The sequence below is a fragment of the Capra hircus genome, chromosome 19 (assembly GCF_001704415.2).
Source record: "Capra hircus breed San Clemente chromosome 19, ASM170441v1, whole genome shotgun sequence".
Taxonomy (NCBI): Eukaryota; Metazoa; Chordata; class Mammalia; order Artiodactyla; family Bovidae; genus Capra; species Capra hircus.
This window is the reverse complement of record NC_030826.1, coordinates 53,215,975-53,272,361: the sequence shown is the minus strand read 5'-3', so window position 1 is coordinate 53,272,361 and position 56,387 is coordinate 53,215,975. Positions and strand designations below refer to the sequence as shown.

At 56.2% G+C, this 56,387-nt stretch overlaps 3 protein-coding genes across 23 annotated transcripts in view; 2 read left to right on the top strand and 1 right to left on the bottom strand.

Annotated features, from left to right (window-relative positions):
- The window catches only part of TNRC6C (trinucleotide repeat containing 6C), a 75,528-nt gene extending 53,074 nt beyond the window's left edge, over positions 1–22,454 (top strand). For 2 of the 7 annotated variants that reach the window (XM_018063710.1, XM_018063705.1), the window contains 12 exons: positions 1,287–1,433; positions 3,808–3,927; positions 6,689–6,772; positions 6,972–7,200; positions 7,525–7,692; positions 9,344–9,535; positions 9,977–10,120; positions 13,632–13,748; positions 15,614–15,808; positions 16,526–16,596; positions 17,124–17,263; positions 19,325–22,454. In XM_018063710.1, coding sequence (XP_017919199.1) covers positions 1,287–1,433; positions 3,808–3,927; positions 6,689–6,772; positions 6,972–7,200; positions 7,525–7,692; positions 9,344–9,535; positions 9,977–10,120; positions 13,632–13,748; positions 15,614–15,808; positions 16,526–16,596; positions 17,124–17,263; positions 19,325–19,685 — 1,968 coding nt within the window. In that variant the 3' untranslated portion in view covers positions 19,686–22,454. The remainder of the gene's footprint in view (positions 1–1,286; positions 1,434–3,807; positions 3,928–6,688; positions 6,773–6,971; positions 7,201–7,524; positions 7,693–9,343; positions 9,536–9,976; positions 10,121–13,631; positions 13,749–15,613; positions 15,809–16,525; positions 16,597–17,123; positions 17,264–19,324) is intronic. The other 5 variants (XM_018063709.1, XM_018063708.1, XM_018063706.1 and 2 more) reach the window with 4 other exon arrangements.
- On the bottom strand, positions 27,654–45,271 carry TMC6 (transmembrane channel like 6). 10 transcript variants are annotated; one of them, XM_018063691.1, is made up of 22 exons: positions 45,034–45,271; positions 44,692–44,787; positions 42,267–42,408; positions 41,952–42,112; positions 41,711–41,806; positions 41,222–41,380; positions 39,718–39,823; positions 39,480–39,573; positions 38,965–39,222; positions 38,505–38,695; positions 37,245–37,389; positions 36,512–36,667; positions 35,934–36,088; positions 35,755–35,836; positions 35,504–35,601; positions 33,769–33,864; positions 33,422–33,497; positions 32,281–32,414; positions 31,963–32,139; positions 31,807–31,885; positions 28,877–28,944; positions 27,654–28,024 (listed from the first exon to the last, which is right to left on the bottom strand). In XM_018063691.1, the coding sequence occupies exons 3-22, from the start codon at positions 42,323–42,325 to the stop codon at positions 27,928–27,930; spliced, it is 2,487 nt and encodes an 828-aa protein (XP_017919180.1). In that variant the 5' UTR covers positions 42,326–42,408; positions 44,692–44,787; positions 45,034–45,271; the 3' UTR covers positions 27,654–27,927. The 10 variants fall into 10 exon arrangements, with proteins under 10 accessions (XP_017919180.1, XP_017919179.1, XP_017919184.1 ...); XM_018063690.1 differs by having other exon boundaries at positions 44,731–44,787; XM_018063695.1 differs by lacking the exon at positions 45,034–45,271 and having other exon boundaries at positions 41,952–42,109; positions 44,731–44,912.
- Positions 46,210–56,160, top strand: TMC8 (transmembrane channel like 8). 6 transcript variants are annotated; one of them, XM_018063702.1, is made up of 16 exons: positions 46,216–46,816; positions 47,463–47,696; positions 47,896–48,044; positions 48,419–48,568; positions 48,853–48,938; positions 49,466–49,602; positions 49,869–50,016; positions 50,386–50,556; positions 50,862–51,001; positions 53,056–53,179; positions 53,507–53,604; positions 53,800–53,983; positions 54,240–54,298; positions 54,389–54,547; positions 54,974–55,052; positions 55,640–56,160. In XM_018063702.1, exons 2-16 carry the CDS (start codon positions 47,545–47,547, stop codon positions 55,862–55,864), a joined length of 2,061 nt encoding a protein of 686 aa, XP_017919191.1. In that variant the 5' UTR covers positions 46,216–46,816; positions 47,463–47,544; the 3' UTR covers positions 55,865–56,160. The 6 variants fall into 6 exon arrangements, with proteins under 6 accessions (XP_017919193.1, XP_017919192.1, XP_017919191.1 ...); XM_018063701.1 differs by having other exon boundaries at positions 46,219–46,816; positions 47,511–47,696; positions 54,168–54,298; XM_018063699.1 differs by having other exon boundaries at positions 46,219–46,816; positions 54,168–54,298.

Below are 56,387 nucleotides of genomic sequence, written 5' to 3'. Positions count from 1 at the left end.
AAATATCTTCTCTCCAGTTAGTGATCCCTGCCCGTTACCCCAGCACAGATGGTGCCCATACCCGCATGCGTGCCAGTCCCCTGCGGGGTTCAGTATTACTGTAGTGCCCTTGGACATGATGGGCTTGTCGTGGGTCACCTAAAACCAGCTCTGTGTGGCTTCTGTGATCTAAAGACGTAGGCAAGCTTTGCAGGCAGATTTTCTGTCATCTGTACCCAATTTGAACAGTATTTCTTTTTTTCCAACTTTTCATCTTATGTTGGAGTATAGCTGATTAACAATGTTGTGGTAGTTTCAGGTGGACAACAAAGGGACTCGGCCATGCATATACATGTATCCACTCTCTTCCCAACTCCCCTCCCGTCCAGGCTGCCACGTAAGGATGAGCAGAGTTCCCTGTACTGTACAGTTGGTCCTTGTTGGTCATCCACTTTACTTATGGCAGTGTGTACATACCCATCCCAGACGCCCTAAATACGCTTTCCCCCAGTCCTTCTCGGCAACCATAAGTGAACAGTACTTTTTTATTTTTTGGATCATGGGGCTTTTGGTGGAAAAGAAACGTCACTTATGTTGAAAATCATTATCTTAATCTGTATTTTCTCAACTTTTTTTTTTTTTTGAGTGTGTATGTCTTGTGTTTTTTTTTTTATTTTTTTTAAATGGGAAGATAATTGCTGTACAGTGTTGTGTTGGTTTCTGCTATACGTCAACATGAATCAGCCATAGATATACATATGCTCCCTCCCACTTGAGCCACCCACCCCATCCCACCCCGTCTGGGTTGTCACAGAGCACCAGGCTAAGCTCCCTGTGTCATATAGCAACTTCTCACTAGCTATCTGTTTTACACATGGTAATGTATATATGTCTATGCTACTCTCTCAGTTCATCCCAGCGTTTTCTGCTCCCACTGTGTCCATAAGTCTGAACAGCACTTTTTTTTTAAGTCCCATCAGTTTAATACTAATAATAACAAAAATGGAAGATGAGGGGGGCAGGAAAGAGACCTCTGGGACAGGAGCATGGGGAACCCTGCTCGTGGCGCCAGGCCTGGCCACTGGGCCCTTGGTATTGCTGTTGCTATGTGCTCAGGGGGGCAGCCGTTGTCCTGTGGGGGCCGCCCTTCACCTGGGTCGGAGGACCCTTCTTCTGGGATGTGCTATGGACAGCCCTTGTTAAACCTTCCCTCTGGTGCGAATTGTGCATGGCAGGAAGCCGGTGCGGTTTTGCCCCCACCTGCTCCTGCAGTGACGATGTAACCACCACTCCCTCCCCGTCCGCAGACACCGAGTGGCAATCTGGGCATGTTTGGCAGCAGCGGAGCAGCGCCCGCCAGGACCATGCAGCAGCCGCCGCAGCCGCCCGTGCCACCCCTGAGCTCCTCCCAGCCCAGTCTCCGTGCTCAAGTGCCTCAGTTTCTATCCCCTCAGGTCAGACTGGCGCCCGTGTCACAGGGAGAGCGGGTCAGCCCTCACGTGTGAACCCGACCACCCGACCCTCCTGCCCTGGGAGGCGTGCCCAGACCCCTCCCCGAGGGCCAGGCCCCCTCCTGTCAGAGCACTTGGGCCGGTGGCACACACTGGTGCCAGGACGTCTGTCCTGGTCACGAGAAGATTATTCAGATGAACCCGCTGAATCGCCCTAGACTGGTGGGGGAGCAAAGTGGCGCATGAAATTGCTTAGAGTGTAAAAGGAACTTCTTAGAGTCATGAAGGGCTGCATAATGCTTCAGTGGCAAACTAAGCGGGGCAGCAGGTGATAGTGCCCGTGTCACACACGGTCAGCTAGTTTATTCTTTCAAACAAAAGAAAGCAGACAGAATTCAGGAAAAGGACGTTGTTGTTTGTAACTATAAAGCATAGTGTCAACTTTTTTCATGATCATATCGTTTACTCTTAGAACATTCCATTATTTTAGACTTTGGGCTGAGGTTTTCATTATAATGTTACAGTCCTCATTACCCCTTGTAAGAATGCTCAATAATAGACTAAAATGGTAAATCACAGAATTTGATCCCTGGGTCAGGACGATTCCTTGGAAAAGAAAGTGGCAGCCCGCTCCAGTATTAATGACTGGGAAATCCCACGGGCAGAGGGAGCTTGGCAGGCTACAGTCCATGGGGTCGCAAAGAATCGGACACGACGGAGCAAATAATCCACCACCACCACACTTATTACTCTGTAGTTGTTTAACCTGAAATGTATGCACTGAGTTGAGATGGCTGAAATCTGGGTAAAAGAATAGTTAAATTTTGTCAACAGAATACACTCTTAAGATACACTCTTTAGCCACTACAACAAAGAGGCCCTGAAATACAGACCCTCAGACAAGACAGGTACTTCTTGCCCGGGCAGCAGTGCAGAAAGCAGCAGCTCTGCCTCAGCCACGTCCCAGGAGGAAGAAAGACGAGAGACCGACCCCTTCCACTAACGTCCTGCCACCTAGACTTAGTGACTCGGCCACCCCCGCGAATGGGGCAGGAGGAGAGAGGGGCCTGGAGGCAGAGAGCAGCCTTCCCCATACCCTGCAGACCAGCGTGTCTTGAATCTCACTCATCTGTGTGCCTTCCTTTCAAGTGAAGGCTCTTAATGTGTTTTCTCTAAATTGACTGCCTTCTTAGATAAATTTATTCTTGAAACTTTACGTGTCCATCATAAATAGAAAAATCAGCATTTTCCTAATACACGTTAGATGACTATGAAAGTAAAAGATGCCCTTCCGTGTATGACCTAAGATCATCTTGTGTAAACATTATGATAAATGTACAGAGCACTGGTGGGGAGCATTGAGCTGGCTAGTGCCAGGCCCCTGACAGTGCAGAGCAGTGAGTTCCAGGTGAGCAAGGAGGAAGGCTGACAGTCACGATCAGGGCTGGCAAGTCACACGAGTGCCTGTGCCACAGGGAGCCTGGGCATTGGGGCCCCCCAAGAGGATTGTCTGGTCCCACAAGCAGGGAGAGACCACTGCCTGAGCCAGTAAACTTGAGGAGGGGTCGTTGCCCGCCCTGTAACGAGGACCCTCTGGTCAGGTGGTGGTGCAGCCATCTACCGAGCTTCTACGGGGACCAGTCCCAGGTGCCTGTCTGAGACGCAGAAGCCTGCCTCAAACTTCCTCCCAGGAAGGCATGCTGCTGCTGCTGCTGCTAAGTCACTTCAGTCGTGTCCGACTCTGTATGACCCCATAGACGGCAGCCCACCAGGCTCCCCCGTCCCGGGGATTCTCCAGGCAAGAGCACTGGAGTGGGTTGCCATTTCCTTCTCCAATGCATGAAAGTGAAAAGTGAAAGTGAAGTCACTCAGTCATGTCCGACTGTTTGCGACCCCATGGACTGCAGCCTACCAGGCCGTCCATGGAATGTTCCAGGCAAGAGGACCGGAGTGGGGTGCCCTTGCCTTCTCCACCAGGAAGGCATAGTGAAGTGAATATGCGTTCACCGTCTCCAGGCCTTGAATGATGCCTGCTCATTTTCACTTCAACAGAAAACAAAATCAGTAACGGACAGGAGTAACGCAGAACCGTAGAGCATTCATTCGTAACTAAAATATTTTAGGAAGACATCTCTTTCTTGCCTTCTGTCGCTCCCTCCTTCCCTTCCTCCCTTCCTTTCTTCCTTCTACATTCTCCGCTAAAACGTGCTCACTACTAATGCTGGAATGTCTATAAATACTTTAATGGCTTTTGAAATTCACTCATGGGACAAATACAGTTGCCATTTAATCAGTCAGTTTTGAACCTTGAAGAGCTACACAGACAAGTAAATGTGTGAATGGCGTCCATGTCTAATGGTGCATTTTGTGTTAACAGGTTCAAGCACAGCTTTTGCAGTTTGCAGCAAAAAACATTGGTCTCAACCCTGCACTATTAACCTCGCCAATTAATCCTCAGCATATGACGATGTTGAACCAGCTCTATCAGCTGCAGCTGGTGAGTCAGGGTAGATCTGCTTGGGTTGTAGGATATGGGAAGGGCATTCTCCACGTGTTCACAGGCATGAGCCAGGAACGCACACACCAGCTGAGAAGTGTAGTTACTTCAGTGCTCTTCTTCACATCAGGGAATGTCACTGAGACGTTCATGAAGTTGGTAAACTATTAATAGCATTAGGGGACTTCCCTGGTGGTCCAGTGGCTAAGATTCCAAGCTCCCAATGCAGGGGGCTTAGGTTCCATCCCTGGTCAGGGAGCTAGATCCCACATGCCACAACTAAGAGTTCAAATGCTGAAACTTAAAAAAAAAAAAAAATTGCATGTGTTGCAACAAAGATTGAGAATCCTGTGTGTCGCAACTAAGACCCCATGCAGCCAAATAAATAGGGTAATATTTTGATAAATAAAAATTCAGGAAGGTCTTCACTCAAGGGCATTTCCACTAAGCTTCGTGAATTCTTTGGCCCCTTCATGATCGTTGTCTCCCACGTCTGACAGTTAGGCATGTCCTTTGGCACTCAGCCAGCCTTTCTCATCTGAACACAGAACCAGCAAATCACTTCCTGGTTTTTGTCTAAATTCTTCTGAGGATGATATACATAGATACCATTCTAGAAGCAAAAGACAAGTTACTTCATTATGTACAGTATCTGCCTCAGAGATTAGGGCCTAATTCTCTCAGACTCCCTCTTGAGAAAGGCTGATGCAGTCTAATACTTCTTGAGAGTTTTATAGTTTAACATACGTTGAATTTTTAATTTCCAACAGGCTTTGCTTTTACCATGTAACACCAGGGCATCGTATCCCTCAATGCATCCTGAATTTATATTCCCTGAAAGACCCAGCGTTTGTTTCTTTCTTTAATATGTTGACACCTGATTTGCTTAAACATCTTGTCCAACAGCTTCATCTCGCAGAAAATTATCAGGAGTCATGACGGAAGAAAAGAAAAGGCTCCAAGAGACAAAACCATGATGTCAGCCTTTCCTTATAGGGGAACCTTTCCTTACAGGATCAGGCTCTCAGTCCTGACCCTTTAGCATTTGTTAGACACACATCTGACCAGTCTGCGTGTCTGGTCCCAGGCAGTGGCCAGGTAGGGTGTGAGTGTCCTAGACAAGCCGCAGTGAAGTACCCACACCCTGGGCGTGGGTTCCGGTCCACGACTGGGCCTCATTCAGAAAAGGGAGCCTCGGGGGCTTCCCTGGCAGTCCAGTAAGACTTTGCTTTCCAATGCAGAGGATGCACTTTTGATCCCTAGTCAGGGAGCCAAGATCCACATGCCTCATGGCCAAGATAAAACAGAAACAATATTGTAACAAATCCAATAAAGACTTTAAAAATGGTCCGCATCAAAAGAAAAAGGAGCCTCATGGACTGTGGTGTAGGGCCCCACCTCACGGAAGGACAGGGTGGAACCAAGAAGCAGGCAGGCTCTTCCGCACCCTTCCTACAGAGAAGAACAGCGCCCTCCTCCCAGGTGCACTGCAGGACAGCTGGATTCTGACCTGAGGCTGAGCTCATTCTCCACAGTACCGACATTCTGGAGTCCCTTATTCATAATTTATACTGACCCCTGTAATGTGAAAGATACCAAGAAAGTATTGAAGTATGTTTACATTTCATGAGTTCCATTTTAAAAACAGTGTATGGCGTTTTAACTTTTTTTTCCCAGAAAAATTGGTGAAATGATGTTTTATGCATCATAAGGTTAAGCTTTAGAGCCTGTAAGGAGTCAGCTAGGCATTTTATTCCTCTGATTGACGGATTAATGAGGCTTCATAATATAATCTCTACTTCTTTTTGGATCCTATTTCAATAAATCCTCTTGCCCCAAATGTCCCCCAAAAATCCATGCTATAAGGAAAAAAATTACCATATTCAGCCAACTTTTGAAACAAAGGACCCAGCCTTCTGCATCATTGTGGGAAGACTTCTCTGATGATCGTTCTCACCAGCTTTGTGGCCGGAGTTAGGGTGGTGGAAGTGCCACACGCCTGGATCTCAGGCTCCCTGTGGACTGAGACCCCACACATCTCCTGGTTGCCTGTGAGCCCTGGAATGTGTATTGTTCTGTGACTGTCTGGGGCAGCTGCTCACCACTGTCCTGCCACACTGTCTGAACCATTCTGGACACCTTGCGTCTTTATAAGGGAAAAAAAAACCTTCCCCACCCCCCGATTTCTTTTAGTTTGTATGAATCAAGCAGAAGAAATTTGATCTCTTCATTAACTGAAAAATAATTTGCTGACAGACCTCACTACCAGCACTAAACAGAGGTGCTGACTGAGTTACTTTTTAAAGACTGGGCAGTGGAAAGGTTTTGGAGGACTTCCCTGGTGGTCCAGTGGATAAGAATCTACCTGCCAATGCAGGGCACACGAGTTCGAGTCCCTGGTCTGAGAAGATCCCACATGCCTCAGGGCCACTAAGCCTGTGCGCCACAATTGCTGATCCCAAGCACCTAGAACCCGTGCTCTGCAACGAGAGAAGCCCCCACAATGCAAAGCCTGGGCACTGCAACTAGAGGAAGCTCACACGCAGCAACGAAGACCCAGAGCAGCCAAAACAAGTAAACAAACACTTTAAAAAAAGGTTTTAGAAAGACATGTCTCTTTGAAAATGCCTCACAATATGCTTAAACCACAGCGTGGTAAGGGGACCGACGAATCTGGGCTATTTTTTCTTTAATGTACAGAAGTCAAACCCCTTGGTAGTGGCTCTCTTGCAGTCTGCTGATGGTTCTCTGCCGTCCACAGGCATACCAACGTTTACAGATCCAGCAGCAGATGCTACAGGCCCAGCGGAACGTTTCCGGACCCATGAGACAACAGGAGCAGCAAGTAGGGGCCCCCTGACGACAGAGCTGGCTCGCTGGCCGCCCCCTCCCCCGATCTTGTTAGGCTGTCCCTGATGATGGCTGTAACAGGCAGCCTCCCCTTGGGAAAGCCCCCGGGGTCACCTGGGTTGGAGTGGGGGTGGGCCCAGGCGCCGCCCCCCAGCCCCGCTGACCGCTCGGCATTTCCCACCCCCACCCCGCAGGTTGCGCGCACAATCACTAACCTGCAGCAGCAGATTCAGCAGCACCAGCGCCAGCTGGCCCAGGCCCTGCTCGTTAAGCCGCCGCCCCCGCCACACCTGTCTCTGCACCCCTCTGCAGGCAAATCAGCCCTGGACAGCTTCCCCCCTCACCCCCAGGCCCCCGGCCTCCCTGAGCTGCAGACCAAAGAGCAGCAATCTTCACCCAGCACCTTCGCCCCCTACCCTCTCGGTGAGTCGGGGCCTGCGTGCATCCACCACGTGCGCCGTTCCAGCAGAGCCGGAGTGAGGCTGCCTCAGGGCTCCTTCTAAGGGCGGGGCTCGCTGTCCGCGAAGAGCATGGGCTCTGCTGGGCCCAGAGGGGTTTTCAGTATAGAATTTCTGAAGATAGCTCCAGTGGGAGTTCCAGGCCGAGCTCACTCCCACTGTGGTGGAGTCTGCACTTTGTTAAATATTTGGCCATGAATTAAGACTTAGATTGCTTCTCTAGGAGAGCTTTAGATAGCCACCATTTGGAGGAAGAGCAGACATATCCTAATAGTGCTTTTCTTTTTAGCTGGACTGAACCCAAACATGAATGTCAGCAGCATGGACATGACCGGTGGTTTATCAGTGAAGGACCCGTCTCAGTCTCAGTCACGCCTCCCTCAGTGGACTCACCCCAACCCGATGGATAACTTACCCGGTGCTGCTTCTCCGCTCGACCAGAACCCCAGCAAGCATGGTATGTCCAAGCTGAGGAGCCCCAGGGTCTGGTCTCTACTGTTCTGCTTGCTCATCATCCCCATTTCGTTACGTGTGTGTGTGTCTGTGTGCACGCGCGCACGTGCACACACACATGCACCTGCTCAATCAGATCCAGCTCTTTGCAACCCCATCGACTGTAGGCCACAAGGCTCCTCTGTCCGTGGAATTTCCCAGGCAAGAGTACTGGAGTGGGTTGCCACTTCCTCCTTCAGGGGATCTTCCAGGCCCTGGGGTCAAACCCATGTCTCTCGTGTCCCCTGTGTTGGCAGGTGGATTCCTTACCACTGTGCCACCTGGGAAGCCCTTTGTTACTTACACGGCATTTCTGTTCTAAGAATTCAGTACTAAAATCTGAACAGAAAATATTTCAAAAGGCCAAGCCAAACAAACGTGGAGATACAGAGTACTGGTAACCAAAGGGGAAGGGGTGGATGGAGCACGAAATAAGGAAAGGGGGTCGACTGTGTGGTGACAGGTGGAAATCAAGAGTTGGTGGTGAGCACCCTGTGGTGTGGACAGAAGTTGAAATGCAGAGTCGAACTCGTGAAATTCAGATAACGTTAGAAACCAGTGTTACCTCAATAAGGTAATAAATAGACAGAGAAAGAAGCCTGGCAGGCTACAGTCCACTGGTTCTAAAGAGTCAGACATGACTTAGCAACTAACCAATAACAAGATATCTTTCATTCATTAGAGTATGTAACACCCTTTCTAGTCAATGACCAAATCTCTTGAAGCCTCAACTTTCACACCTTAGCTACTAATTGAGAAGTGATTAAAAGTGCCCCAGAGCAGCAAAGAATACAGGTCATGGCTGCACACTTGTAACGTATATCTGTATCTTCAACCAAAAATTTGTCTGAAAGAAAATTTTTTTCAATAAAATGATTAAATGCAATAGGAAAATCTAATGCTTAGAAAAGATAAAAAGCAAAAATGCTAATGACCATGGAATTCCCTGGAAGTCCAGTGGTTAGCACTGGACACTTAAACCGCGTGGGCATAGGCTCAATCCCTGGTCTGGGAACGAAGATCCCACAAGCCGCTCAGCCAAAAAAAAAAAGAAAAAAAATGATGCTAATAACCATAGATGGTGATGTCACTGTTAAGCATTGAATTTAGCTCTTAATTTCCTGGTAGCATAAACAGCAAAGGAAATTTGATAGGGAACATAATTCTCTCTTGATATAAAGCACTCTAAAAAGAAAAAATTCTCCCTAAAGATTAGTTCTACAGGAAAATCGTCACATGCTATCCGGGCAGTCTCCTTGGAGGAGAGCGCTCAGTCGCCCGGGGAGGTAGGGTTAGGCCTCCGAGGCCACACAGAGGCCAGCAGGTGAGGGGAGGGATGCGGACAATTGCAAGGACAGCAGCTGACCACAGACACTCGCTGGCTGTCCCCAGAGCACTCCACCGTGGTGTGGGTGTGCATTTATCGAGAATTTCAAATGACAAACTGGAAGAATTCTTAGAGAGCGTGTCTTGCAAGGTCGAGTCTGGGCTGGCTGAGACAGTCACTTCCCGTGGAGAGCGCTGGCCGCAGGGAGGCTGGCAGGAGAGGGCGAGGCCCAGCCCTGGGGCCGGGGGTGCCCACTCACTCGGCTCTGTGTTTCCTGCTCCCCCTCCAGGTGCTATCCCTGGAGGTCTGAGCATCGGACCTCCAGCCAAGTCCTCCATTGACGACTCCTATGGCCGGTACGATTTAATCCAGAGCAGCGAGTCACCAGCCAGCCCTCCTGTAGCTGTTCCCCATAGCTGGTCACGTGCCAAATCCGACAGTGATAAAATCTCAAACGGCTCCAGCATCAACTGGCCCCCAGGTAAGAGCATGCAGCGCTCCTGTGCGGCAGCAGGACTCCAGCCACACCCAGGGAAGTGATGAGGCCCAAGAGAAGCCAGGACCCAGGCTCAGCATCCTGGGAGCACGGACCTCACGGCTTTGGCTTTTTCATTGGCAGTACCTTCACAGATAAATCGCGGGTGTCGTTGGCATCACAGGCTTTTCTGTAGCCCTCAGATCAGTGGGAGGAGGAGGAGGGGGAGGTGCTGTGTTCCATCTGCTCAGAATGTGTCTGGGCTTTATACTCCCACATGAACACTGTCTAAGTTTAGCTCTGATACCTAGTTTGCTCCGAAGGACTGATGCTTCACTGAAGGAAATCTAATGTGTACCTCTGAATTACCAGACTATAAACATTTCCATAAATTGTCATGAAGCAACACGAAGGTGCTCTAATACTCACATGTTTGAAATCTTCCAGAATTCCATCCTGGAGTTCCCTGGAAAGGACTTCAGAACATAGATCCGGAGAATGACCCCGACGTCACTCCTGGAAGTGTCCCCACCGGGCCCACCATCAACACCACCATACAGGATGTCAACCGCTACCTCCTCAAGAGTGGAGGTGAGGAGGTGCCCTGCCCATGTCTGCGTGGTGTTCTCTGTGCAGGCGTTCTGCTCCGGGCAGCGGGCGGGTGTGGGAAGCGAGGCAGGGGAGTGTCAGACACATCTGATGGGAACTCTCTTGCTGTCAGACGCAACATAAGGAGAAGTCGACCAGTGCTTATGGGAAAATGGAGATAACTTTGGGCTCCGTGTCCCTGCTGGATTTATTAATACACGGTGCTTATACATCTTGTGTTATAAAATAACAGTGTTAGCCATCAAGCTTCGTAAAGAAGAGGTTTCCACTTGAAATCTCTTTGAACTGGAAGTGAATTGGCCATTTACTCATCCATCTCAGCCGATTTTTCCTTTCCTCAAAATGTTTGGTAAAAAGACTGAATTCATTCCTCAGGACCTTTTTCCTGGCACAAACTCCTGACGCTATAAAGCTTGGAACACCCTGTTTAGGCTTGAGGATCCAGTTGGCAGAAGTGATGAGCTGAGCTGTGAGGTTACAGAACATAAACGCGGGTTCAGTTGCAGAACTGAGGAGGGCACTAGCTTGCCTTCCCTCGAGGCCTACAGATGCAGACGCTCTGTGAGTGCCAGGGCTGACGGACCTCTCTCCTCAGCGTTCTAGTAGCAGAAAGAACAGCCAGCTTACCCGCGATGCTCAGCATTAGCAAGGTCACTCGGGTATTTCCGAAACGTTAGTTTAGCTTTCCGGCTAACATGGCCTGTGGGGAGAGGCCTCCTTGTCGGTGGTTCTTTGAAGTGATAGGATTCAACGCATGCCTGTGGTTCAGGTCGGAGGGCAGCGTAGACCTCTTCCTTCAATGCAGGGCATTCCTGTGGCGAGGCAGCAGTGTCAGAGCAGGGCGGTCGCAGGCCTCCCCGCAGCTGGGGACGGATGAGTGAGGCAAAGGGGCTCGAGGCTATGGGACCTGGAGCCTGTTTGAGATAGTGGGGGTCGGGGGAGGCTCGCCCCTCGGGACTCTGCGTGTGGCTGCAGGGCTCTGCCAAGCGAAGGGGTGATTCGGTGTGTTTGGGCTTGTGGAGGGTGGGCAAGCATGGCCATCCAGGCGGTAGAAGACCTTAGAAAGAGTCAAGGCTGCTCAGCGCAGAGTGGCGCTTCCTGACCGGTGTCCAGTGTCAGCCCAAGGTCGCTGGCACCTGGGGCACGCAGGCCATCTCCGCCTTTGCACCCGTGTGCCGTGATCGGACACAGGCGTCCTGGAGGGTAGGGGAGTCCCGAGGGCAGAGCCGAGCCGTCGGGACAGACGTCAGGGCAGAGGGAAGCCAAGCCTCCGAGGCCCTGGCAGAAATGGGACGTCAGCAGGACAGAGCCTGTAGTGCCCTGTGTGACCCAAGGGCGAGTCCCAGGCAGCTCCACCGCAAGACCAAGCCTCGCCCAGGAAAGGGCCCCCACCTCCTGGTCTTATCTGAGAGGAGGGAGCAGAAGGAGCGGATCTCTATGTAGAACCCATTTACAGGAAGCCCCACAGCCTCAGGGCCAGGAGTAAACGGCCACGGCCAGATCCCGCAGACCACCCCTCTCCGGGACCCCCTTGTGTTCCCCACATGCGGGGCTTCAGGCACCCCGGGGGCTGAGCTTGCTCAGGGCCCAGCCACAGAAGGCTGTTGTATTCTTGAGTGATTAGCTTAGTCTAAACTACAAAGGAAAAAAAATTGAGAAAATATGCCCTGGAAGGAAACGCCACTGGCCTCCTGGATGTTGGCTTGTTCATTTTGCATATTTTCTTAATGGAGTTTTCTGTTTTCTTTATTGAGTACCTTAGGTGTTGGGGTTTTATTTACAGTTTGGGGTTTTCTTTTCATCGGTGTTAAGCTCTGATTTGGTGTTAAAAATTCACTTTAGCCATATATTTGTTTGAATATTATTTATAGTGCTAACCGTTATAAGGTGAATATTAGCCAGATGGTAAAATGCAGTTGTGCCATCGCCTGACAAATTGATACTAAAAAGGAAAATTAGCCATCATTTTATGGGATAGATTCCACTATTGCACTAAAAATGTCAAACTAGAACACTGTAAAAACCCAAGTGCTCTACCATTAACTATAAACGAAGTACCATGTTGGGTTAAATAGTCTATAATTTGGAATCTCAAGTTGATTGCATTTTGTTGGTAAATAAGAAACAGAGGGTTTAGGAACTAAGGTTAGATTGTCAGTAGAGCTGATGTCTTTTAAAATCAAAGACCTGCAGATTACAAATACATCCTCACGTTCATCAGCTCTGGTGCCCTGTTCTGAGGAGGTCAGTTACACCAGGGCTGCCGTGAACAGCCGTACAGGTTGTAGACTGCACAAGCCTGGGAGGTGCCACACGCCTGGCAGTCCCTGAGGTTGTTGAGCACACCGTCCCAGGTGGGGCCCTGCATTGGGGGCCCCATGTCTTTTGAGATTCTGTTCATGGTGGTAAACTTGACTACCAGACTGCTCTGTGCCCTGTACCCTCTTCCAGCCAGCTTGCACACATTACCCAAGTCCCTTCCCAAGTCTGAAGAGCTCTGGTCCATCCTGCTGAAAGCTTAGCACACCGTCGCCCTGCGTCATCCTTCTCCTTCCTCTGCTTCCTGCTTTCCTCAGGGAACAGACCTGGTGACGCGGAAAATGCACCAGCAGGGGTGCTGGGGGGGCCTGACCGTCAGCCCGCCTCCCAGGATAGGAACAGGGTCCTCGGCAGCAGGAGGGGCGAGCCTGGGGACCCAGTGGCGCGCATCGACGCAGTCAGCCCGCCTCCCAGGATAGGAACAGGGTCCTCGGCACCAGGAGGGGCGAGCCTGGGGACCCAGTGGCGCGCATCGACGCAGTCAGCCCGCCTCCCAGGATAGGAACAGGGTCCTCGGCAGCAGGAGGGGCGAGCCTGGGGACCCAGTGGCGCGCCGACACAGTCAGCCCGCCTCCCAGGATAGGAACAGGGTCCTCGGCAGCAGGAGGGACGAGCCTGGAGGCCCAGTGGCGCACGTCGACGCGGTCACCAGTGCCTGTTTCTGCTGGATGTTTTGCATTCAAGAGAGAAATACGAACCTTGGCAAGGAGTCAGGGAAAGCACCGGTCTCTTTAAAGCAAAATCTGTAACAAAAAGCTTGGAGATTTATTTCATTTTATTCAGTTTTGTAGGTATTGTTGGAGGTATGAAAAGATGGAGGTCGCCCTGAGTTTTTATTTTTATCTTACCTGGAAGGGGAAATCCACGGGATCCTTCCAAACCCTGACGTGTTGTTGGAAACACTCTGTGGCCATTCTCTCCTCTCCAGCTTCCTGGTCTGCAGCACCCCGCTCCCAGCCCCTCCCCAGGGCCTCTGGCAAGGCCCGGGCGCCCCAAGGCGCAGTGCGCCTGTGTCTTCCTGTCCTCACTGTGGTCGTGCTTGTTTCCCACCATTTCCGTAAACGCAGCCTGGGAGATTGCTTCTCGGGTGCTGGGGCTCCTCACGCCGGGGCTGAGTGGCTCGCCCCGCAGGCCCGTGCTCGCCTTTCTCAGAGTGCCGCCTTTGGTTCCGCAGGGTCCTCCCCACCGTCATCTCAGAATGCCGCGCTGCCTCCCTCGAGTGCCTGGCCGCTCGCTGCCTCCGGCCACAGTCGCGCTTTCAGCAGCCTCGCACCCGCTCCTGCTGTTGCAGGTACGCACCTGGCCTCTCAATGTGCTGGTCGCCTTTTCTCTCTCTCCCCAAACAAGACTGATGGCCTGGCTTTTCCTGGTGGTCTGTTTGCTCCCCTCCAAGCTGGGAGGCCACATGGAGTGATGGAGAGTGAGCCCGAGCTTTGCCGAGCAGCCACAGGGCCTCAGGCACCGCTCACCCCCTCTCTGGGGACTGGGGATGGTGACACCTCCTGTCACAAAGATCCTGGGCTTATAGAAGCTCCCCAGCGCTAGAGATGCAATACAGCTACTGCCTAAATGTATCTGCTTCCCCCTCCCCTCCCACTTCCCCCCAACCATCCTCTTAACGACCACAAAACCAGGGGTATATAAAACTCACAGACTTGAAGGCAGCAGCTGCTGGGAACTGCTGTTATCAGCTTAACTCCCATCGCTCAGATCCATGCGGTGCCTGGGTTATTCCTCTCTCACTGTAGGCTTCACAAGTCTTTCCAGTAAGGCATTTCTTTTAGGCTTAAAGGAGAATTGACAATTAATTTGTTTGTCATAATAACTCTGAAGGAATTTTTACCTGGAAATGTTAAGACAAGGATGTAAAGAGATGTGGACATACATACAGTGTGGGCAGGTTTGCAAAAAGATGTGGAGTTTAAGTAAAGAGAGTTTGTTGTTTATAAATTTCTTCAACTGTGTTTCTCCATTCCACCGACCTTCTTGCCCAGCTGTTGTTTAAACCAGCATCACAATGCTATAGGAATTCTCTTTATACCAGTGCCTCAGGGAGAAATTAGTTCCACTATGATTTAGCATCTTATTTAAAAAAGAGAGCAAGAGCTTCTGGATTATTTCTAGTCCTTCCAATGTTTATTCTCTCTCATGTTTACAAAGGGGATGTATTAAGCAGTTAAAACTTTCTAGTCATTTGGCCAAAGAGATGAGCAAACAAAACCATCTTCCATTATCTCGGGCCATTTCTATCTGGCATTTCAGTTTTCCTGATCAGGGACTCCTGTGCTCAAATGAGCCTTTGTTGTTGTGAAGCTGCAATCGGCCCCCAGCAGCCAGGGTAGAAGGGGCGTCCCACGCGGGCCTGGTGCCAGCCTGGTGCTGGGGGGCTGGTGCCCGCCTGGTGCTGCAGCTTGGGCCCAGGAGCAGGGCAACAGCGACCTCTCTGCCTGCTGCCCTCGCCATACTGGGTTCCTGAGGCGGCTGCGTGGCAGGTCCCCGGGTACAGGAGGGGCCAGAGCTGGTAGTCATCACGGGCTTTGTTTTTTGTTTGTTTCCACAAAGAGCCTTACAACAGGCTTTCTCCAGACAAGGTGCCCAGATGCCAGTCCTTGGGGCACCTGGCCCACACCCACTTCTGCAGGTGCAGAGAGCGGGTCTCCAAGCTGTGGAGAGAGTGCTGGGAGATGCAAGTTCAGGCGGGTTACATCAAAGGGCGTGTTGCTTTGATAGGAGACTGACACCTAAAGAAATAGCAAAAGGATATGTGTGTGTGTGTGTGTGTGTGTGTGTGTGTGTGTGTGAGGGCCTCGATCTTGATTAATTTGATATGCGATAAGACGTGTCCCAGCAGAATTTGTGAAATTAGCTTTAGCACTGAACCACAAAAAAGTGCCATTTTTCTGGAGAGCTCGTGTCTGACGCATGTAGCAAGCTGAGCATCAGCGATCCTGGCAGGGTCTATACGGCCACCAGCAGACTGTGTCTCTGGGCAAAAATTCAGGGGACTGCCTGCGGTCTTCAAGTGGGGGTCTTGACGGGGTGCTTCCCTCGGGCCCCGCGGTCCGCTGGAGCCGGAGCTCTCCTGGCACGAGTCCCCAGACCCTTTGTGGCTCTCGGTCTCAAGCATGCCCGTGCTTCCTTTCTCCGCCTTTCTAGGTAAGCTGTCAGACATCAAATCGACGTGGTCCTCTGGCTCTGCCTCCCACACGCAAGCCTCTCTGTCTCACGAACTGTGGAAGGTGCCCAGAAACACTACTGCACCCACAAGGCCCCCGCCAGGGCTAACCAACCCCAAGCCTTCCTCCGCCTGGGGAGCCAGTCCCCTCGGCTGGACCAGCTCTTACTCCTCGGGTACGCTTCCATTCTCGCATCCAGATGGGTGAGGGGTGGGAGTGTCCGTGCCTAACCCACTTTCCCCTTAGGGAAGGTAGGTGCCTACCGTATTGTCCTGCAGCTTCTTCAGAAGGACCCCCCAGAGGGCTGAGGGGGCCAGGGCACCTAGACTCTCAGGGATTGTGCAGGCCCAGGTTCTGCTGTCCGTGTTTCAGCATCAGCCCTGGGTGTTAGCATACACAGCTTTGCTCTGAGCCAGGAGATCCCAGAGGTCTCTGCACCCTCTGAGGGTCCACACTGAGCCCTCAGAGAGGCCCGTTCACCCAGCGTAAGGGACTCCACGCCCAGTGTGAGCACACCGCCCTGTCCCGGGGGCTTCCTCGGGCCCCTCTGAACTGTGGGGATGAGGGAGTGCACAGGGTTTACGACACTGAGAGTGAAGCCAGCCTGCGAGTCTGCGTTGTTTTGCCAGCAAGTGGGGTTTTAGAGCATTGATTCTAAAGTTGAGAGGGGTGGGGGGCAGAGGAGGAGACCAAGACTTCCGGGCAGTTCTCGAGTCTCTGCCGCGACACCCGCCCCTGAGGGTCTGCAGGGACCCCGAGTCTGGGTTGGTTTCCAGGGGTGACAAGGCTGGGAGCGCAGGCTTTTTGCGAGCCGCGTGCGGGGGCCTGGGGCGCTGGGGAGAGCGGTCTGACTCGGCGCAGCCTCGGTGACCGGCTTCCCCCCTGGGCGCAGGTTCCGCCTGGAGTACCGACGCCTCAGGAAGGACAAGCAGCTGGCTCGTTCTCCGCAACCTCACACCCCAGGTACAGGCAGCTGGCGGGGGTATGCCGGCCTGAGGGCTTTGTCCACAAGCCGAGGCCTCGCTTGGTCCAAAGGCAGTGCGGGCAGCGGTGGTCACTTACCTGTGTTCTGGTGGACTGTTTACTCTCCACCCCTCTGAGGCTTGAAGAGTGCACCCTGATAAACACAGCAGCTCACCCTCACCTGCACCCGCTCCAGGACGATGTGGCCTGTGCTCACGTGTCCCGGGGTCCGGGACCGCAAGGCTCGGGGTGAAGCGTGCTGCTGAGGAGGGGGGCAGAGCTGGAGCAGGTTTTTCTCCTCCTTCTGGCAACCCAGCTCACCAACTAGAAGGAAATGTCCAAGACTGTAAATTATATGGTAAACGGTGAGGTGCCCAAGGTTACTATCACAGTCAGTACTCGAAGCCCTCTTAAGACAGACATCGTCCCAGGGTACTGTGGACCCAGGTTGCATAAAGCTCGTCTTTGAAGCGCGGAGTGATGACCTCCCAGGACTAGCGTGACCGCCCTTCCTCTTCCTCACTCAGATCGACGGCTCCACCCTGCGGACGCTGTGCCTGCAGCACGGGCCCCTCATCACATTCCACCTGAACCTGACGCAGGGCAACGCCGTGGTCCGCTACAGCTCCAAGGAGGAAGCCGCCAAGGCCCAGAAGTCCCTGCACATGTGCGTCCCTCCCCTCCCCCGCCCCGCGCCGCCCTGGCTGCGGCCCGCAGCGCTCGGCCTGGGCCTCGGGAGGGTCCCGGGGCCTCTGAGGCACAGCGGGCTCCCCGGGCGCTGGTGTCCACTGGCTCATGGTCTGGAGGCTGGAAGTCCGGCAGAGTGTGGGCAAGGTCGCCTCCCCCGAGGCCTCTGCTCAGCTTGCACACAGCTGCCTTCACGTCGCTCCGTCTGAGTGTGTCCCGACTTCCTCGCCTTCTAGGGACATTGGTCCAAGTGAATTAGGGGCACCCTCATGACCTCGCACGTGTGTGTGCTCAGTTGCTCAGTTGTGCCCGACTCTTAGCATCCCCATGGACGATACTCCTCTAGGCTCCTCTGTCCATGGGATTCTCCAGGCAAGGATACTGGAATGGGCCGCCATTTCCTACTCCAGGGCTCTTCCTGACCCAGAGATGGAACCTGCATCTCTTGAGTCTCCTGCATTGACAGGTGGATTCTTCACCAATAGCACATCTTACCTCAATTCTCTCTTGATTTTATTTTATTTTTTCAATTCTCTCTTTAAAGACTCTCTCCAAGCACAGGCCCAATGAGGTCTCAGGGCTTAGGGTTTCAACATATGAATTTGAAGGGACGCGATTCACCGCATGAGAGGTGTCTTATGACATGTCGGTTTCTTCTGCTGCCAAAGTGCCAAGGCTCTGCCCCCTCCTCCCAAGCCCAGAGGGAGTGGGTCCCCAGGAGAGACCCAGGGGTAAAAAAAGCTTCTCTCCACGGATGTCCCCGGGCATGCGACATGGCGGTGCCTGCTCCTGGGCCTTGTAGTGTTCCCTGCAGCCGACTCCTCTCCCCAGATTACAGGACTTCCGATAAGATGTTGTGAGTAGGCCTTCTCAGCAGTGTCACTTGAGGTGTGGGCCCCAGAAATCAGTCATTCTTGTTTTCAGCCCAGGATGAACCACACTGATCCTAAACGATGCCCACTTTCAGTGGTCCATTCATGCACGTCCTTAAGAACGTGCTCTCGATACCACCACCACACAGCCGCCAGAAATCTAAACCCAGGGAGAAAAGCTCGTACTCTGGCCTTGGAAGCAGCTGCAGTGACGCATGAGTGGCAGGACTGTTTCTGGGTGGCCTGTGACGTGAAGCCTCCAGCTGTCCTTTCCTGTTTTAAAACAACAGCACGGGATAGCCAGCAAGGAGGACACAGGAAGACTCACAGCTGCTCTGCTCACATGACCCCCCATTCTGCTTTCTGTGTTTGTGGGGTTTTTTGAGTTTTTGTTTCGTTTTGAGATATAACTGATACACAACAGCAGTGTGTCAGTTCAGAGGTGTGGCGCCTGTTGTCCTGACACGTTTCTATAACTGCCAAATGCTCACCACCATGTGAGCTAACAGGACATCGGGGCACGTAATTATTACTTCCCATTTGTGGTGAAAACATTTAAGATCCGCTCTGTTAGCAGCTTTGACATAAACGATACAGAGCTGTTAACAGTGGTCACCAGGCTGTACCTTACCTCCCCAGAGCTTAGTCATCTTCTAACCGGACGTCTGTACCCTTTGACCAGCCTCTGCCATCTCCCCACCCACAGCTCCTGGAAACCACCATTCTACTCCCAAATGTTTCTACAAGTCTGGCTTTTTTGGGGTTCCAAATAAAATATATCATGCAGTATTTATTTGATCTTTGACTTACCTCACCTAGCATAAGGTCCTCAGGATTAGTCTGTTTTGTTGAAGGATTTCCTTCTTTCTTGTGCCTGAACAGTAGTCCAGTGTGTGTGTGTGTGTGTGTGTGTGTGTGTGTGTGTGTGCACATTTCCTTTGCTGACTGCTAGCTTGCTTCCATACCTGCACTGTAAAGACTGCTGTAGTTGGGCAGGGAGTTCAGATAGCTCTTCGTATTTCTGTGCTGTCAATTATGTCTCCCTTTCATTTCTGATTTTGTGTCCTCTTTTTTTTTCTTCTTGGTTAGTCTAACTAAAGATTTGTCGAGTTTGTGTTATCTTCTCAAAAACGCCTGCCCTTATTTCCGTTGCTGTCCTGCCCTTTCAGGTGTGTTCTGGGAAACACTACCATCTTGGCCGAGTTCGCCGGCGAAGAAGAAGTGAACCGCTTCTTAGCCCAAGGCCAAGCACTGCCACCCACCTCCAGCTGGCAGCCCAGCCCGGGGACCAGCCAGACGCGGCTGGGCGCCTCGGGCAGCGCCCACGGCCTGGTGCGGAGCGACGCCGGCCACTGGAGTGCTCCGGGGCTGGCCGGCAAAGGGAGCAGCGACCTGCTGTGGGGTGGGGTCCCCCAGTACTCGAGCAGCCTGTGGGGCCCCCCCAGCAGCGACGACGGCAGGGTCATCGGAAGCCCCACCCCGCTGAACACGCTGCTCCCTGGTGACCTTCTCAGTGGGGAGTCCATCTAGCCCCGGGCGGCCCCGAGGGCACGGCGGTCATCAGCTCCAGGAGGACACACTGACCCTCTCCAGCCCGGGTGTTGCTGAGGACCCTGCCCGACCGGAGCCGCCCGGCAGCCCTTTCGAGTACCTCTGTCCAGTACTGAAGACAAACCTTGGCCGCATGCAGGCCTTGCGAACTGTCCCCGAGACAGTGCGGCCGCGCTGGGCCAGCGTTGCGCGTCACGACAGGATGCTTCTCACAGCTTTTTATTTGGTGTCGTCTTATGTTTGTACGGTGTGTTGTCATTTTGATTTTTTTTTTTTTTTTAAGTATAAAAGCTGCTTAGAATAGTTCTATCATGAAGGGCACTTTTCAGATTGTGGGCTGGAAAGGGTTATTTTATCAAGGGAGGGAGGGGTGGGGAGGGAGGGAGGGAGGGAGGGAGGGAGGGAGGGAGGGAGACGAGAAAGCCTATTTAAAACGAGCCTGTGACGATTATGCACATTACCAGAGGCGGCCCGTAATCAGGGGGAGCTGGCGTCCACCACCCGGACGCGCGGTCCAGCGGCCCCGGCTGGGAGCCGGGCGGAAGGAGCGGTCTGTGATCTGTTCTCTGTTCCCACGGATCCGCCTATGCACATTACCCTTGTTCCATTACTTTTTCATGTCATTTTTTTTAATCCCCCCAAAAAAATATTTTTTAAAAGTTTAAAAAAAAAGACATATCAAACATGCAAATACTTGAATCCAGCAGGCCAATAATGAAATGTGAACACTTTCTAATTCTACACTTCCAGGTTGACATCAGTACGCAGAAACAGGCTCTAGGAAACATTTCTAAGTTCACAGCCTATGTGTGTGTGTGTGTGTGTGTGGAAACAAGCGTGTGTGTGTGTGTGTGTGTGTGTGCGTGCGTGCCTGCGCACTTTCTGTGTTCATGTGTTAAGTGTGTAAGGGATGTAACTGTGGGTTTTCCCTTTTATTCAGTATGTGCTTTTTTTTTTTTTTTTTTGGCGCATTGGTCAAATGTTTGTTGTTTATTATTAGCTTCTAACTTTGCACTGAGTGTCCCTGCCCTTCCTCTAGCTAATCCTATACGTTCAAGAAAATTCATAGGATAGGGCTGGTGACAATTCATGTGTAAATGTTTACTCAAGGACTCTGTTAATTGCGTTTAAAAAAATTACAGTGTATATCTCTGGAGAAATAATATGTATACCTACCTTTAGCAGCTTTTTATCGTGGACTAATGCAAGAAAATTATTACCAGAGTATTGCACCATTTTTCCATTTGGAATATAAAGTTAAAGAGAAAAAAGGAAAAAAAAAAAAAAAAACTCGCTGAGCTGTGGCCATAGATCCTTGTAGAGGATGGATGGTTCCTCGAGAGGAAGGGAGACAAGCACTTGGGCGTGGGTTGTGACTGCTTTCATCGGAGCCAGTGGTGAGGGCTCCCACCTGTTTACAGATCTTTTTTTTTTTTTCTCCTTCAGACTTTAAAATAAAAATAAAAAATTTTAAAAAGGAATTTAAAGAAAAAAAGAGAAAAAAAGACTTCTGTCGTAAAGAAACCTATTTTCAGAACGCAGATCCGCTACTTCAGAGCTCTGGGATTGAACAGTGTTGTTTTCCCCTCCGGCCATCGTCGTGGACTCTTGTCGACTGTCCCCTTCGTCGAGGTGACGAGTTGTGGTCACTGTCTTGCACACGCGGACGCGCTCTCAGGAAAACCAGGGTTCCCGAGGGACAGCTCCACACCATTTCATGCATTTTGCCACCCAACTCCTAGCACTGAAGATGTTATTAAAAAAAATAATAATTAAAAAGTAAAGGAAAAAAATATGAAAAAAGAGGAAAAAAAAAAAACCACAAAGAAGAAAGATACCTAATCTCTAACGTGTAGCAGTTACGTATGTACCAAATAATGGACTCAAAGGAAATAGATGTTCGAAGAGTGCTTTATATATTAAAAATTGCTTTATGTTTTAAAAAAAAAATGATCAATGTTTTGATTGTTTTGCAAGAAAGAGACAATGGAGTAACATACCCTCAAGTATGTTTAAAAAGAAAAAAAATATATGAACATGTGCTCCCTGCCTGCTTGATCAGGAAACTTGTGCATTACATTTTTTTTAATTAGCTTTTTAATGGTTTTATCAAAACAAAAAAGCAAAAAAAAAAAAAAACAATTTAAAAAAAAGACAAAAAAGGAAAAAAAAAGAAGTTCCTGCAAAATTGCAGATCAACAGAAGCTGGTTTTATAGAGGATCATGAACTATGCACAAACTGGTTCAAGACTTTTTTCTCAAGTTCAGTAGTGTATTTAGCTAAACAGACCTTCCTCAGAGTAAGCGCATCTCATTTGCCATTACATGCGCTCTGTATATTTGATGTACACGTCCCCACCTATGTACACCAAGTATACGTGCGTGCGCGCGTGCGCGCCCGTGTGCACCCAGACATACAGCTTTCCATGCTGCATTTAGCATCAAGTTGTAGAAAACGGATATTTTTAAATTGGGGATGGAAGTAAAGAATCTCCGTTTTTGTTTTTTTGTTGTTGTTGGGGTGGGATTTGTTGGGGTTTTGTTTTTTTTGTTGTTGTTTTGTTTTGTTTTTTGACCTTTTATTTTGAATTAAAGACGTCTGTAACTCTGAGATTAAAAGACAAGTTTGTGGCTTTTAATGTTTTTCCTCATAGAATGTGATTGTTGAAGAAAATGCACCGAAAGTTGCTTTCAAAAGTACAATGCTTTGTTGAATCTTAATAAATGGCAATTTCTTTTTTTCTTGGCTGTTCGAATAAATGCGTTTTTTATTTTTATTTTTCAAAGAGAAATGCCATCTGTATTCACTTTGTATGTTTTGGGAGAGAGAGCTGTCCTACTGTGTGGAGAAATGCCCTGTGTCTTTCCATGCTGTCCTCAAAAGTTTACGTATGTAAGTAGGTACACTCCACGTTTCAGTTGCCTGACTTGTTGCATTCAACAGTCATCGAAATGCAGTAGAGCCTAGGGGCTCCCCGCCAGCCACCTGCCTGGACCCACCCGCTCCGTCCAGGAACCAGAACCGTCTGGGGCAACCGTGGCATGTGGCCACAGCCCAGGACTGCTGCTCGCTCTCAACCCATGACCCAGTTTGGGTATCAGAAATATCCAAAGAGGGATTCCCTGGTGGCTCAGTGGTTAAGAATCCAGCTGCCAACGCAGGAGACATGGGTTTGATCCCTGATCCAGGAAGATCTCACATGCCGAGGAGGAGCTACGCCCATGAGCCGCAGCTACTGAGTGTGCCGTAGGGCCCGGCGGCCGCAGCTGCTGAGGGCCATGGGCCTTGCTCCGCAACAGGGGCCACTTCGGGGAGAAGCCGAGCACTGCGACCAGAGAGCAGCCGCTGCTCGCCACAGCCGGAGAAAAGTCCTCGCAGCAATGAAGTCAGCACAGCTAAAAATGAATAATTTTTTAAAGAATACTCAGAAAAGAGTAGTGAAGGTCTTTTTTTGATCGTGTGAAGGTCTTTTGTTGGTTAGAGAAGGGCTGACTCATCTGAAAAGACCCTGATGCTGGGAAAGATTGAGGGCAGGAGGAAAAGGGAACGACAAAGGATGAGATGGCTGGATGGCATCAATGGACTCAGTGGACATGGGTTTGGGTAGACTCTGGGAGTTGGTGGTGGACAGGGAGGCCTGGTGTGCTGTGGTTCATGGGTCACAAAGCGTCAGACACAACTGAGCACCTGAACTGAGAGACACGTGGGATCTTAGTTCCCCACCCAGGGATCGAACCCACACCCCCTGCATTGAAGGGGAAGTCTTAACCCCTGGCCCTCCAGGGAGGCCCAGCCTTAGCTGACTGTGCATAGCGCCTTGTATGGGGACCGCTGAAGTGATGGCATGGGCTGCAGCAGCAGCAGCCTGTCCCCACCGGTTTCAGGCCACAGTCAGGAGTCCGAGCACTTGGTGCTGGCCCCCAGCCCACCCCAGGGTTGCCTGCCGCGACTGAAAGTTCAGCGCCAGTTCTGCCGTCTCTTTGGGATTGTGAAGATACCCTCTTGAAGACCAGCCTAAACGTCCTTTGTGACTTCTGCTCAGAGACCAATGGAGCGAGTGTCTCTTTCTCTTACGCTCCTAGGGGCCTCGGCCACATTTTACTGAGAAGACAGGACCCAGGTTGGCTCCGGAGGTCAAGATGGCAAGCTCCTGTCTGACCGGCCTCTCTAGAAGACCCAGGAGGAGAGCACAGGAGAACCAGCATCAGGAGAGGAAGGGCTAAAGGACATGGGCTCAGCACATGGATGATCAGAACACACGCGACATCCTGAACTTGTGTAAACCTGGAGGCCGCGACTCCACCGGGACCTCCAGCCAGCACTTCCCCGGGCGTTCACCTCGTCCCCTGTGAGTCCAGAGTCACCACAGGGGAGCAAACCGTCCAGCGCCTCACTGGAGAACAAGCCCAGTGCCACCAGGATGGCCGAAGATGAGGCAGACTTCCTGGAGGAGGTGGCTCTTTCCTCCCAAGCCCAGGGAAATGGGACAGGTGGGAGCACAGAGGAGGATGAGTGACTGCCTCTGGCCTGGAGCAGGGGTGGGTCCTGGTACCCACAGATGAGAAGGAGACTTGGTGTCTGGAGTCAAGAGAAAAATTGGAGGCTCAGAACTGTGCTTTTTTTTTTCTTAACTCATTCTGGCAACACCGTGGGAGAAGGCAAAGAAGGCAGGATGCTCAGCGGGGAGAAGCCTGGTGTGTGGAGAAGGGACTTCTGAATGGGGAGAAGGGGTCGGGAAGGAGCCACCTTGGCCAGCCCTGATTCTAATGACAAGCCACAAGACCCGAGGAGCTGAGTGTGCGTTCACTGAGACAGGAAGGTGTTTCAAGAAGATTCTTTGCAAGAATAGAGCACATGGGGTGGATCAAGAAGTCACATAGGAGTCGTGCTGGAAACATGCGGTTAACTTATAGCTTCTATACATCAGCTCTCCCAGCAGAAGTGCTGTCGACCGGCTTCACCCGTGTAAGTGTGAGCTCAGTCGTGTCCAACTCTTTGCACCCCCATGGACTGTAACCTGCCAGGCTCCTCTGTCCGTGGCCTTCTCCAGGGGAATCTTCCCAACCCAGGGATCAAACCCACACCTCCTGCATCAGCAGGCAGTTTCTTACCACTACCACCACCTGGGAAAACTGGCCCCTGAATGGCAGCCCCGCGCTGCAGGTGTGGCCCAGGAGCCTGGCTCCCCAGTCACCGTGAAATCCAGAAGCTGGTTTCCAAACACCCGCCTGAAGTGCACAGAAGCTTCGAGCTTAAGTGACATTTCAGATGCTGGTTCTCCGTCCTGACTGCATGTCAGAATTATCCAGAAATTTCTTAAAATCCCACAACCAAGGGCACATCCTAAATCCATTCCACCAGAGTCTGGTCGAGTGTCCAGGCACCAGGGTCTTTAAATCTCCCCAGTTGATTCCATTGAGTGGCCAAGGCAGAGGTGGTGTCAGAGGGAGGCTGTCGGTGGGCTGAGACTGTCAGCCTCCCACCCATTGGGATTCAGCCACTTGCAAGAGCCCGGTGGGTCTCATTCGGCAGTTTATGCTCTTTTCTTTTTTTTTAAAGCAAAACTGTTATGTGCAAGCATGGTACTAAGCACCACGTGGGACTGTGTCCATTGTTCCAGCAACCCCAAAAGGTGAGGAACAGGGACTGGGAGGTCACAGAATGTGCCCAAGGCCATGAGCTGATGAGCATCAAACCCGGGCCCCTGTGACTCCACAGCCTTGCTTGGTCAGGGCCCCTCGGGCTCCATCACAGAATATTACAGCTGGAGGACCTTGAGGCCACGTGTGTATCAGAAGCCACTCTGATGGGCGACGGACGTGCCTGGAAAGAGAACTAACTGGGACGGGGGTGGAGCTAGTGACTCTGAAATTTGAACCCTGCCAGCCAGGCAGCTGGGTGCCACAGCCCTGGGAAGAATCTCTTCTCTGGAAAACCTCGGTCTTGATCTTGAGGTCCTTCAACTGATTGGACGAGGCCCACACACATCGCGGGGGATAATCTCCTTAAAGTCAGCTGACTGGGTGCTGGGCACCTGCAAAATGCCTTCACAGCAACACCTCGGTTAGCGCTTGAGTCAATAGCCAGGGACACCACCTGACTCGCACACGGTGCCTGCAGAAATACCCACAGGCTTCTGGCCTATTTGTCAGCAGCAGCTTGTCCTGAACTCACAGTCATTGCGACGCAGGCAAAGCGAGGCCAGCCAGTCAAAACTGGCGGCACCAGCTCAAACTGGACGTGGTCAATTTATGATGTCTATCCATCCATCCAAAAGCGCCCTTCACGCAGAGCTGAGCATCTGAGGCTGCTGGCCCCGAGAGCCCAGGTCAAGTCTCCCCACCCGACTTCACCCACCCAGCGGTGCTCACGCCCGGAACCGCAGCCAAGAGCCGCTGCCGGCTCCTCGCAGAGGTCCCCGAGCATCACCTGCCTGGTACTAGACACAAGCAAGGGTCCTGACGTTGGGCTCCCGAGAAAGTCAGGTGGCGTCTGTCCCACACGTCTGCCAACACAGGAGCACCCCCTCGACGTGGGACAGTCCTCAAAACAGGGACCATCTGGGGCTAGCATGGGCCCAGCTGGGAGTGTGGCAGATGGCAGAGGCGTCTCCACAGCCCACCTGTGCCCCCCAAGCCAGGCTCTGCTCCCCCAGGTTCCCCATGGAGATGAGGATTGAGGATCGCTACTCTCCCATCCTTTCCCACAGGGCTGCTCCCCCAGCCCCTGCGGACAGCAGGCCCTGGTCAGTGACAGCTCCATCCCCTCCTCCCCGCACCCTTGGGCCCACGGCATGCCACAGGCTCCTCAAGCTGTGTCTGGCAGGACTGGGGTCACCTCACTCTGCCACAGGTCTGGATGCTGGCTGCGCTTCCACCTGCCAAAGGCTCCTCTCTCTGCGGCTCATTAGCAAACGACCCATCTTAGTTCAGTTCAGTTGCTCTGAACTGTCCGACATGTTCATGTCTGAACAGTCGTGTCCGACTCTTATGGACCCCATGGACTGCACGCCAGGCCTCCCTGTCCATCACCAACTCCCGGAGTTTACTCAAACGCATGTCCATAGAGTCGGTGATGCCATCCAACCATCTCGTCCTCTGTCATCCCCTTCTCCTCCCACCTTCAATCTTTCCCAGCATCAGGGACTTTTCCAATGAGTCAGTTCTTCGCATCAGGTGGCCAGAGTATTGGAGTTTTAGCTTCAGCATCAGTCCTTCCAGTGAATATTCAGGACTGATTTCCTTTAGGATGGACTGATTGGATCTCCTTGCAGTCCAAGGGACTCTCAAGAGTCTTCTCCAACACCACAACTCAAAAGCGTCAATTCTTCAGCACTCAGCTTTCTTCGCAGTCCGACTCTCACATCCATACAGGACTACTGGAAAAACCATAGCTTTGACTAGACGGACCTTTGTTTGGCAAAGTAATGTCTCTGCTTTTTAATATGCTGTCTAGGTTGGTCATAGCTTTTCTTCCGAATGAAATGAAAAGACGCTTGCTCCTTGGAAGAAAAGCTATGACCCACCTCAGTCCCTCCCTAAATTTGCCCTCCATCCAGTAACCACTGAAAGCATCACTTCATCATCCGCCACCACGCATTCCGTATCTGTCCCCTGTGCTCCTCCCCCCACCTCCCCACCTCCCCACCCGCCCACAGGCGGGGCTGGCCAAGCAGCCCAGAAGCTGCGGTGTGGCCCATCCGTGCTACGAGGGGCTGCGCCAGAAGAGGGCGCCCTGCACTCAGCACTGAAGCCCTGCAGTCTGTTCCATCCAGAGCCCAGCACTGGGGAAGGCCACAGGGCTGAGCCTGGCCAGGAAGACAGCCTTGAAGAAACAGAGGGAGAAACTGGAGGCAGAAGAAGGCTGGCTGCAGGCCCCGGGGGCACGGCCATACCTGCGCACGCCTGGACAGGCCTGGGTACAAGCACAGACTCCCACGAGATGAGCCCATTTCGCAAAACATGTTTAATCCGAATAAATAAGAGTGCCGGGCAGGGTCCACAGGGGGTGCTCCCGCCTCAGGTGGGCTGCAGAGTCCTGCCCCCTGAGCCCCGTCCCCAGTCATGTCCCAGTGGGGTCGTTTCCAGGCGGCATCTGCCTGCAGGGCCGCAGGAACCAGGCTGCCAGCCTGGCACTCTCACTGGGCGCCCCAGTCGTCTGTGAACAGGGCTGGGGGTGTCATGGCCTCCTCAGTTCTACCAGCCCTGCCAGAAAGGAAAGTCAGCGAGGGGCCTCCGGCCTCGGGCAGTGCACACCAGTCACCCCCTCCAAGGCCATAGGACGCCTAGCAGCTTCCTCGTGAGCTGCTTCCAGACCCCTGGAGAGAAGGGGAAGGAACGGGAAGAGGCCAGGATTCACCACTGATGCCTGGCCGGGGGCACACGCATGCTTAGTCGTGATCCCAGGGACTGCAGCCCCGCCAGGCTCCTCTGTCCATGGGATTCTCCAGCCAAAGACACGAGTGGGCTGCCATGCCCTCCTCCTGGCTGGGGGGTGGGGAGGATGTCTTATCAGACGGCTCATTCTGGGGTGGGGGGGGGACTCCTGCTGCCTAGGGTGGGGAGGGGGAGCCCCAAGGGTTTCCACCTGCAGACCTTAGCCAGCCCCCCTGGCTGGGCGGGGGTTGAGGAAGGGTGTGTGTGCATCCCTGAGTGTGTCTGTCTGTCCAGGCGGCAGGAAGATGTCTGAGTGTGCCTCCCCATCCCCAGACTTAAGCACAGGCAACAGGTGCAGGGAGAGATGTGCGGCCGTGGGAGCAGGCCCTGCACTCCTGATACAGCAGCATCTGGGGGCAGGATGTTCACCCCACGGGGAGAAAGGGGTGTGGGCCTGAGGAGATGGCCAGCTAGACCGACCCCCTGACTCATCAAGACAGGGGATGCAGAGAGGAGGAGGAAGAGGGCGTGAGAGACCCCAACTCAACCCTGCCCCCTGCACACAGTTCACTTCCTTTTTCACTTTCTCACCAAACTTAAGTTTTCCTCCTGCCCCAAATGCCCCACACACCTGAGGACAAAAGGTGGGGGAAAGGAGCAGAGGAGTCCCAAGAAGTTAAGGGCCACCCAGGGAGGCCAGCAGCCACCCCCCATCCCCGACCCCTGGAAGGAAGGGGCCTCTCTGTCCATTCCCTGCTCCCCGACCCTGCACACTCCCCTCCCAGGCCCCTCACCTGCTCCTCTCCTTCCTCTCGTAGACACGCTGAAGCTTGTTGATCAAGAAGATTTTGTCCTCCCCCTCCTAGAAACACCGGAACACAGAGAGCAGCTGTCCACTGCATGTCCATCCAGAAGTGGCCTACTACAGTTGGCACTTGGTGGGGCTCTCAAAGATCTGACATGAGCACGAAAAGTTTAAAGAAAGGAGACAGAGGTACCAAGCAAGAATGGGGGAAAACCGAAAACCCTACAATGGACACATAGATACACCTAAGCTTCCTAGCGGCCAAGGTGAAAAGGGAAACGTGCTGATTCACACAGCAAGGGCTGCCAGCTCAGCCTGACTCAGTGTATAACGTCTGCCCTGGGGAAATTACCTCCTCTCTGACCTCGGTCACTGTGTGCTTGTGTCATTGGGGTTTGTATGGGTTTTCTATCGTTGCCCTAATTGATGACAGAAACTTAGTGGCTTAAAGCAACACAAATTCAACACCTTTCAGTGCTAGAGACCAGAAGTCTACAATAGGGCTTCTCTGGCGGCTCAGTGGTAAAGAATCCCCCTGCCAGTGCAGGAGACACAAGTTCAATCCCTGGACAGGGAAGCCCTCACACGTCACAGAGCAGCTAAGCCTGTGCACCACAACTATTGAGCCCGCACTCTAGAGCCCAAGAACCGCAACTACTGAGCCCATGCGTCACAACTACGGGAGCACCCGTGCACCCTGGAGCCGTGCCCCACAGCAAGAGAGCCGCCACAGGGAGAAGCCCACACCGCAGCTAGGGAAAAGCCCAGGATCCAGCCCAGCCAGATATAGAGAAACAAAAAAGCCCACAGTGGTCTCACTGGGCTAAAATCAAGGAGTGAGGAGGGCTGGTTCCTTCTGGAGCCCCCAGGGAGAATCTGTCCTCGCCTTCTTCAGCTTCTGAGTCTGCCCACATCCCTGGGCTCTCAGCCTCCTTCCATCTGCAGAGCCAGCAGCGTCCAGTCAAGTCCTTCTCACACCCTTTTCTCTGATACTGACTCTCCACTTTCCTTTCCTAAGGGCTTTATCACGACATCATGTCCACCCGAATGATCCAGGACAATCTTCCCTACCTCCAGATCAGCAGATGGAATTGCAGCAACTGATCCTGATCCCACCCCCAACTCCAATGCCAGGTGACATGGCTTATTCACAGCTCCTGGGATTAGGACAAGGACATCTTTGGGGCAGGGATCAGCCAATACTTTGGCCACCAGATGGGAAGAGCCAACTCACTGGAAAAGACCCTGATGACGGGAAAGATTGAGGGCAGGAAGAGAAGGGGCGACAGAGGATGAGATGGTTGGATGGCATCACCAACTCAACAGACACGAGTTTAACCAAACTCTGGGAGATGGTGAAGGACAGGGAAGCTTGGCGTGCTGCAGTCCATGGGGTCGCAAAGAGTTGGACGTGACTTAGCGACTGATCAACAACAAATCGGCCAACCCAGGGGTCTTTCGACAAATGACTGTGAAAAGTGCATAAAGGCTTAAAGTCGAGGACCTGGTTAAACACCCGGCAGACTTCAGGGCCCATGAAGCTCCGGGCTCAGACTGGGTTTCTGGTAGGGAGACTTCACAAAGAGCAAACAGCAATTCTGTTCGAATGTGTCCGGGCGCCGGGCACCCTAGCTCAGCTGGGAAGATGCTGAGACAGACACACCTCCAAGATGGGCCCTCCCCATTTTCTCTCCATCGAGTTGGTGGGTACAGAGGGCCGTCCGCCTGAGTAAGCTGCCTTGCTCAGTCCCAGGAAAAGATGCTCTGAGTGCTGGCGGAGCTCAGACCAGCAGCCCCAGACTCAGAACCGGGCCCGGGCTCGGCCTTGGTGGGAGACGCTGCCCACCACGAGGGCCGCCTGGGGAGCTGCCCTTCAGTTCCTAGAGGAATGGCAGGCGGAACGCGGTGAACCAGGGGTTCCTCTCTCAGTGCCCCTGTGCATCCCGCCGGGCACCTCAGGTCCCGAAGATCTACACAGCAGAGCACGGGCCAGTTGGGAAAAACAACCCATTTCCAACAGCTGGGGCCAGGCAACCCCCTTAGCCAAAACGCCCAGCCTGAGCCCTGCCTGCTGCTTGTAGAAGCACTGCATTGCTTACAACCCAATAAAAGGTGGAAGCAGCCCCCAGGGGATCCTCCCACTTGGAAAGACCTGACTCTGAGCCTCTGCACCAACCAGCCAGCAGCAGGATCACACGAGCTACAGCCCAGCCCCGTCCCGCCTTGGCTGACCCCCGGCAGTGGACCCTCAGGTCATTTCTAATGCAGGGTGGTGGGAAGCCACCAGCCCTGATGTGACTGCCTGGGGGACACAGGCAGCTCCTGGCCCCAAGGTGGGCTCAAGCATTGAGCACACAAGGGAGAAACCAGAAAGGAAAGGGAGAAAAGGAAAAAAAAAAGCAGTGGGGAGAGTGATGTCGGGGTCCTGGGGGCAAGCTTGGGGCCCTGGGGATGAGGTCAGAGGCCACTGAGCATTCAGGGAGACCTGCCGTCACTGACACGTGCTCCTGAGCCACCAGCCCAGACCTGGGCAGGGTAAGGACCAGGCGAAAGGCCCCTGCCGTCCAGGCAAACACCAGCCCGAGTGACCCTGACTGTCGGGGCAGTGACTTGCCCCAGAGGTGATGGGAGGTCCAGTAACTGAGCAGGGAGGAGGGAGGGACAGCCCACAGGGCAGCTCTGGGCGACCTCTGGGGGACTGGGATTTGGGGTGGGGTCGTCAGAGAAGCACCTCTGGAGCCCTCGTCCCAGTGGGGTCCTTGCAGATGGGCAGCCTGGCCGCCTCCAACTCTGATGAATATGAACTATGTATCTCAACTGATAAAATTCGCTTAGCAAACAATCCCTTTCTACGGCCCAGATCCGGGGAAGGAGAGAAGCTTGGAGGGACTTGGGTGGGGGGCTCAGAGGGGCACTCACGTTGCTGATTTGCTCCTTGAGGAGGCAGATGACCTTCCGCTGGCCCTTCACCACCTGGATGTTGAGGTAGATCACAGCCCTGCGGGAGACGGGCGGTCAGGCTGGGCCCCTCGCAGGAGCCTGGGGGAGGGAGAAGCCAGGGACCCCATCACTCACAGCAGCAGGGCTGACACCAGGTAGATGGGGAAGGTATCTTCCACCAGGTAGCGGTGGACCCAGGGCAGCCAGGAGACGCGGGGGCCCGCCTTCTCCAGGCGGCGCACCCACACCTTCCCCGCCTCATACATGGTGTCCAGGGTCCGGAAGGGGCCGCAGGTGCTCGAGGGCTTCACCCTGGGGGCAGAGGGCGGGCGGCATGACCCCTGAGCCCGGGCAAAGGACAGCTCCCCACCACCCAAACCTTGGCCAGCAGTCAGAGCCCCACCAGGCGGCCCTCCCCACACCCCCCACCCCGGAGGCCGGGCGCCCACTCACTGCCAGACAGCGTAGCAGAGGAAAACGGCCGCGCCCAGGAAGGAGGGGAAGCAGAGCAGGGAGACGAAGACGGTGCTCATGTGGGACGCCTTCCAGGGCCTGCGGGGCGCCTGGCAGTTGGCCATCAGGCTGGCCTGGGGACAAAGGCTGCGTTCGGCCACCACCACCCTGCCGTCCACCACCCCCACTCCCAGGCCTGGTGGGGCCTCCCAGAGCGAACAGGACCGAGGCTGGCCGTGGGTTGAGAGGGTGCTGCGCTTCCAGCACCCTGAGCCCAGCTTCCAGCCTGAGCCAAGACCTCAGGACAGCCCGACAGAGAGGCAGATGCTTGGGATCTAAGCCCACAGGCTGGGGAGGGCCAGCGGGGCCACCTCCCCTTCTGCAGAGGGGAGACCAAGGGACATGGGGGGATGCTTGGCTAGCTCACTTGTAAGCAGGAGGGATGATACTAACAGCCACTTCCGTTGACTAAAGGTCTCCAGTGGGCTAGACACCCTGCCCTGTGCTTTATAAATATCATCTCCAGCAGTGCCCTCTAGAGCACCATCCGTGAGTTTTTTTTAATTGTTTAGTCACTAAAGCATGTCAGACTCTTTGTGACCCCACGAACTGTAGCCTTCCAGTCTCCTCTGTCCATGGGATCTCTCAGGTAAGGATACTGGAGTGGGCTCCCATTTCCTTCTCCAGGGTATCTTCCCGACCCAGGAATCAAATCCACATCTCCCGCTCAGGAGGTGGATTCTCTACCACTGAGTCACCTGGGATGCCCATATCCACTGTATACAGATGAGGAAACTCGGGGAGCAAAGGAAAGGGGGTGCTGGTTCTGAGCGCCTCTGAGCCCCCCAGCTGGAAGCCCTGACCTGCACACACGGGCACGTGGTGATGACCACACACCCTAACGGGATGCTGCCCAGCCTGCCAAAGGCAGAGATTCAGGGCCGGAGATCAGCTGGGGCCTGTGTGACCGACCCCAGAGGGTGGCCCTGGGCTGCCAGCTGCATACCGCTCAGGCCAGGGAAGGGTTCTAATGTCCCAGGGCTCTGTGTCTGCCGGCCCAGCGGCCATCCTGGCTACACACGCTCCCCAGGCCTGCTGCCCGCCCCGTGCCCCCACCCCCGGGACCCAGCGGTACCTTTACCTTCTTGATGTAGAAGAGGAGCAGCAGTTTGATGATCTGCATGGCGGGCAGGAGCGGGGAGAAGAGGACCCCCAGCCTGAGGAGGGCGTGGAGAGGAGAGGGCTGCAGTCCAGGGGCTGGGGTCCTGGACCCCGAGCTGCTCCCCAGGCCCAGAACTGCCCTCCCAGGCCTGGCTCAGGGTCAGACCTCGAGGACAGCCCAGCAAGGAGGCCGGAGCCTGGGTCCACTGGGGGCTGAGGGGTCAGGTCACTCCAGAATCCCAGGACTGGGCCTTGCTGGGGCCCTGAGCGGGAAGGGGTCAGCCTCCCCGGGGACTGGGCAGTGGGACACACAAGGGAGACGCTCACCAAGTCAGGGTTTGCCCGTAAATCAGCTCCAGAACATTTCCTGCAATGTCGAACTCAGGCTTCCCCTTCCTCTTAAGCTGCTTCTCAGAGAAAAGCCTGGGGCAGAAGAGCCCTAGGGTCACAAAGGAGGACCAAACACCAAGACCAGCCCGAGGGACGCTGGGACCCCACCCCGGCCTGCACAGCAAGCTGACGAGCCAGCCTGCCTCTCCCAGTGCCCAGTGATGTCGAGGGGAGACGGCGGACTAGGGTCCGCACTGCAGCTGACTGTCTCTGTCCATTTTCTAAGCACGTGTGATACACCCCAGTGCAAACATGCACATTGGCATCAAAGGTGTTGCTGCTTTTTAAAAATCTTATCCCCTGGTGGCTCAGATGGTGAAGAATCTGCCTGCAATGAGGGAGACCCGGGTTCGATCCCTGGGTCAAAAAGTTCCCACTTCCGTATTCTTGCCTGGAAAATCCCATGGACAGAGAAGCCTGGCAGGCTGCAGTCCACGGGGTTGCAGAGTCGGACACGACTGAGCCACTTTCACCCCCTCCCTGATGAAAGTGAAGTGAAAGTTGCTGAGTCTTGTCTGACTCTTTGCGACCCCATGGACTCCCATGGAATTCTCCAGGCCAGAATACTGGAGTGGGTAGCCTGTCCCTTCTCCAGCGGATCTTTCCAACCCAGGAATCAAACTGGGGTCTCCTGCATTGCAGGCGGATTCTTTACCAGCTGAGCGACAAGGGAAGCCCAAGAATACTGGAGTGGGTAGCCTGTCCCTTCTCCAGCAGATCTTCCCGGCTCAGGAATTAAACCAAGGTCTCCTGCATTGCAGGAGGATTCTTTCCCAGCTGAGCTATCAGAGATGGTTTTCCTCTTGGTGGCTCAGTGGTAAGGAATCCACCTGCTGGTGCAGGAGACACGGGTTCGATTCCTGGTCCCGGAAGATGCCACATGCCATGAGGCAACTAAACCCGTGCGCCATAGCTACTGAGCCTGTGCTGTAGAGCCCAGGGGCCACAACTACTGAGCCCACGTGCCACAGTCCCTGAAGCCCCGAGCCCTAGAGCCCGTGATCCACAGCAAAAGAAGCCACTACAGCAAGAAGCCTGCACATAGCCACGAAGGCCCAGCACGGCCAAGAAAAAAAATTTCTAAAAAAAGATATTTTTATTATTATCGAGGCCTCCCTGGCGGTCCAGTAGTTAAGACTCCACACTTCCACTGCAGGGGGCAGGGGTTCGATTCCTGGCCGGGGAAGTTCTGCATGCCACGAGGTGAGGCCAGAAATAAAAATCAATCTTGAAAAAATTTTAAGTAAAAATCTTATTATTTTTAAATTCCAATGTTCTCAAAGAAAACACAAAAAAGAAGGAAATGACACCTGCCATGCCAGCACCCGCAGCCAGGACAGCTGAACACGTCTTTCCACTTTCTGTGCTTCCTCCCGACCCTTTTTTCCCTTGACGGATTAGACCATATGCCTCATCTTGAAACCTGTTTTCCTTTCCGATCTAAAAATATGCTACATCCTGTTTTCTCAGGGGTTTTCTCAGTTTAACAATATTTTACAGAAGAGCTGTCATGGGTGGAAATTTATGGTCCCAGTCTGGGGTCAGGTCCTGATTTTCAGAGGCTGAAGGACTGCCCAGGTGACCCCCACCTCCACCACGCACGCAGGGGAGGACATTAGGGGCCCTTCTGCAGGGGATGCCCAGGTGCAAGGGCCCAGTCCACCGGCCTCACCTCCACACCAGCTCCCCCAGAAGTGTGTCCAGCAGCATGAAGATGAAGTCCATCACCATAAGCCGGTACAGCTCCTGGCCCACGAAGTTCTCCCAGCACTGAAACAGAGCAGCCTCAGCCCCCACCCTCCCCTGCCACCCGGGCGCCCCCAGGACGCTTGCAGACAGAGCCAGGGAAGGTCAGGTGAGGGCTGGCTGCTGTGAGGGGCCTGAGCCCCAGGCCCCCACCAGTATCGCCCGGCCCGCCCTCACCTGGTCCTTCAGGGTGCCCACCCTGCGGCCCAGCCAGTGGTAGCAAAGAATCCCCAGGGTGACCATCTTGAGGATGAGGTTCCTGTGGAAAAAGGTGGGTGTGCAGGCTGAGGGCGGGGTGCCTGGGAGACAGAGGTTCCGCCCCAGAAAGCCCGAACCTGGCCCACCTGGCCTCGCACCTGCAGATGGCCACATACACCTCCAGCACCGGGGAGTCGTGCCGCTCCAGGGCGGCCAGGATGCGGAACAGGTAGGGGGCCCCCAGGTTGAGGAGGCAAACCACCAGGGGCAGAAGCAGCAGGACAGCCTCCCGCTCGGCGGACACTGGGCTCTGCTGGGGCAGGGGTGGGCAGTGGTCCCCGGAGGGGCCCCAAGGACAGGGTCAGGTCCACTGCCTGGCCAGAGGGTGGGGGGTGGGAAGGGGCCGCAGGGAGGGGTCTGGGGGGGGTACAGAGCAGGTGGAGATGGCAGGCACACCTCCCCAACCCCAAGCCCCGTGTTCAAACCGCACAGGAAGGGGGGCGGGAGGCGGAGAAGGGAGGATGGAACACAGGTGTCGGAAAAAAAAAGTGAAAATCAAAGACAAGAAAACAAAAGGACGTTATAATAGCGTCAGACAGAACAAGAATGAGAACAAGTCCTGGGAGAAAAGTGTCCTGTGGGGGGCCGGGGCGGAAGGTGTGGGAGGCCAGGGGTCCCAGCTAATAAAAGCAGGAGGCCCGGGCCTCCTCGGCGGCCGCCCGCGCCCTCTCCGCACCTCGATCATGAGCTCCGAGAAGGTGTAGACGGCCAGGGTGCAGCCCAGCGTGGTGCCCAGACACAGCAGCCACACGAGCCCCAGCACAGCCACCTGCTGCAGCCGCCCGCACGCGCTCCGGGGGCGCTGGCGCGACTGCCATTCAGCCAGCAGCTCCTGCAGGCAACAGCAAACCCGGGCACAGACATGCGGGGACCTGCCCACGCGCGCACCACACCCCGGGGGGGCGCACAGAGCCGACACACGGGGAGGCTTGGGGTCGGGGGAGGGCCAGGGCTCACCTCCCAGCTGCCCCCGGTACCATGGCCTGTGGCTCCCCCGACAGAGGCCCCGTCTCCAGGGACGTGGCCTGCCCCCCACCTGCCTACTGAGCCGTGCTGCCTGCAGACAGCTGTTCCCTCACCGACTAGGAGCCACGGGACGCTCCCTGAGGGCCCGACAGCTGGGTCAAAACTGTGAGCATCCCTGACTCGAATCCCACAGCAGGGACCCCTGACAGGCAGAGGATCTTCCAGGAGCCCCAGCTCAGCCCTCACTTCTCACTTGTACCCCAGGGCTACCGGGGGCGCTGGGAGTGCGGGCCAGCTGGCACAGTGGAGGCCTCTTCCTGCCAGGGCCGGAGGACACGGGGCCTTCGAGAAGAGGAAGTCCTTCTGCAGGGCCCCAACTGGTGTTCCCCTGGACACGGGGGTGGCGGACCGCAGCCCCAGGGGGCCATGAGCCCCCAGCTCACCTTCAGCTGGGTTCGGATGTTGTCGTGCTGAAGGCGGATGGCCCATCTCTGGGTCACTTTGTAGTCCCAGGAACAGAAAACGGTGATGGCGTGGACCCCCGAGGTGCTGCCCACCCGGTAGCTCTCCCCGAAAGAGCGGGACATGCTGGGAGAAGCAGAGCCAGGCAGGGGGTGAGATGGGGCAGAAGGCGAAGAGGTCGGGAGACACAGATCTGACAAAGTGTACCGGCCACTCAGAGAAGGCCCCCACCCCCGGCCAGCACTGATGGGCCTCCGGCCACTCTCCCTGCCCCGCCTCTAGTCCGGAGCTCTCAGCCTCCTGGGGTGGACCACCGGCCACCCTAGGTCAGACCTGTCCAGCAGGATGCCCAGCAGCCACAAAGGGCTAGAAATGGGGTCACCTCCACTCCCCACCACCCCACCGCCTGCCTCCCACCCAGACGTGGCTATAGAAGCTTCTGGCTTACCTCAGGACCTGTGCCCTGCCTCTCCCGAGAACCAGCACACCTTCCTCTGTCTTTCCGTAGCTGCCTTATTTAACCTCCCTCTGTGGTACAAGGGCCCCCTCCCCGGGAAGCCGGTCTGACTCCCATGCTCCATAACACCTGAGCAATGCAACAGTTTCCCAGCCTCTTCACTGGCCTGTCTGCTCCTGTACACAGCAAGCGTCTCAAGGATATGCACCAAGCTCAATTATCTTCCTGCCCTGAGCAGAGCACAGCAAATGTGTGTGGAGTGCATGGGTGCGTGGATGAAAGTGGATGGAAGGAAGGATCTACGGACCCATGGTTGATAGATAGACGGAGGATAGAGTGATGATGGGTGGATTGTTGTTCAGTCACTCAGTTGTGTCCGACTTTGTGACCCCAAGGTGGACTGCAACAAGCCAAGCTTCCCAGTCCTTCACTATCTCCCGGAGTTTGCTCAAACTCATGTCCCTTGAGTCAGTGATACCATCCAACCATCTCATCCTCTGTTGCCCCCTTCTCCTCTTGCCTTCAATCTTCGGATGGATGAATGGATGGGAAAATGGATGGGTGGGTAGCTAGATGGATGACTGAATGGGTGGCTGGATGAATGAAGAGATAATGAATGAACGGGTAGCCAGATGGACTAATGGATGGACAGATGGATGGATGAATGAATGGAGGGAGTGATGATGGATGGATAGGTGGACAGATGGATGAATGAATGGACAGATGGATGCATGGGTGGGTCAGTGATGCTCAGAGCCGGGGTCACACGGCAGAGAGCTATTACCTGTACACCAGAGTGATGCAGGTGATAAAGAAAGCTGCCCCCAGGGTGAAGAGGTAGGCCAGGGGCATGTTGTAGGGCAGGCTGCCCGCCTCGGGAGCGCACTGGCTGCCATTCAGTGGGGAGGCACACGGCTGGTTCAACGTGGCGTTACTATAGTAGCCGTAGTACATGACACTGTGGGTGAAGTGGCCCTGCGGAGAAAACGCCTGGCAGGGTCAGGGAGTCTGCCCTCCTGGCAGCTGACCCACCCTCAGGCTTGCAGGGCACCCAGAGGTCAGGGCGAGGAGAAAGGCAGAAGGGGAGGGGGGTGAGGGGAACGCGGAGGTGAACGGAGGACCGTGGCCGCCCTGGGGCTTCCGGGGTCCCAAGGAAAGCGAGGGGAGCCAGAGTCACAGCAGCGGATGGGGTGGGGTGTAACGAGAGGGTGCCTGCTCACCGCCCCCTCCCCACCAAGTCTCACCCCGCCGGTGAGGAGCTCCAGGCCAGTGAAGGTGGGCACCGGGCCTGCGGGCGCAGGCGGGAAGGCAGCCTGCACGCCCACGATGAAGGCCAGCAGCGGCAGCAGCAGCAGGGCGTTAAAGGCCAGCAGGGTCTTGAGGAAGAGGAAGTACGACAGGACGCTGGAGCCGAACCGGCCCCCGATCCGCTTCAGGGCGTAGCGCCAGGGCATCAGGGCCTGCAGCCCTGAGAGCAGCGCCAGCCCCAGGTTGTGCGAGGCCTGCGGGGACAGCGGCAGCACAGCTCTCAGGCCGGGCCGGGGCGGGGAGCCGGCCCGGGGAGTCGGCCTCTAGCAAGACCGCAGTCCAGTCCCGGCCCGGAGCGCAGGGGCGCCGTGAGAGGAGGAGGGAGCTCAGTCCCCCAGAGCCAGGCTGGAGGCGAGATGACCCCACGGGCATCACTCGGAGGGAGAAAGGGCCCCCTCATCGCCCCCACTCCACCTCACCCCCTCCCTCCCGGGTACCCAGATGCTCCTACCAGGACACAGCTGTCACGGAGCTGGTCGCAACAGGAGAGGAGCCCGCGGCGCCGCTGGGCCCTGCGCTTGCCCCTCGGGGGCCGGCTCTCCTCCCTGGGGGCAGAGGCAGCGTCTGGGGTCGGTCCACTCCCTCCCCACCGGGAACCGCCGTCCACCGAGGGCTCAGGAGCCGGCTCACCCCCTGCCCCGCCCAGCTGAGGGGTGTCTGGGGGCTGCCCGAGGTGGAGGGGTACTGACCGCAGGGAGCGTTTCTCAGCCAGGCTCAGGGGCATCCCCCGGAGCATGTGGTCCCGCTGGGCCGCCGTCAGGCTCTGGAGCTCCTTCACCAGGAGGCCCCGCTTCTCTGCAGGGGAAAGGGGGCAAGTTGAGGTTCCCGCGGCACCCTGCCCTCCCTCCCGCCGTGTGGCTGTCCCCTGCCACCCAGGCCTCTGCCTCCCGGCCAGGTCCACATGCCCACCAGCCGTCACCCTCTCTTACCTCCACCCCCGGGAGCCCAGGACACAATCAAGTTCCCAGCATCTTCCAAGGCCCAGCCCAGTGCCCTCCTCTTTGACCCAAACTCCCCTCCTAGGGCCCCTCAAGCATCTTGCTCTGATCCCCCCACGCACCAGACCCCCGTAGGCTCCCCCTACTCAGCAGCAATGGGGTCCCAGCCCCTCCAGCCCTCCACCACTTCCCACTATGCCAAGCCCCGCTGGGGTCAGTAGGGGAAGGCGGGGTCTGGAGATGTGGCCACCCCTCAGCCTCTCTCCTTCCATCCTCACACCCACCCTGGAAAGGGGATGCTATTTTAACTCCTCTTTCCAGATAAGAAAAAGCAGACACTCGGCCTGGTTCGCACAATAAAACTGGAACGTTCACCCTGACCCCTGAGCTAACTGCTCCATAACCCACCAGCTGGGGGCCTCAGGTAGACAGGGAGGGGAGACACAGGAGTGCCCCAGGAAGTGCCCAAGGCCCTGGGTGCTGCGGCCAGAGATCACTTAGTTGAAGACTGACCTGTGTGCTGGGCCCTGCTCCTTCCTACAGCTATTCTCTCTTGTTCCCCAACCCTTTCACACCAGCCTCCCAGATGCTCAGGGAAGCCAGGAGCCTCCCACCCCCGGGCCTTTGCACATGCCCCCAGCAGCTCTAGGGTCACTTCCTCCAGGAAGCCTCCTGGGATTCCTCTAGGCTAGATGGGTTCTGCAATGCTCTCCTGCCAGGCACCTTTCCTCAGCTGCCCTTATCTGAGCTTTGTTGTTGCTATTCAGGCACCGGCTTGTGTCCAGCTCTTTGTGACCCCATGGACTGCAGCATGCCAGGCCTCCCCATCCCTCACTGTCTCCCAAAGTATGCCCATGTTCATGTCCATTGCATCGGCTACACCATCCAGCCATCTCATCTCATCTCATCTCAATCTGAGCTTTAACCATCACTTATCCGTTTATTTGGTTCCTGTTTCACCAGACAATAAACTGCATCGGGTATGCTCACCACCATCACATCCCAAAGCCAATACCAGCATCTGTGACACTACAAATGCTCAGCAGACACTGCAGAGTGCCTGGCTGCAGAGTCAGACCCTGTGCAGCCAGAGAGGCCTGTGCTTCTCTGTCCCAGTGGCTGGGACACCAAGACCCTCCTGCACTCCTGCAAAGGGACCTCACTCCAGGGGACCTTCAGACAGCCTGCTGCACCCCAGCTCCCCACCCCGCCAGCAGATGTCCTCCCCAGCAAGGCCCCGTGCCCCCTCACTCACCCTCCTCCTCCAGGACCGCAGAATCCAGCTCCAGGTCGTACAGGCGGAGGCTGGGCCGGGCTGAGCGGCCCATGTCCCTGAGCTGCGGCCGGCCGGCCCTGCGACGCAGCTTCACCGTGCGGCTGTAGTATTGGGAGATGATGGCCCCACGGCTCCGGCCTGCAGAGGCCACTGGTCAGTGGAGGGATGCGGCCCCCTCACGTGGAGCAGGGACCATCATCCCCCCAACACACACTGCTTCCCAGGACCCAGGAAAGTCCCTTCATAAGAGACCTCAAGCTCCACCGGTTCCCAAGAGCCTATTTTTATCCCCATGATGACTCCGAAGTCATTTTTTTTAGAACCTGGCGAGGCTGCCTGGGGCAGGGCTGGGCCTCCAGGCAGTACATAGGGTGAGGTGGGCCAAAGGGGCCCAGCTCTGAGATCTGTAGATCTTTAGCCGGAAACCCCAGCCCGGCCCAGGGTCCGAAGGGAAAGGCTCCCACTCACCAATGGTGCGACTGGGCATGCTGGCCAAGATGCGGAGCGTGGCCATGCTGTAGACAGGGGCACCCTCAGGCCCCAGCAGGGTCTCGTGGTCGCTGCCTGTCCAGCAAAGTTAAGACTTGTCCAGAGGTTCTACAGATCCTGCCGGCTGGAGATCTCCCCACCCAGCCCCCTCCCCAGGCTGTTAGGAGGGGCTTCCTCAGAGGGTGAGAGGCTCAGTGCCCTGCCCACCGCATCCCAGCACCTGGCCAGGTGGGCTCATCTGAGGCCCCCAGGGCGCCAGTCCCCGGTTGCCTCTGCTGCAGCTCCAGCCCTTCCTCGGCCACCCAGCGGCTCTGCTCCTGGATGAGCTGGTGGAAGGAGTCGTGCACTTCGCTCTCATCATAGGGGCTGGGCTCTTGGCTGCTGGATCCAGAACAGGGGGTGTGGTGGGGAGGTCAGGCTGCTGCTGACCCAGTCCTCGCCCCAGCAGCCTTCCCCCTCCAAAGGGCTGAGGTCCAGCCCACCTCTCCCTGGGGGTGACACATCCCAGCCCCCCACCCCACCCCAGAGCACCTACCCCTCTGGGTCCTCTGGGGTCTCGAGGACATTCAGGACAAAGGCCGGCGACTGGGACATGTCTGTGGCCCACTGCCAGCCAGTCCGCAGCCCTAGCGCAGTTCAGAGCCTGGACACGGCCTCCAGAGCCTCCCGCTGCCCATCTGATGAGACAGGAAGTGTTACAGCAAAGTGAGCCTGGCACCCAGCCCCGCCACCCGCTCCCTGGGGACCGTGGGAGGGGCCGCTTCCAGCCTGGGCTGCCTGAGACCCTACCCTGCCCCCATCCACAGACAAACACCAAACACACGGTCCAGTGTGTGTTAGTGACTCGGTCGTGTCCCACTCTTTGTGACCTCCATGGACCGCAGCCCACCAGGCTCCTCTGTCCATGGAACTCTCCAGGCAAGAATACTGGGGTAGGTGGCCATTTCCTTCTCCAGGGGACTTTCCCAACCCAGGGATGAAATCCGGGTCTCCCGCACTGCAGGCAGATTCTTTGCCATCTGAGCCACCAGACAATCCCAAAGAATACTAGAGTGGGTTACCATGCCCTCCTCCAGAGGATCTTCCCAACCTCAGGGATTGAACCTGCATTGGCAGGTGGGTTCTTTACCACTAGCGCCACCTGGGATGCCCCAGTGAGTGACCCGAGATAAACCGCAGGCAGGAATGGACAGACAGGGAGACTCCTCCACCACCAGAGGGGAGGAGGGAGGTTAGGGAGGAAGGAAGGGAGGGGAGTCTGTGCAGTTCCCCACCGGTTTCCTCAGTGGCGCCATTCCTGCAGGAGGATGGGCGGGTGGGGCCTGTGGATATGGCTCTCCATTCCTAAGGTTCTGACCCGGGGAGTCCCCTTTTTGGGGAGAAAGGTCAGGACAGCTGGGGCCTTTCCTGTGCCCACCCGTGACCCCGCAGCACTTCCTCCCGCCGGAAATCTCACAGGAGCCAGCCGCCGGGGCCCGAGGCCCTCACCCCTCACCAGCGTCGGACAGAGCAGCAGAGAGCATGGCCTCGGCTGCACCCCAGTCTGTGTCCCCCCTCCACGGCGGTCACCCTGTGCCAAGCTGGGCACGTCAAGGTCGACAGCCCTCCTGAGAGTTCCTTACATTCCATCATCTTGGGGAGGGCCTGGGCAGCTGGCTTGGGAGGGGGCTGGGCCTTAAACAGGCAGCCTTTGTCCAGCCTTTGTCCGGGCTCTGCCATCACCCAGGACAACAGAACCAGGGTGGCCTTGTCCAGGCTCTCCACCCTGTGGGAGTGGGGCAGGGCCAGGGGGAGCGGGCTCCCAGCCACCAGCTGATGCCTGCAGGACTCTGCCCCAGCAAGACTGGGCCCAGCCCTCAGCCTGCCCTGTCCCCCCCACCCCCGCCCCCTCCCTACCCTTAACTCCAGGGAACTCAGCACTTAGGAAAGCTGGCTCAGCTCAAGGGGCTTCCTCAGGAGAGGCCAGGGTGCCCAGCCCACTAGGGCTGTGCCCAGACAATGCCCCGGCTTGGGAGTGTCCAGTCTCAGAGCCCAGGCCCCACACAGCCCAAGTCCCCTCCCCTTTCCTCCCACAGAAGCGCAGTGTGGAGAAACCAGCAGAGGTCAGAGGTGGACTTGACTTCGCCTGAAAGGAAAAGTGGCTGGAGCTGGGGCTGAGAGTGTGCCCCCACAGTCTAGAGCGGGAACTCCTTCCAGGAAACACAGACCTTCCCAAGTTCTGGGCTACAGGCCTCTCCCACACACCCCTTCTCCAGGAGGGAGGAGCAGGGTGGGTGGGAGGTGCTCAGAGGCTGTGTGGGGGCTAGAGGCTCACCTGGACACTGGCACCTGGGCACTGCTTTGAACTTCTGCCCTGGTGGCACCCAGGGCCCTGGTACCCTTGCCCAGGTGGGGACAAGTCAGGCAGGAGTTTCCGGGGCGCACCAGTACTGAGCCCAGAACTGGGTAGGGAGGTGCAGGGCTGGGCCTAGTTTCCAGAAACTCCACCCCAGCCGGAAGCGAGTCCTCTGGGGGCAGCTACCATCAAGGCAGAGTGGCAGCCACGCCTCCGAGCCCAGTGGCGGCAGCAGCTCTGAGAGCCCCTGGACCCCTCATTTGCCAGTCTCCCACCCCCTCACTTTCGACCAGTGGTACCTACGGGGGCCTCTACCCCTTCCCTTCCGGAGAAACAAACACCGCTGCCCTACCCATGAAATACCTGCAGAGAAGTGGGGGAGGGGGGTGCAGTGGGATCAGCCGGTCCCCCAGCGGGACCCTCCGGAGGGTCAAACTCAGGGAGATCCAGAAGAACCGCGGGAGGGAACTCAGTGCCCAGTGGTCCCAGAGTCCCAAAGGAACTTGGAGTGGGTGGAGCTGGTGGCCTCAGGGGAACTGGATGGGGCTGGGAGGGGGTGGGAACCACCCCCAAGCCCCAGAGTTACCGCCCCGCCCCACCAGGGTCCCACATCCTGGCCGCTTACCTGGGAGGCGCTGGGGAGAGGGGGCGGGCGGCGACTCACCTGTCTCCCGCCCCTGCCCAGCAAGGGCCGCCGGGAACTGTGTTCGGACTCCACCAACTGCGGGAGGGACCGAGAGGTCAGAGGGAGCGAGTGGACAAGGACCTTCGGGGCGACCCGAGACCGAGGCAGACCTGGCGGAGCCACAGAGCTGCACCGCCTAGCCCTGCCCACGTGGTGACCCGCCTCCGATAAGTCACGTGACCCGACCGCGGGGTTGGGGGGGCGCCCCGCTTCTTCTGCCCATCGAGCCCTCGGCGAACTGTGCCCTCTCCCCGCCAGCTTCCGACCCTTATCTTCACCCACCCCGAGGTCTGCGCAGGATGAAGGCGGCCGAGTATCTAGAAGCCTTCTAGTCTCTGGTTGAAGCCAATTTCTGTGGGACTCAGGTTCCCCAAGTTTCAAACGGGGACAGTAATCGCAGACCTGCCCGCTTCTCAGAGCGATGATCAAAATAACACCAGGCAGCAAAACCACACGAATAGGGGCCGGCCCTGCCACACCAGATTGGGTAACCCCTTCCTCCTGCACAGCCTCCAGCAACTCCGGTAAACTGACTGGTGGAACCTGGGGCTTATCTCCACCCCAGTATGGGCGTGGCTTCTGCTGTTTCTCCCGCCGAGTTCCGGCACACTTCCTGTGTGCTAGGTGGGGACAGTCCCCATTCCTATTTGCTCAGTTATTCCCCACAAGGCAGGGTGGGGGGCACCGGTGACCCTAGTTCAGAGATGAGGAAACAGGCTGAGTGGTCAGTCAGCCTCCAGGGGGGTCATCCACCACAACCTGAATCTTGTCCACCCAGGAGCTCTACCTAGAAAGCTGACCTCGAGAGAGTCCGGGAGGGGGCCAGTGGAGAGTGCCCTGGGTTTGAGAAAAGGGTGGGCTCTGGACAGTGGTGGGAGCCATTCTTGGCTGGGAGAAGCCTGGGAAGGTGGGCAGTGAAAGTGAGCTGGAAGGCAGAAAGGAAGGAGAGGGCCCTCCTGGAGGGCAGGACAGGCAGGCCAAGCCAGGATGTCCACACAGAGTCGTTACCTCTGGCTGGGTCTTGGCACAAGCACCTGAGCATGGAGAACCAGCCCTGCCTAGTCCCTGCCTCTCCCTACCAACACTATCCCCGCCCTGCATGCCCATGCTCCAGCTTGCTGTATTTGCGCAATCCCAGGCCCAACTTGAAAGTCACCTCTTCCATGGAGCCTTCCGGGATTGAACCCTGTTGGAGCATGTGGCACTTTCTATTTGCATATACATTTGCCAGGCCGTTCCCCGCTGTCGGTCCCCTCTCTGTGCTCACTGTGCGCCCAGCACCAGCACGCAGCCTGGGGCATAGAGGACGGTCTGGAAAACCAGGAAGGGGACTGGGCAGAGAGGCAGGAAAACCACTGGAGCTCCTTAGAGGTGACGGGGCCCTGGAGGAGGTGGAGAGGGAGAAAAAGCAAGGGCAGGATCGCGGGGCCTCCCACGGAGTCCCAGCAGAGAGAAAGGGGCCAAGAGGGCTCTGAAACAAGTCGCTGGGGCGGGGCGTGAGTGGACCCGGTTCCTGAGCGCTTCCTATAGGCCAGGCGCCGGGCCAACTCGGCTCAAGTGCAGATGATGGGAGGAGGGACGTTGAGAAATACCGCCAGGGCCGGCAGCTCCAAGTGATGGGATCCACCCACTAAGTTTTTGTACTCTCGCGCCTTGCGAGCCCAGCGCAGCCCGCCGGGGCTCCCCGCGAATAAGGGGCGGGGCTCGCAGCCTGCCGCCCGCAGCACTGCGGGGTCAGACCCTGGACCCAGACACCGTGTCGCCAGCCCGGGTGCCCGGCGGAAAGGGGCAGGGCCGGACCCCAGCGCAGCGCCCAGCCGCGGCGCCTCTCACCTGCCCTCCCGCGCCTCGCACCCCCGCAGGAAGTGCGGGCCTCGGTGCAGAGCGGAGAAACTGCCGGAGATCGGGGAGAGCAGAGTACAGAGGGGAGAGGCGGCGACCAGAGGGTGGGGAGCTACGGTTCCTGTCATGTGACCCCCTCCCCTCGACTCTCGCAGCCCTGCCCGGCGTGGCGGGAGACGGTCGGAGGACGGTCTCCTCCGGGCGCTTGGTCTCTGGACTCCAGGTGAGTGGGTGCAGAGTTGGGGTGGGTTGAGGAGGCGGATCGTCAGAGGAGTGGGAGAGAGAATTGAAGCCCAGAAGCTGCTGGTGGCTGGCCGGGGGAGGGGTGAGAACAGCAGCTGAGCGGCAGAGGGGCCCCTTCCTTCCTCCCTTCCCCATCGCTGGTGCTGTAGCCACGCCCCCCCATCTGGGTTCCTTGGGGAACCCTGGCGGACCCAGTCCCGGGAGCTGGACCACCAGCTGGACCACCGGGTAGAAGACAGAGGAGGTCCCAGCAGGTCCAGATTCGAGGTACTGCTGCAAATGCTAAATCCTGGGAACTGTTGGGGTTCGGGGCGGGAACTATTTCGGTCCCAGTGGGAGAATCAGCACGTGGAATTGTCTCTTGCCAAAGGGTGCTGGTGAAGGCATGTGGCCCTTGGGAACAGGTTGGAGTAGCCCAGAGCTGGCCTTGTGGCCCCACCGTGTTAAAATGGTGGCCACACCTGGCCTTGGCTTCCTTTGTGAGTCCCATCTTTCGGAGCCCTTTGGACTCCTTTCTCCTCATTTGACAGATGGGAACACTGAGGCCATATGTTGCTTTGAGATGTGGCTGGACACTGAGCCAGATCTCCTCCAACAGGATTTCTCTTCATTACTGACCATGCCAGGGCCAAGACTGTGAGGCTCCCTCAACAACCGCCCCACATCTCTCCCAGGCGTTGCCGCCCCAACTTCCACCCCACCGCAGAGATGCAGAGGCAGTGGTCGCTGCAGGCCCCGGGGGAGCCAGAAGCCGAGCCAGGGGGCGAGGAGCTATGTGAGCAGGAGATGGAGAGGCTGTGCCTCTCCCAGCAGCCGGTGCGGGTGCTGCCGTACGCCATGGTGGACAAGCGCTTTATCCGGTGGGTGCCGGAGAACCCTGCCAAACGCGGCGGAGGCCGAGCAGTGGGGGTGGGGTGGGGGGGAAAGCACCTGTTGGACGGGGGCGGGGTGGAAACATCAGCCCTGGAAAGACTTTGGCCCAGGGTGCTGCTCCGCCTGCCCAGGTGAGCATGCTGGCTGACTCAGGGCACCCCCCTCCCCATCACCACCCCATCCCAGGCAGCTACGGGAGCCCGAGGGGGTGAAGACCTCCTGCTGGCAGCAGTGGCGTCGCAGGCGGCAGACTGTGGGCCGGCGACTCGGGGAGGCAGCTCGGCGGCTGACCCGGGGCTGTGGGCTCTGGGAGGGGGCTCTCTACGAGATCGGCGGTACGACCTGAACCCCAATCCCCACCTCCCTCCTCCCCTCTCTGCAGTCTCAGCGTCTAGTTTAGAAACCAGAAGAGGGAATCACCCCCCTTTGCCGTCGCACTGTTTCCCCCCCCACCAGTCACCCCCCAATCACGTGGCTTTGAGATCACACACCCGCCTCTGTCCCCAGAGCCAGCCCCCCAAAACGTTGATGGACGATGGCGCGCCCTCGTGGCTGTTAGAGGTACTGCTAGGCAAGCCTCCGGAACTGGCCATTAAACTGAGGTCCTGGGAAGGCTAGTCACCCACACCCCCGCTGGGTTGGTCAGCCCTAGGATGACCAGTCGGGCTCACGGCTGGGCGCCTCCTGACTCCCCTGCTGTCCCCCGCAGGCCTCTTTGGCACTGGAATCCAGTCCTATTTCACCTTCCTTCGCTTCCTGCTGCTACTTAACCTGCTGATCCTGCTTCTGACCAGCGGCTTCGTCCTGCTGCCCCTGGTCTGGCTCCGGCCCCCTGACCCAGGACCGGCTCTGAACTTCAGTGAGTGCCCCACCCATGGAGAGAACAGTTCCCCTAAGCCCACCTGAACCCTGGGGGCTGGTCCAGCATTCTTGTGCTGGGACAGCCCCAACCCTCTGGGTATCAACCTGCTTGGGTCCAGCCCTGAGACTCTGCCTGACCTTACTATTTGCATGCCAGCCTCCTAACATGCCCTCAGGACCCTGCTCAGGCCTCCAAGATTGGGAGCTATGGAGTGGGAGGGGCAAAGCCTCCCCCATGCCTTGGGGACCCTCCCCTATGGGACCCCTCTCCCTTCTTAACAGCTCTCCAGTGTCCTGGTAGTGGCCACCTTCCCCAGCCCGGTGTTTCCAAGTTCAACAATCTTCTCTGGAATGTTTTTACCGGCAGGGTGAGTGAGTCTGTCCTGGCCAAGGAGCAAGGAGGCTGGGGGACCTGGGGATATGGCCTCAGAAGACCCCAGTCTAAGATGACCCCCACCCCTCCAAGGGCATGTTGACATCTAGGGGGACACTCCTTCATAGACAGGCTGTCTGGGTCAGCAGCAGAGTCTCAAGAGAGGCTGAGGCCGCTGTGCACCGTCCAGGCCCATGCATGACCCCATAGCCCTCAGAGCCCAGGTGGGGTAGGGGTAGGAAGGACAAGAAGGGAAAAGTGCAGGCTTCTGGAATAAGCACCACCCTACCCTCATTCCTGGAAGCCACTGAGTAGTTCCTGTGTGGGCTGTCGTGTTCCAGTTCTGGCTTTTTCTTCCAAGCTGTGTGTCCTTGGGCAAGTTGCCTAACCCCTCTGGGCCTCTGTGAAATGAGGATACTCTTATTCTCTACCCAATGGGGTTATTGTGAGGGTTAATGTGTTAATAGCAAGAAAACACTCAGCACACAGCCTGGGTCCATTATCGTTGTCTGACATCCGCAGGCCTTCAACAACACCTATCTCTTTTATGGAGCGTACCGGGCGGGGCCCGAGAGCAGCTCGACTTACAGTATCCGCCTGGCCTACCTCCTGAGCCCACTGGCATGCCTGCTCCTCTGCTTCTGTGGGATTCTGCGGAGGTGAGAGCAGAGCCCCAGGTCTCCCCTGATCATTCCTCCTCAGTGTGGTACACTCAAGCTGGTGGGGAGTCCCTGACAACAGGCCTCAGGCCCAGAACTCTGCATTCCCAGCTGCAGAACTCAGGGGCAGAGCCACCACTCCCGTATCCCTACCCCACCCCCCAGTCAGGCCAAGGTCCCAGCCTGCCCCTGGGGCTGACGGGGGCTTCCCACATCAGACCAGGGCTGAGCCAAGGCTGAGCCCTGCCCCCCACCGCCCCCTGCAGGATGGTGAAGGGGCTGCCACAGAAGATGTTCCTGGGCCAGGACTACCGGTCGCCTCTCAGTGCAAAGGTCTTCTCCTCCTGGGACTTTTGCATCCGGGGCCAGGAGGCCGCCACCATAAAGAGACATGAGATCAGCAATGAATTCAAGGTGTGTGTGAGGATGTGCATGAATGTGAGATGTGAGTGTAAGTGTGAATGAGTGTGAGAGCACATGGGACTTTGTATATGAGTGTGTGGCTTGAGTGTGGGAGTGTGAGAGTGTGTGCACACAGATTTTTCAGCTTGAGGGAGGTGGGGTGCTGGGCCATGTGGGGGTGTGAGCACTCACCTGTATGGTGCTGGGGTGGGGGGCTCTGGATAAAACCAACCCGTCTGTCCCCGGCCTACTATCACCCCAACTTTGCCTAGGGCTTGCAGCCTGTTTCCCCACGCACACCAACCTGGGGCTGTTTGCTGGCCCCGCCCCCCCTTCTACGTGGGCCAGCCCTAACCCACCCCTGCCCTGCCCCCATCACAGATGGAGCTGGAGGAGGGGTGTCACTTGCTGCTGCTGCAGCAGCAGACCCGGGCTCAGAGGGCCTGCCACCTGCTCACTTACCTGCGGGTCAACATCCTCATCGGGCTGCTGGTGGTTGGAGCCATCAGCGCCATCTTCTGGGCCACCAAGTACTCGCAGGACAACAAGGAGGTGCCAGGCGACTGACATGCATTTATTTCATCCCAGCCAGTTCTGGGGGAGGGGATGGGATGGCCCCACTTTGCAGGAGAAGAAACCGAGGCTCCGAGAGGTTAAAGCAATTTGCCCAAGGTCACGACCAGGTCAGACTGGCTCTGCCTCTGGCTATCCCCCCACCGCCACGCTGTCACTGGGAATAGTCTGGCGGCTCCCAGATGCCCTTGCCTCAGAGCAACACTTGAAGGGGTCGTAGGGGATGGGCAAGCTGCTGGGGGCCCTCCAGCCCACGGCACCCCCTTACCTGCTTCTCCCCACAGGAGTCCTTGTTTCTGCTGCTCCAGTACCTTCCCCCTGGGGTCATCGCCCTGGTCAACTTTCTGGGTCCCCTGCTGTTCGTTTTCCTGGTCCAGCTGGAGAACTACCCTCCCAACACTGAGGTCAACCTCACCCTTATCTGGTGAGTGCCACCTGGGGGGTGACCGGTGTGATAGTGTGTGGAGGGCAGGGAAACACTCTATCCTGCCACCTGTCTTGATTATCGCCTGGTACTGGGGGCACCAAGCAAGGGAAGGCAGACAGCCGCCCTCACACACAGTCTCGGGGGGCCCCATCTAAGGTTCTTCAGTCCCCACCATCCAAAGCAAGCCAGTGACTTGTTTTTTCGGGGAGACAGGGTACTACAGTCACCCCCCTAGGAACACAGCTCCCTCCCATGTGCCCTGAGGGTTTATAACCCTCACCTTGATAACCCTCACGTGACCTGTGAAGTTAAGACCATCCTCGTCACCACTGGATAGATGAGGAAACTGAGGTTTGAAGGGATCAAGTGCCTCAGTCAAAGGAATCTCCCCATGCCTGCCAAGTGCAGGTTCACACTCAAGCCCACCTCCACCCCCAGGCTCTGCTCTGTCTCCCCTCTCAGGACTCAGGTCTCGTCTTGGACCCAGCCACCACCTCCCTAGCCCCCCAGCTCCAGCTCAGGTTCTCTGCCAACCACCCATCATTTGGCAGGGCCTGCTTTTCCTTGGCCTTCCCTGGCACAGAAGATGTCCACAGCCCATTCCAAGTCCCTCCAAGGTAGACTGTGTTTGGTTTGAAACTTTATTATTGGAACAGGTAATAACATGTACACATAGGTAATCAGTTCAGTTCAGTTCAGTCGCTCAGTCGTGTCTGACTCTTTGCGACCCCATGGATTGCACCACACCAGGCCTCCCTGTCTGTCACCAACTCCCAGAGCTTACTCAAATTTATGTCCATCGAGTCGGTGATGCCATCTAACCATCTCATCCTCTGTCATCCCCTTCTCCTGGCTTCAATCTTTCCCAGCATCAGGGTCTTTTCAAATGAGTCAGTTCTTCGCATGAGATGGCCAAAATATTGGAGTTTCAGCTTCAGCATCAGTCCTTCCAATGAATATTCAGGACTGATTTCCTTTAGGATGGACTGGTTGGATCGCCTTGCAGTCCAAGGGACTCACAAGAGTCTTCTCCAACACCACAGTTCAAAAGCATCAATTCTTTGGTACTCAGCTTTCTCTATAGTCCAACTCTCACATTCATACATGACTACGGAAAAAAAACTATAGCTTTGACTACACATAGGTAATAGCACATACAATTCAAAATGCTCAAAGGATGAAAGATAAAAATAAGCCCCTACCCACCCGTGCCTTCCTCAATGGAAGAACCACTGTTTCCACCAGCCTCTTGCCATGCGTCAGCACTCAAAGTCCACACTTTGTGAGACTTCCCCTGCGGTCCAGTGGTTACGACTCCCTGCTTCCAAAGCAGGTGACGCAAGGTTCAGGCACAGAATACAGACAAAAAGTAAAAAAAAGAAAGTCCACACTTGTATATAACACGCAGTGATGGTTCTGGGTTAGGCCACCCTACCTGTGTCGTCCAGTTATATATTATTCAGGAGTATGCACACACATGTCTGTGGTATATGGACAGTGTAAATAGCGTGCTCAGTCGCGTCCAACTCTTTGTGACCCTGTGGACTATAGCCCGCTAGTCTCCTCTGTCTGTAGGATTCTCCAGGCAAAAATACTGGAGTGGGTTGCCATTTCCTTCTCCAGGGGCTCTTCCTGACCCAGGGATTGAACCCCTGTCTCCTGCATTGCAGGCAGATTATTTGCCCACTAAGCCACCTGGGAATAGGCCTTAGAAGAATGATCTCACCTGCATTAATGACTTAAAGGCCTATGTGTGCCTCCTGTGACTCTCCAAGCTGGGTGTTGTGGGAAGGATGGCTGGACCGTTCACTGTTTCCCATACTGATCTAAACAGAACCATTCTCCTGTGAGTCGTCTGGGGAACGCACTTTGGGAAACATTGACATGGATGGAGCAGGTTGGAAGGAAGCTGGGCCCTGGATTTAGAGGGGGGCCAGTCTCAGGAAAAAACTTGAGGTTGTGCATGTCAGCCACACCTGTGTCCGGGGTAGATGTGCTCTGTACCCGGGCTACTCCCCTGACACAGTCTCTGCCCCCACCCCAACCCCCAGGTGCGTGGTGCTCAAGCTGGCCAGCCTGGGAATGTTCTCCTTCTCGCTGGGCCAGACTGTGCTGTGCATCGGCAGAAACAAGACCAGCTGTGAGTCCTACGGCTACAACGCCTGTGACTACCAGGTGGCTGGTGTCTCCATCAAGGCCTCTCCTTTGTCCTCTGCAAAGCCCCACCTCTTTGATTTCCTTGCCCCTCTCTGGTCTCACCTTTGTGAAAGGCTGTGGGCAGAGCTGTGCACTCAGCAGTCACCTCCAGGGAGCGCCATTCGCATCACACTGCCCTGTGCAGAGGAGGCAGCTCCAACTGGTTGCTTGTCTTGTTCTCCAGGCCTGGATTTTAACTTAGCTAATAAGACTCCAGGCATGGCTCCTATACTTCAGGATCCCCACATCGGGTGGGTGAGGGGTGGTTGGGGACTGAGGGTAGTGACAGATGCCTCCTCTGACCAGTGCTGGGAGAATTCGGTGGGGGAGGAGCTGTACAAACTCAGCATCTTCAACTTCCTCCTCACGGTGGCCTTCGCCTTCCTTGTCAGCCTGCCTAGGAGGTGAGCCACGTGGGGACACCCCGGGGGCGGTGTGGGCGTGTCTGGGGGGATGGCCAGTGGCCACGACCAAGGCTGTGAGCAGTTCTACACTCGTGTGTCCCATGTGAGTGCATGTGTGCGAAGGTCCGGGGCTGGAACCAGCGAGGTTCACACACTCCTCCCGGGTGGTGGGGACCTGTTCCCTCCCTCCCCCAGGATGTTGGTCGAGCGGTTCTCTGGCCGCTTCTGGGCTTGGCTGGACCGAGAGGAGTTCCTGGTGCCCAAGAACGTGCTGGACATCGTGGAAGGGCAGACGGTCACCTGGATGGGCCTCTTCTACTGCCCCCTGCTGCCCCTGCTCAACAGCGTCTTCATCTTCCTCACCTTCTACATCAAGAAGGTGAGGACTCTGGGACAGGGAGGGCACAGGGGTGCACCTGCGTGGGCGCCTTGAGCGCCTTCGGCGGGGCAGCCCTCACATCCTACAGCTGCCCAGCCAGCCACTTCCAATCTGCAGACTGCACCTCTGGTCTGCACACTGCGCTGAGGATGCCCCCCTGTGGCCTTGTTCCCCCTCCCCCCAGTACACCCTGCTGAGGAACTCCAGGGCATCTCCTCGGCGATTCCGCGCCTCCAGCTCCATCTTCTTCTTCCAGCTGGTACTCCTCCTGGGCCTGCTCCTGGCTGCTGTGCCCCTGGGCTATGTGGTCAGCAGGTGAGCGGAGCAGAGGGTCCTAGGCGGCTGGGCCGGCGGCTCCTCGCCTGGGCGCTGACCCTGGCCCTCCTCTGTCTATCTCTCTCCCAGCATCCGCTCTTCCTGGGACTGTGGCCTCTTCGCCAACTACTTGGCCCCCTGGCAGGTGGTCCCTGAGCTAGTGGCCCTCTGGCTCCCACCCCCCAGCCAGCGCATCCTCTACTACCTCGGCTCCCACGCCTTCAGCTTCCCGCTTCTCATCCTGCTCAGGTGCCTTTCAGGACAGCGGGGGGCCAAGGGAATGGGCACCCGGGAGGGGAGGATCCTTTCGTCCATGGGCACCCCAGCCAGTCTCAGGGGATCCAGGAGCCAGACAAGGAGAGCCAGGGATGGAGGGGGGTCAGGTCTGGTGACCTGGAGGTTCCCTGGTGCCCCTGGGCAAGCGCCCTTACATCCTCACCTGTAAAAGCCCCTGAAATGACCACTGGGGGAATACAGTGCCCGGTGCAGACGCACTGTGAGCCTGCCATGCAGAGGAGAGAGGCTGAGCGACCGGCGGGAGGAAGGAGAGGGGAGAGAAAGCTGTATCTGGGATCCTGGAAGAGAGAGGACCCCCGGGGGGTGTTTTCTAAGAGATTGAGGAGGGGAAGGAGGAAGTAGTGGGCTGACTGACCATGCCTCCCCTTCTCTCCAAAGCCTTGTCCTGACCGTGTGCATCTCCCAGTCCCAGGCCAGTTCCAGAGCCATCCGGAGACTGCGGAAGCAGCTGGTGTGGGTAAGTATCCGCAGGACTGGGGCCAGGGGGACTGCTGGCGAGACCCTATTGGGGCCGCGGGCCGCCGATAAAAGCGGGGAAGATGGAGAGAGGGAGCCGGGGCCTAAGGCTTGGCCTCAGGCCAGGAGGAGCCGGGCGACAGAAACGTGGCTTTAAGCCTGGAGACCCGGTTTAACACCGAGTGTGGTTTTGGCCTGCTGTCGGGGAAGCGGGACTGGTGGGGGCGTGGTCTCATGCCGGGGCGTGGTCTGATGGGCGTGACCTTGAGATAGGGCGTTGTCTGTGGGCGTGGTCTTTGAGAGGGGGCGTATCTGATAGGCGTGGTCTTGAGGGGCGGTGTCTCTGGTGGGCGTGGTATCTGCAGTACGTGGGCGGGCAGGGGCGGGACCTGGACGGGGCGGAGTCTAGCGTAGGGCGGGAGATTAGTGGGGCGAGGCCGCAGCGGGGCGGGGAAGCCGGGAGAGCTCCGGTTGGGACGGGGCCTCAGAGTGGCTACGGCTGGCTCGGCTGCATCCTCCCCCGCCCGCCTGCGGGTGAGAGGAGGTGCAGCTCCTAACCCGCCTGCTCGCTCCCTGCCTCGGCCTCAGCAAGTCCAGGAGAAGTGGCACCTGGTGGATGACCTGTCGCGGCTGCTACCGGAGCCGGGCTCCGGCGACTCTCTGGGGCCTGAGTCCCCTGTGTCCCGAGGATCGCGCCCGAGATCCTTCTGCCCCGGATTTCCGTGCCCGGGCTCCCCGGGACCCAGGCCCCGCCGGCCAGGATCCTCCCTTGAAGATCCCCGGGTTGCGCGGTGTCTCAGTCCCCGCCCATAGATTCCGCTTCTCCAGCGGTTGGGAGCTGTAGCACTTAGCCCCCCCACCACCACAGCCCAGAACTTCGCCAGGCCCCCACGTGCAGCACCCCCACCTCCTACCCCCTCGTCCCATGCTCCTGATCCCTGGTTCCCTCTCAGTGGACCCTCCAACAGGGTGTCCTAAGGTGGGGTGCATACACCCAGGGACAGCAGGAAGAAAATATGGGAACTTGTATTTATATTTTTATCTCTGTCCTTTGAAGTTTTCTATTTTTGTTAAAGTTTTATAATATACATAATGTATTAGCATAGCGACCCACGAATGTGCTTTATAAATACGCATCCATTGGGGGTGCTCAGGAGTTGTTTACTGTGCAGAGTGCCCTTATAAAGGCTCGGAGACCCCGGTCTGTCAGAAGGGAAAGGCCTGGCCGCAGTGAAAGCAACCCTGCAGATGGGGCTTGCCTTGCTCTGACTGCAGGCACCCCCACAGCCTCCTGTAATTCCTCCATCACGTATGAGGCCATTAAGACCCAGAGGTG

What these genes read in the sequence shown, in the direction of transcription:
- TMC6 (XM_018063691.1), bottom strand. Translation starts at nt 42,325, where the DNA reads ATGTCCCAGTCGCCGGCCTTTGTCCTGAATGTCCTCGAGACCCCAGAG. An exon ending in ACCCCAGAGGACCCAGAGGG is followed by an intron (nt 42,113 to 42,266) that starts GTAGGTGCTCTG and finishes TTCTGGATCCAG; the next exon opens with CAGCCAAGAGCCCAGCCCCT. An exon ending in CTGGGGGAGCTGGTGTGGAG is followed by an intron (nt 33,865 to 35,503) that starts GTGAGGCCGGTG and finishes CTTCTGCCCCAG; the next exon opens with GCTTTTCTCTGAGAAGCAGC.
- TMC8 (XM_018063701.1), top strand. Translation starts at nt 47,545, where the DNA reads ATGCAGAGGCAGTGGTCGCTGCAGGCCCCGGGGGAGCCAGAAGCCGAG. An exon ending in AGGACCGGCTCTGAACTTCA is followed by an intron (nt 48,569 to 48,852) that starts GTGAGTGCCCCA and finishes CCTTCTTAACAG; the next exon opens with CTCTCCAGTGTCCTGGTAGT. An exon ending in CCGCTTCTCATCCTGCTCAG is followed by an intron (nt 54,548 to 54,973) that starts GTGCCTTTCAGG and finishes TTCTCTCCAAAG; the next exon opens with CCTTGTCCTGACCGTGTGCA.